The 72,089-nt window shown below is 46.3% G+C and overlaps 3 long non-coding RNA genes across 3 annotated transcripts in view; 2 read left to right on the top strand and 1 right to left on the bottom strand.

The window, feature by feature from the left end:
* The first annotated feature begins 20,319 nt into the window (after positions 1–20,319).
* LOC123653081 lies at positions 20,320–44,797 on the top strand. The gene is made up of 3 exons (XR_006742712.1): positions 20,320–20,330; positions 21,184–21,196; positions 44,653–44,797. It is a non-coding gene; the product is annotated as an uncharacterized LOC123653081 (long non-coding RNA).
* Positions 44,798–51,912: 7,115 nt separating this feature from the next.
* Positions 51,913–65,759, bottom strand: LOC118729902. The gene is made up of 3 exons (XR_004991305.2): positions 65,572–65,759; positions 52,822–52,824; positions 51,913–51,962 (listed from the first exon to the last, which is right to left on the bottom strand). It is a non-coding gene; the product is annotated as an uncharacterized LOC118729902 (long non-coding RNA).
* Positions 65,760–67,833: 2,074 nt separating this feature from the next.
* LOC123653080 overlaps positions 67,834–72,089 on the top strand; it is a 9,318-nt gene continuing 5,062 nt past the window's right edge. The window contains exons 1-2 of the long non-coding RNA XR_006742711.1: positions 67,834–67,924; positions 68,017–68,019. This is a non-coding gene — a long non-coding RNA (uncharacterized LOC123653080). The remainder of the gene's footprint in view (positions 67,925–68,016; positions 68,020–72,089) is intronic.

Genomic DNA, 72,089 nt, shown 5'->3' with positions numbered 1-72,089 from the left:
ACATTCCAGAAGAAACATAGTGACATGAAAACGAAAGCCGCCTGTCAGCCACCCTCCGGAGAGAACCCTGTGCACGTGTGCCGTCTGTTCTCATCTCCTCCCAGTGCACACTGCTGTGTGTGACAGGCGTGAACAGCCAGAGAAAAATGGCGTTGCAGGCAGTTCGGAAAGGCAATTTAAACTGCCATGGCTCACAAACTTTAGTGCTCGCAAGAGTCATCTGGGGAGCTTGTGAAACAAGCTTCCCAGCCCGGGGCCCAGGAACCCTGCATTGCCCGGTGCTGGGAGAGCGGCCTCCAGAGGCACAGGCCTTCCCCAGAGCAGGGCCTTGGCCTCCTGCTGGGGCCATGACCCGAGAAGACCTCCTGCTGGGCCTTCAGGGAGGAGGAGGGAGAGGTGCTGAGGTCACTGCAGAGGCAGAGCCAGGGGAGGAGGAGGGTGTGGGTCTTACACTGCCTCTTCCGGCCCTGTGACCTTGGGCCAGTCCCTTCCTGGAGCCTGGCTCCTCCCTGTGACGTGGGGATGGTCGCTGCACCTTCCCCACGGGGTGGTGGCTGAGTATGGAGAGAGTGTGTCACTGATCAGCGGTCCAGGCTCGGCCACAGGGAGCCCGTAGGGAGTGACTGGGAAGTCGGAGGCTCAGCCCACAGTGGCACCTCGTGTGGGCTTGTCTCTTCCTTATGAGGGCCCCTTCGGCACACTGTGGAATGGTGGGTGCCTGCCTTGGGGGTCCGAGGTGCTAATTACATGAAATAAGGCACTTGCCACAAAATAATGCTAAGTCATGTGTCCAACAAACATGAATCATTGTTCTAACTGTTTAATAGCTTTGTGTTGTGCTCCATGATCCTGGAGATACCAAATAGTCCTTTTATTTTAAAACTAGAGCCCTGATCCAAAATGTTCGTGCACTGGGAGGCTGGGGGAGGGAGGGCTCAGCCTGGCCTGTACCCTTTCATGGCTGCCTTGGAGGTGAGAGAGGCTCCCGCCACCATCACTGTGCTCGCCAGCCATGAGCCCAGATTATGGCTGAGCGGTGCTCCCCCTGAGGGAGCACACTGACCACCAGGGGGCAGCTCCTGCCTTAAGCATCTGCCCCCTGGTGGTTAGTGTGTGTCATAGCGATCAGTTGTTCCACAGTTCATGCTATTTGAATATTAGGGTTTTATTATATAGGATTTTGTTACAAAACTCAAGCATGCACAAATATAGAGAAAAGCCTAAGGAACCTCCTTATACCTATCACCCAGATTCAATCATTAGCAAGGGTTTGCCTCCCACCCATCTCTTCCTGGACAAAGGTTTGGTCTGGGGGTACAGAAACAGGGGCAGAGGTGTGAGCCTCTGGGGTGGGGGTGGATTAGTTCCTGGGACAGCTTGGGGGTGGGGTGTAAAAATTAGGAGACAGCAGGAAGTGAGGACAGTGTGAGCCACCTGAATTCAAAACCCAGAAATGTGCTTCGACAACCATCAATGGTGGCAATGATCTCACACCGCTTGGTGCTGCCGTTTCTAAGTTTTCCTTATCAATGTCTGTGCTGGCTCTTACCAACAGATGGTCCTCAGTCCTCCTCCTCCCCTCCCTGCCCCTGCGGGCTCAGCAGGTAGTCGCCAGGCAGAGGGTGGGCGATTCCCATCTCCAAGTACAGGGTCCCTGCAAGATAAGTGCACCAGCTGCTGGCCTCTCCCACTTTTCTGGGGACAGGATGCGACGATGCCCGTTCTTGGCACAAGTGACTACAAGGTGTTCCAGCGAAGGAAATGCTGTCAGACCTCTGGGACTGGAGGGGAGTGGGAGCCCAGAGGGCTTAGGCTGATTTATCAAGACCAAAAAGGGGGAGAGGCGGAGGGGCAGCAGGGGCAGTGGGAGCCCTGAGCCCACGTTTTGGGGTCTCAGCCAGGTCCTCACCGTGTGATTGCGGGAAAATTCAGGACAGAACCCTCCTGCCCGGCTGGGGAGATGAGCGGGATCCACACTTTGTCAAAGGAACAGAGGAGCAGAGCCTGCCGTTGTGTCCCCGCCCCTCCCACCCCACCAGCACAAGGGAAATTTCGAGGCAACCAATGAACGTTTACACTTCTTCCTGAGTGTGTTGTGCCAAGACACTTAGTGAAAATGAACCGAACACTCAATAGCTTTTAGGACTTTGTGGAAGATAGGAGGAAAACATATTATTACCCTAAACACGCTTCCTTAGAGAAGAGAGTGCTGGCGAGTGTGGCGGTGGCGGCTCCCTACCGGGATGCAGCAGGACTGGTGTCCGCGCGGCCTGCCCTCCGGGCCTCCTGCCGAAGGATGAGTTTGTTTTCTGTGCTCCGTACCACACAGTGTGAGTCGCTCACTGCCCCCTCACGCCTCTGGCAGGAAGAAGAGCTTAGGAAATATCCCAAGACTAACTTAAGTGCCATCTGTTACTTCCCATGTCTTAGGGCTTTCTGTGAACGGGTTTAATCCTCAGGGCAGCCCTCTGACATAGCAGTTACTGTTCCCGTTTCACAGATGAGGGAGCTGAGGCCCCGGAGGCTCCTGGACAGCCTGGGCTCACTCAGCTGGTGGTGGTCAGTCCGTGTCTTCTTCCTGCTCCCCTCCTGGGCTGCTGCCGTGGGTTCTGCGGGCCTGGGGACTATTGTAACATTTCTCATTCTCTCTGTGATGGCGTGATTCCAGTGAATGAGCCAGCCCCGTCCTTTCTGTCCACCTAGGCCAGTGTTCGGCAAGCTCATTAGTCAACAGAGCCAAATATCAACAGTACAACGATTGAAATTTCTTTTGAGGCCAGAAAACCAACTTCTGAGCATGGGCCACGAAGTTTCAATCGCACTGTATGTGCGCGCCCGCACGTGGTATTTTGCGGAAGAGCCACACTCAAGGGGTCTAAGAGCTGCATGTGGCTCGCCAGCCGCAGTTTGCCGACCACTGGCCTAGGCGTTCTGCATCCTGGTCCCGGTCTGCATACCTGAGACCTGCCTGGCAACAGGCTCTGGAGGCCTCCAGGAGGAAGTGTGTGCCACATCCACACACACACACACACACACACACACACACACACCGCCACCCAGGAGGGCCCGGAGGCCAAGGCTCGCAAAAACCCAGGGAGTGGGAATCTGGGATGGCAAACACCGAGAGGGGAGCCTTGCCATTTGAACTTCAGAGGGATTTCTTGAGGGACGATGAGCCAGGGGCGGGGGAGGGGGGGAGTGAGGAGGAACTGGGTATCGGAAGGGGTGGGACCAGGAAAGGTTTGAACAGCTGGCAGCCCCAAGAGCAAACAGCGTCCCGATTACCCAGGCGACAACTGTCCTCACAGGTCTGACACTGGGAAGTCTCTCTGGAGGTCTTTTTAAAATATATATATATTTTATTGATATTTTACAGAGCGGAAGAAAGAGGGATAGTTAGAAACATCAATGAGAGAGAATCATTGATCAGCTGCCTCTTGCCCACTCCCTACTGGGGATATGCCCACAACCAAGGTACATGCCCTTGACCGGAATCGAACCTGAGACCTTTCAGTCTTCAAGCCAATGCTCTATCCACTGAGCCAAACAGGTTTTGGCATCTCTCTGGAGATCTTGACAGGTTTGGCTCTGGGAACACGTGGTTGAAGGCTACGCCCACGTGTAGAGGCGGACGCCGAGCACAGCCCTTGTGCAGTGGAGCTGGGAAAGGCAGGCTTGTGTGTGGGCTGGGAGCGAGAGGGTCCCCATCATTCTGGTATTAATATTCGTGTCCCAGGGGCTTAGAGCCTGTGGCCCTTACAACCAAGCGAGGCCAGTCTCTGAAGTGGATAGGTGTGATGGTTTTTAAGGCTGACACACTTAGCAAACATTTATGGAGCATCCACTGGTGCAAAGCACAGCGCTGGGCTGTGAGGGGGGAGGCGGCCCTGTCCTCCAGGAACTGCTGCGAGGAGGAGGCTGGGTGGAAGGTGGGATTGGGAAGGCCTGCGGGTGCTGGACTTTGACAGCCACTGTGGTGGTGGTTGGGGAGTGGGGGAGCAGGGGGCTCAGCTGGCTGCCATCCTGGGCCGTGGGCTGTGGCCATGGGATCGTTCAGGGCTGCCTTCCATCTCTGCCGCCTCTGTTCCACCTCTGGCTCCTTGGCACCTCCGTGTCCCCGGTTCTCACTGCTGGGGAGCCCTGCGAGTGGCATAGAGGCTCCAGGAGAGCTGGGCAGGGACCCTGGGGGGTGCTGGCACTCGCCTCTCCCCAGCGACCTCTCCTCACACATTGCACGGCCCCAGCAGGGCCACGGGCGCATCACGCCTTTGTGGAGAAGGACGAGGCATTTGCCTGTCCCTGCTCCTGAGAATCTTCAGGTCTTACCTCAGGCACCCTACCTGCTATTTGGAAAATGTAAATATGCAGGGGCGGGAAAATCTGAACCTCGGGCGATATGAGGCCTGAGAAATCAGTTGGTTCGGCTCTGCCAAGGCATTAGGGGTGAGTTAATGAAATGTTTGCCCAAATATAGAAGGCTAATTTTTAAGTTGACAATTTTGTTTCGCTCTCGAATGATGTTATCAATACCTAAATGGCCCTTGGCAGGAGAAAGTTTCCTCACCGCTGGTAAGAAAGAGAATCTTGGTTTTTTTTGTGTGTGTTTTTTTTTAGAAATAGGAAGACCATCTTTGCTAACAAATCTGGGGTTTGGTAAGCTGGTGATGATCGCTGAACAAGCACTGGTGTGAAAAAGAGACCCCCCACAATAGATACACCTTCACAGTAGACACCCCCATAGTAGATTCATCCAACAGAGACTCCCACAATAGACACTCCCCCACAATAGACACCCTCATAATACACACAAAGCACAGTGACACCCCCCATAATACACACACCATAGTAGATTCAGAGTGTGATGGGCCAGTCCAGGGAGATGAGGTGCAAGAGGAGTGAGGTGGACATTTTGGTTTATTCTACAGATTTTCATCCTCACTCGCTTTCATTATAATGGGTGAGGGAGAGATGTCTTATTGAATCTTGTTTCGAATTTGTGTATGTGTGTATGCAAAATATATGCAGATATTTAACTCTTTATTATAAAAATTTTACATTCACAGAAGCAAAGCAAATTATACAACCCCCTCCTGCCATGTTTCCCTCACCCACCCTCACCGTCCCTCTGCCAGGTACCGGCTATGACAGGGATCAACTGATGTAAACAGTTTCCCACATTCTGGATTCTGCTAATTGCACCCCTGGAACCATGAAAGATCCAGAATAGCCACAGCAATCTTGGGGGGGGGGGAACTACATTGGAGGGATCACAAGACCAGATATCAAGTTATACTAATCAAAACAGCCTGGAACTGGCACAAGAACAAACATATAGATCAATGGAACAGAACAGAGAACCCAGAGATCAACCCAAGCCATTGTGCACAATTAATATTTGACAAAGGAAGCAAGAATATACAATGGAGTAAAGACAGTCTCTTCAATAAATGGTGTTGGGAACATTAGACAGGTATATGCAAAAGGAAATAAAAAGAAACTAGACCACCAACTTATACCATTAATAAGAATAAATTCAAAATGGATAAAAGACTTAAATGTAAGTTGGGAAACCATAAAAAGCTTAGAAGAAACCATAGACAGCAAATCTCAGACATTTCACATAGCAGATTTGTTGCCAATACATCTCCTAGGACAAAGGAAACTAAGGAGAAAATAAACAAATGCAACTACATCAAAATAAAAAGCTTCTGCACAGCAAAAAATAACCATCAATAAAATGAAAAGAGAACCCACTACATGGGAGAACATATTTGTCAATGATATATCCAATAAGGGATTATCCAAAATATATAAGGAATGCATACAACTGAACAAAAGGAAGACAAACAATCCTGTTTAAAAATGGGCAAAAGACCTAATAGACACTTCTCCAAAGTGGACATACAGAAGGCCAAGAGACATATGAAAAAATGCTCAAAGTCATTAATCACCAGAGAAATGCAAGTTAAAATGGCAATGAGGTATCACCTCACACCTATCAGAATGGCTATATCTACAAATCAACAAAGAAATACTGGCAAGGCTGTGGAGAAAAGGGAACTCTCTTACACTGCTGGTGGGAATGCAGACTGGTGCAACCACTGTGGAAAACAGTAAGGGGTTTCTTCAAAAAATTAAAAGTGGAACTCCCATTTGACCCAGTGATCCCAATTTTAAGAATATATCCTAAGAAATCAGATACACAATCATAAAGAATATATGCACACCTATGCTTATAGCAGTGCAATTAACAATAGTTAAGATTTGGAAACAGCCCAAGTGCGCATCAGCAGATGAGTGGATAAAAAAAATCTGTGGTACAATTACTCAATGGAATACTATGCAGCTATAAAAAGAAAGAACTCAGCATTTGCAGCAGCATGGATGGACTTGGGAGAATATTATGCTAAGCAAGATAGGACAGTCAGAGAAATATAAGTATCACATGATCTCACTTAATGTGGATTCTAATGAACAAAATAAACTGATGAACAAAATAGGACACACACACACACAAAACTAAGACACAAAAAGCATGGAACAGACTGTTAAACCTCAGAGGGAAGGCAGGAGAGGGTGGGTGGGAGCGAGGGAAGAGATCAATCAAAAGACTTGCATGCATGTATGCATAACCCATGAGCACAGACAATAGACTTGTGAAGGCTTGGGGCAGGGGGCGGGGGCTACTAGGAGAGGTCAACAGGGGGAAAAAGTGGAATATGTTAACCTTTCCACAAGAAAGATTTTTTTAAAAGTAGATCCGGTTTATCATGCACATGTGAAAAATGTAAAAACTGACTTATGTTTCTAGATACTGAGTGGAAATGGAATGTTTTACTCTGGGTGGTGTCGTAATAGAAGTTTCTTGATGGATTAGATAACAAATAAAAGAATACAGGATGGTTGCTCAGTGATTGCCTTCCTGAAGTAGGAAGATTCCAGAACTGAGTACTTGTCTTCCTTCAGCATGGCTACCTGCTCACCCAGGACAGGATGTCAATATTTGTTGCCAGGACAGCCCTGTGTGACATGGCGTGGGGCGTCTCCGTAGGAATCAGTACCAGTTTTTTTTTCAAGGAACCAACATGGCTCCTTTTCTGGAGAAAGAACTGTAGCAGTGTAGGAAGAGCCTCCTGCTTCAGTGTTAGGCAGAAATGATGCTTCTAGCTACCACCTTGCTTTTGCAGAGAGTGGTGCAGTTGAAGATAAAGGAGCAGCAGTGTGAGTGTGTCTTTGAGTTGAGACCCTGTTGGTGGTGGGTTCACCACTAAGGTGTGTAGCTCAGTAGAAGGTCCAAGAGCCAGGGTTGGGTTAGCAGTGAATGGCACCATCTTCATTGCTGACAACCTCATGCCCTCGAGTGAGCTGCTTCTTTGTGCCTTCACTTCTCTCTGCAAATTGAAAGACACTATTGGTCCCCAACTGACAGAGATTTCCTAGAACACAGAGGGGATTCACTGACCCTTCTTTATCGTATATTCCCTTTATTTCCTTTTCTCGGTGTTAGCCTGCTTTCCCAATGAGAATTCTCTGGAGTTCTGTGCTGAGCCCACCTGGACCCAGCAGGGGCTCGGCAGTCTCATTGGAATGGAGGCATGAGTTTTGCATCTGAAATTGTCTAGAAATTTCAGAAGAAAATTATTGAAGAATTCCACTGCAAAATTCAAAAGTACTAAAAAACCCAGAGATTAGAAAGTCCCATTGAAAATCCGTTTCCACTTTCAGTCAACAGAGAGGGCCCCAGTGCCTTAGGATGTGCCACGCAGTAAAGATAAGCACTAACCTTCCATTTCCTGGGAAGGGCATATCGGTCACATGTCTGGGGGAAAGCTGCCTCCTGGGAAGACGCCCCTATCAGTGTCCTCACCGTGCACTTTACCAGGGCCCTCGCCCCTGGGGTTGTGATGTCAGTTCCCCTGTTCCCAAAGGGAGGTTCAGTGTTTGGTCCTTGAAGCGAGCACACCCAGGGGGGTAGGAATCATTTGCCCAGGATCAGGCCCCAGCCAGGGCCCCTCCCAGGCCCTCTGCACTTGAGATAGCTCAGGGAAACTTTCTCACTATCACTGTGACCTCCAGGGCCCCCGAGTTGCCAGTTAATCATTACCCGGGCAAGGCTGTATTCCTCTGGCTTTCTGGCCTGTTTTTGCAGCTGGCTGGGTTTATTAGTGGCCAAGAGCCTTGGCTGGTGTTTGGATTGCATACTGATAGGCGGCCAATTGGCCCCGGGCTCAGTCCTCACTGCAGGCACCCTCTTCCCCAAGTTGCTGAGAGGCCCAGGCTCTGAGCACCCACATTTCCTTCTGGAGAAATTCCTCAGATAAAGTTGGGATCCAGGAAGCCCAGAGCCAGAGCAGGACACCTGGGAGTGGGAGGTAAAGAGGCAAGGATGAGTCACGGTCCTGCTCCTCCGGACTCTGCTCAGGGTCTAAACAGCGGGGCCTGATCATGCATCCTGTTCGGAGATCCACTCTTCCTCCTCATGTCCCCTCCATTCTCCCCTGGTAGTCCTGAGTGCTGAGACAAGCCAGAGCTGTTGGACGTGTGTATTGCATAAGCAAGCTGACTTTCTCCAGAAGCATCTCCTAGCTTTTTCAATAACCATCAGAAAATTCTTAGTAATTAAATAAAGTTGGGGAGGGTTCCAGGGGCACCTGTGAGCTAATCGGTTTCACAGAAGAGCCACTGTGTGCCACAGGGTGACTGCTCATCTCGGTCCCAGGTGTGTGCTTTCTCCTCTCCTCTCCTGGCTGGCCACTTCCTGGCCCCTGCCCTTCTGGCCAGTCTCCTTATCTAGGCTGTCCTTATTCTAGCCCTAAAACATTCTTCTCCTCTTCAGAGCTCTGTTGAAGTGGTGTCTGTCCTTGCCTGCCCTCAGCATGCACCCCGTGCTCAGAGCGGGGTGCACACTGCACGTCTGCATCATCTTTGATCGGAGTTGTTTCTGCGTTGTCTCTGAAGTTAGTTCCCCTGGGCTGAGGCTGGGCTCCCCTTTCCTGGAGGCAGCTCAGGGCTTTTTCAAATATGGAGCTAAGGGTCCCTCTGTGCCACATCTGGGTCGCTGGGAAGTCAGGTTATGATTGGGGTCAGTAATTGGCAGCACAGACAGACAAATGTGTCTCAAAAGCTGTTTCCTCCCCCGCCTGTGTGTGCTTCCCGGGCCACTCCCACCACATGCAGTGACAGGACATGGAGGCATCGACCCGCCCTGCAGCCTCACGGCTTTCAGTGCAAATCCTTGGGCAAAACCTCAGCTCGTGTGCTCCCTGTAGGGCGGGTCTGGGTCAGGCATGAGCTTCCTCCTCTTCCCTCCTCTCATCCCACCCCTTCTCAGAGCCCACGGTGCGGACCTGATGGGGAAAGGGGTGGAAGGAGCCCTTAGGAGGCCCTGAGGGAGAACCTGCCCAGGAAGCTTCAGGAAGTCCTAGGGGACAGGGCAGGGTGCTGGGGCATTGCTTCCCAGGAGGCTTTGCAGACCTGGGTGCAGTGGGCACCTGCTGGCTTCTGGGAGGGGCCAGGAGGAAGGCTGGGGCGTCAAGTGCAGAGGAGCAGCTGTGGCACTCCCAGGGTCTGGGCCGGGGCCACTGCAGACGGCATGGAGGGTGGGAAGAGTGGTGGAAGCACCTTCCTCGGCGGCTTACTAGAAGACACAGATGGGACCAGAGACCTGTCCCCTCTGCCCGCCAGCGCATGGGAGGGGGCTCTGCAGTCGATGCCATGGGGAGAGGTGGCTACCTGGAACCAGGGGCAGCCTGTCCTTCCAAATGTGCCTCACAGCCCCTTCCTCCCGGCCTGCCTCCGAGCCCTGTGAGACTCGGAGAGTTTGTCATTACAAACAAAGCTTGCTTCCTCTCTTTTATGACACAGTTGACAGCATTAGTTTCCTCTGTGATTTCTTTTATTACCCTCAATTTTTATTAATCCCGTGGCTGCCAGGGATAACAGTCTCATAAAATAATAACTGAGTGAGCTATTGCCAGGAGGCCCATGCCGATGAGTTAGAGAACATCTCTTCGCTCCTGGGCACACGCGCGGGGTCTCACCAAGGTGTCAGCACGGCCTCGGAGATTTGGGATGACGGTCCGTGTCCTGCAGCAGGCAGGCCCTGCGCTTAGCAGCAGCCCGAGCTCAGAGCAGGCCCCTCTGTGACCCACAAACCCCCAGGCGCAGAGCTGCCATGCACACCCGGCTGAGGGGAGGATGCGGCCCCGGAGATGGCACAATCCCCCGCCCAGAGGAGCTGGACACCTCCAATGAGAAGAGAGGGTAGTGCCTCCCTGTGAGGTTAGATGTTCTACCCGGGGGGGCCCAGTCTTCCTCAGAACCCACCGCACCTGTCACTTCCCTTGCCGGGGTACAGAATAGTCTTTTCTTTAGCATCCTGCCTCCCCCCACTGGCCTCCCTGCCACCTGCCCCACAGCCATCCTGGGAGGCCTTAGCACAGACAGTTCCTCCCGCAGCCAGAGCCAGAGAGGAGTCTTTCTTGGTCTGGCGGTAGGTGCTGGGAGAGAGAGCCCCTGGCCCCTGGCTGTGGTCCCCAAAGTGGCTCTAGATTTCTCTGTTTTTGTCCACTGCCTGCTTAGCTGATGAGTTTGAATTGGGTGAGGGACTCATGCATCAGAAACATATTACAGTGGCCTTAACTGTCCTGACTTTGCCAGTGGGCACTGCACTGGCCATCGGAAGGAAACCCCATGCCATGCCCTACTCCCTGGGTGCTTTTCAGAGTGCTGAGTCTTAACTGGGCCAGCAGGGTTCCATCTGTGCGGCGCTGTCTGTGCTTCCTGTTTCTTTCTTGCACCGCTCCCTTCCTCCAACCCTCAGCTCGCTCCAGATATCCAGTAGACGTTTGTTAAAAGGAGTCACCTTTCCTACTGGGGACTTGCTCCTTTGTCAGTATGAGGTGTGAGCAGGTCCTCTGAGCAACTTTGTATAGGCTGATTTCACACTCATGGGGTGCTCAGAGCTTGTACCAGACAGCTGGATGGACACAGAGTGATGGAAATTGCTCTGCTTGTGGCCAGGGAGGGTGAGGTGAGTGAGGTCACACACAGAGAGGCAGAGGATCAGAGGAATGCCCTCAGCCTCCAATACCCAGGAGAGCCCAGCCCCCTAACACCAAGGCCTCCATCCTTCTCTAGGCCATCCTGCCAGGCCGGAAGCCCTCCCATAGCACTGCGTCCCAGGTGCCGCCTCACACTGCTGCTGCCAGCCAGCCACGCTGATGGCCTACTTGGCTGGGTGATGAGAGGTATAAGAGCCACTGGCCCGCATTTCGGTAGCAGGCCATGCACTAGCTTTCATACTCAGCTTCATTAAAAGTCAATACTACACAAACATTGCCTTTTCATACCGCTGCTTGCCTAATTCAGAGAGGAAAAGAGCTTTACAGATCCCTGGCCCCGCCCCTGAGCCGAGACCATTCCCCATCCCCGTGAATACCCAACAGAGATAAAGACAAATGTCCGCGAAGAGCACATGACATGGTCCTAGCCGGCATGCTCAGTGGTAAGAGCATCATTCTGTGCACTGAAGGGGTGCAGATGGGAGGCAACCAGTCGACGTGTCTCTCACATCGATGTTTCTATCTCCCCCCTCTCCTTCTCTCTAGAAACCAATGGAAAAAATATCCCCGGGTGAGGATTAACAACACAAAAAGTATACATGCACATGCATTGTATTCATAATGGCTTCAACCATAAACAGCCTTCCTGTCCCTTCACAGGGGAATGGGTAAGTAAATGGTGGTTCCATCACGCACTGACATACAACTCAGCAATGAGAATGAGTGGACAACGCTATGCCACCAGTGGGCGAGATGCACATGCATCACGTTGAACCAGAGAAGGAGGACACAAACAGGAGTTCACGGTACCTAAGGTTCAAAAACAGGCCAGACTCCTCCCCAGCACTGGGAGTCTGGACGGCGGTTACCTGGGCCCAGGAGAGGCTGGTCTGCTGTTAATCTGAGTGCAGGCTACCTGAGCGGCTTCGCCTGGTGGGCTTAACTAGCTATACACTTAACTAGCTGTACACTCGTGGAATTAATATTTTAAGAAGGGTTTTCTGGAAAACACCAAGTGCACTCTGGATTTAGTTCCATTTCAACCAGACCGGTCATCCAAATGCCCCTTTTCTTCAGCTCTTCCCAAGGACTCCTCTGACGGCGCACAGCTGCTGCTGGCCTCCATCTGTGCCGTTATTTTAAGTAGCTTTTGGATCTGATTCTGCTCCAAAGCTCTTGGCAGCAACATTGGTATCCTCAGCAGGGAGGGCATTGCTTTTCTCTCCTTCCTTTATTGTTTGGAGCCGAGGGGCAGGCAGCAGACAAGAGGCTCATCCTAATAATAGGGCCAGGAGTGCCTCCAGACCCCAGCCTCCAGCCTGACTGCTGTTCTGAGGTGAACGAGCTGAGGCCTGGGAGGGTCAAGCCCTCGCCAAAGGCACTCAGGAAGGCTCCCGGGGCCCGGGGACCCACGTCACTGCCTGTCACACCACATTTGCAAGGTGGGGCTTGTCCAGGGAGACAGGAGTTTTCCAAGATGTTATGACTGACCCCTTGGTTTTTGGGGGCTGGCTTTGGCAGCACAGTCTCAAAGGAAGACCAGAGATAAAGGAACGAGAGAGAGGAGGAAAGAGATGGGGAAAGTGGGCATCTATAGGAGGAAGTCCATGAAGAAAGGCAGACAGGTGCCATCCAAGGAAGTCTAGAGCAGTGTTTTTCAACCTTTTTTGGGTAAAGGCACACTTGTTTCATGAAAAAAATCACGAGGCACACCACCATTAGAAAATGTTAAAAAATTTAACTCGGTGCCTATATTGACTATATATAAAGTAATTCTCTTGAATAGGAATCAAATGAACACAAAGAAAGTATTTTATAATTACTTTATTATGAAATATTAAGTAAACAAAATAGTGCAAAATTATAAAATTCTTGTCTTGTCTGCACCTACGGCACACCAGGCAACATCTGTGCCGCGGAACAGCGGTTGAAAAACGCTGGTCTAGAGCACCCCCTCCCCTAGCCTTCCACCGGCCTGGGCTCTCTGCTGCCCCCTGCTGGTATCACTCTCCACGCAGGGGAGGGTGCTCCAGGAGGAGCCTTCGCACCTGGCCGCCCTGCCCTGGCTGGGTCCAAGAGCCCCCTCCCCTTTCCTGAGGCTCGCACTGCCCCACCCCATCCAGGGCATGCCGGGCATGGCTTCAAGACGTCTGCGTGGCTTTCCTTTCTTTGGCTCCTCACTCTTCGCGTATTTCTTCTGAAAAAAATTAGACTCTAAATTTAGACTAAAATTAGACTCTAAATGTCCAGTTTGCTCTGGCTTTTCCTCTTTCCCTGGGGAGGTGTGTTTGGGGTTGTATGCGTGGTGCTGACAAGTTGACAAAGCTCACCGCTCTCAGCCATTGCCCCCTGCACTTCGAGCTGCAACAGGAGCCACCACACCTGACCCTGATGCCCTGCCCTCCAGGGTCAGAGGTCATGCGTTGAGCCACACCACGTGTTCGGTGATCACTCCTGCCTATGGTTGGAGAGCGAGGCTGGGGGAAGCAGACCCTTTTAGGGTCAGGTGGGGACTACAGTGGCTGAGCTGAGAGCCAGGCTCCTGGGCATCCCTCTTCAGCGGGTTTGTGTCCCGGCAGAGAAAGGCAGCCACAAGGAAGGAGTGGGAAGGAGAGACCCAGGTGGAGGCACTCTCCGCATCTGCCTCATGAGGGGCTCACTGGTTGGTTACCCATTAACAGGGACCGGGCTCGTGGTGGCCTCGGTTGCAATCGAAAACCGAAAGGGCATGTTTATAGCCGGTGGCCTCCCAATAAATTACCTTTCCTGACAAATATGCGCCCCTTCCCCCTGTTCTTGTCAGCCTTGTCACCAAGCTGAAATGACAGGTGAGCAAACAGCAGGCGAAGAGCTAGGAAAAGCCCACAGCTCTGCAAGAGCACAAAGCTCCCCTCCGTCTGACCTGGGCCATTATCTCCTGGGAACAGTCTCTGCAGATATGGAAGCGCAGGATGGGGTGTGTGTGGAGGGGGGGGGGGGGAAGAGAGGTTAGGGAGCCGATTTGGGCGGGAGCTGTGAGCCCCAGGCCCAGGATGGGAGAGAGAGAGAGAGAGGGACACTGGGCTGGGGGCAGAGGGAAGGAGAAATACACTTTACCTCCACAGGATGGGGCTTTTGAGTTTATTGCTCTGGGTGTTGCATCTCTAAGGGCCCAGCAGGAGTGAGGTTGACAGGGAGGGTTGGAAGTCTGACCCACTGCAGCCATTTAGCATTTGCCAAGAACACTGACCACAGGGGGCAGCTGAGCCCCAGGCTGCTCACAGCAGAGAATAGCGAGGATCAGAAATGCCCAGGGCAGGGGAAGACCTGGAGTACCTCCTAGCCCACTGCAACTTTCAGAATTCTGGGAAGGACACAGTAAGGCCTAAGATGAAACCCCAGGAATCCATGGAAAATCCAGAGACCGCAGAAGAATTCCTCTGGTTCTCAGGCCACATATATGTGCACAAACCACATATTGAGACATGTATTTGTCTCCAGAAAAATCTTTGCTATCCACTCTGCCCGTCCCTCCATTCCTCTCTCTCTCTGCTTCCTGCCTGTCTCCTCCCTACAAATCTTTATTAAGCACTAACTGTGTGCAAGGTGCTGCATGACCACTTGAAAATACGGAGAAAACAAGTATGCTCCCTGCTCCGGGCAGCTCCCAGCCCAGCTGGGAAGGACACAGACGTGCAGGGCACAGGGGCTTTGGGGCAGATACAGCCTCTGGGCAGACACAGCCCATAGGCACAGGCTGGGGGTCCAATGGCACCTTTGTACACACCAGGAAAGACACCCCCCTTCGGGCAGAAGCAGCCCTGACCAGGACACGGGTTGGCGAGCCGGCTGCACATGGTGGCTGTGGGGGAGGCCAGGGCGTCCCCTCTGCAGTGGAGAGAGCACCCTGAGCTGCCTCCGGATGCTGGACCTGGCAGCCTGTGCGTCTGAAGGTGTGAGGACCCAGCATCCAAACATTTTTCTAAATTGTGACAAAATACACATAATGTAAAAGTTACCATCTTAACCATTCTTAAGTGCACAGTTGAGTAGCATTTACATTATTGTGCAACCAGTCTCAGAGCTTCTTTCATCTTTCAAAACTGAAAGGCTATCCACATTAACCAATAACTCCAATTATCTGCAATCGCTAGTCTGCTTTCCGTCTCAGTGAATTCGACTCCTCGAGGGACTTCACATAGATGGAATAATACAGGGTTTGTCTCTCTGTGACTGGCTTATTTCACTTAGCACAGTGTCTTCAAGGTTCACCCACACTGTGGCACATGTCAGAATTTCCTTCCTTTGTAAGGCTGAATAATATTCGATTGTCTGTATGTGCCACATTTGTGTATCCACTTATATCCATCAGGGAACATTTGGGTTGCTGCTACCTTTTAGCTATTGTGAATAATGCTACCATAAACATGGATATACAGATACCCAACCTCCAAACTCTTAAACCATTTGGAAGTCCACAACGTCTGCTGGAGCGGTGGACACCCACATGACATGGAAGGTATGGAAGGTGTGTGTGTGTGTGTGTGTGTGTAAAGATCCTTTGGTGCCACACGGGGGCTGGAGGATGGGTCCCAGACAGGAATGTCTGCTGGAACATGGGAGACAACACAGAGGCAAATGATGGCCAGCCCTAGCCTCTCCCCAGCCCATGCCGTAACCAGTTTTGCTTGCTTTGGCCTTCACCTGGATCTGAGGCTGGAGTCTTTCTTGCCTTTAACTAGGGTGCCCTTATGTTCCAGAAATGCCAACCTTCAACACAGAAACTAGACTTAACATGAATATTTTGTAGACATGAAAATTACAAGCTATTTATTCTGAGCACTAAGAAGCAAAATGCTGGCTATGTCTCAAAATAATACAGATAACTGCTAACACGTGTTGAGTGTTTCCAAATGCTGCGCCTGCATCCTCTCATCTACTCACAGCAACCCAGTGAGAACCTTAGCTTTATCATCTTAATTTTATAGTTGAGAAAGAGGCGGCACAGTGTTCTGCTTAATTCACATGAGTAGTAAGTGTAAGAACTGGGCATGGGACCTGGGCCATTAACAGAGAGCTTGTGCTCTAGATCACTGTACTTCCCTGCCTCTTGACTAGCAGAAAATTATGGGGCAGCCTCCTGTCCAGGGGAACTGTGCACCTGTCCTGCAGGATGGTCACTGTCCCCTGCACGGTCCCCCCAGAGAGGCTAGTGTCCTCCTCCCCACAGGCTGCGGCTGATGGCACTGGAGAGAGCAGCGGGTGGGAATAAGGCGTCTGATGGAGTTTCCCGGAAGAGCACTGTGGCTGACTTCCCCATGAAGACCCCGCCCCAGTCCCTCGGCCTAGAAACGTTTAGAGATACTCCACAAATGAACTGAGATAACATGGCCTATTCATTATGTCTTAGAGGATGATCAGCTCAATGCTGCCTATCTTACAGGTTTTGGCCAAACACTATTGACCACTGTGGATGACTTTGGGGCATCTTAGATGCTGCCAGCTGCACAGGCTTGGCATCAGTTACAGCCTAGCCCCATCTCATCTAGGCATCCTCATCTCCAGTGACTGGAACACTGATGCCCACCAGAGCCCAAATGCCCATGGAGCCCACCTGCTGGGTGTTGCTCCGGGCAACATTAAACAGACACCACAGACATGCAGAAGCTGAGCACAGGGGTGAGAGGGACTCCAGCTGACCACCCTTGGGCACTAGTCCCTGGACCACCATGATTATGAGCTCCAGGTGCCCAGCACTGGGGCAGGCGCTTGCAAGGTTAGTCAAGGTGGTCCCCGCCCTCCTGAACACAGAAACATGGAGTGGAAAGCACACAGGAGCACGCTGAGCAACCCCTCAGCCCATGGCCCGGGTAAGAATGTGTGAAGATTTACCGTCTGTTAAGCAATGAGATAAGTGTGGAAACTGAAGAGAGATGAGCTGAGCTTACCAGCAGTTGCACCCTCCCTCCTGCCGCCCCCATACAAGGAAAAATCTCTCCCAGCTTGGGAATTTGGAGAGAGAAACTTCTGGGCAGGGGAGTTGCCAGCCAGGGGTGTGTTGGTCAGCAGGCCCTCCTGAGGGTCCTCCTCCTCTTTAACTGGTCTCTTTAAATTGGGGCAGAAGAGATGAAAGACCTGGACATTTCCCCCCAATTAATTAAATTATCCTTTGGCTTAGCTGCCTTTTATCACCTTGAATGAGAGGCATTAGGTAGACTTCCCTGTGATATGTAATTTGCTCCTGTCTCTCTCCCTCAGCTCCAGGGTGCTGTTTATCTTTCCTCCAAGGCCTGTTTCATCCTAACTCTTCCTTTCATTCACCTATTCACCACCCACCACGTCTTCCTCTGGAGTAGGTGCCCTGAGGTGTATTAGTACTCCCCGAAGACTCACTGGAGGCGGGCTTTATTTTTGGATTCTTTGGAGATCTCCGGTTTAAGTATCTAGACTCCTCTGACACTTGCTCAAGAAAGTCAACTAAGGAAATTCCTAGAGAGCAGGGTGATGGTTAGGACTCTGTCTACTACTGCTAAACTCAGAGGGTTCCATCAATTTCCCCAGAAAATTAAACAGAAGTTAAAATAAACATTTCCAAAGTTATAGTTTATGATGTGCTACTAAATTGCTACCCCTTCTCCTTTCTCAACTTAATTAAGAGTATTAGTTTACTTTGTGGCATCAAATGACTCTTATTTCTCCTGGACCGGATTTTTATTGTCGCTCTGGTCCTTGCCCTTTGTCTTGCTGCCCCCCCTATGCCCATATCTGTGAAGAATTTCAGGAAGGGAGCAGGGGAGGTGGTTTCTGAATGTGGGCAACACTCCAAACAAGTTCTGCTAATCTCAGGGTTAGTGAAACTCTTTGCTCAGAAACTTTATGGCCAGGGGAATGGGTGCTTCGTGTTTGCTCTTCAAATAAAGGAACCTTGGAGGCAGAGAAGGGCATTTTCTGTGGAGCTGCTGACTTTTGAAATCGTGAGCCTTCTTCCTTATCAGGCCGGTTTATTGCCGGTTTCATCGACGTTTTATGAGGGAATGGAGGCCCTGCTGACGAGGGTGGTGGCAGCTGTCTCCAACCTTCCACATTGTTGACAAGATCAAAGGACAGATTTACCACCTGATAAGATTGGGTGGATAAGATTGGGCGGAATCTCTCTGACTTCTTGCCTCCACACACAGGGGCAAACAACAGGCTGGATCTTGTGCCTTTTCTCTCTGGCTTGGCCTCTTGTTTCTTGTATATTTGTGGAACCAGCTGGACCTCCCAGGCAATTCCTGCCCCTCAAAATTAATTACTATTATTCCTCACAATTTTAGAATTTAAAAAGTGTACATTTTAATGATTTAAATTATCTGAGCTCTTCAATACCCACTGTTCATACAAATGACACTCCTTGTAAAATTTGTACAATAGAAAATAGGAAAAAATGTGTGTATGAAAATAATTTATAGTTAAGTAATCGTCTCTAAAACACTGGTATTTTCAGGAAGAGAGATTCTATGGACTGTATTCTCAGCTACTGTTGACATTTTACTACAGTTGCCTCGACAATCTTTGAGACTTTTTAAAATTTGTCTCATTATTATTGAGAATTGGAAACTTTCTTCTATCACTAGAAAACTTCTCTTCCTCCTGCCCTCCCTCTTTCCCTTCCTTCCTTCCTTCCTTCCTTCCTTCCTTCCTTCCTTCCTTCCTTCCTTCCTTCCTTCCTTCCTTCCTGTGTCAAAAGAAACTGCTCTGATTTTCCAGAAATATCCTTGCTTCTCACCTTCTCTGTAACTCACCTGGCTTTCTGATCTGGCTGCTCTGTTGATGTAGTCCTTTCTCTGCTGTGGTTCTGAGGAGAGGAGAGCAGGCATGTTCTGGCAGCAGCAAGCACATATCCAGGTAACTCGCTACAGCTGGAGTCTTTCCTCAGCAGATGTTAAGGGGCTACTTTATAATCTATGTTGTTCTAGAAGGGTTGTAGAGCACATCCTGAGAAATTTTGTGATGACAGCTCTGCTTACTTTGATTTTGTGTTTCCACTACTCTTAACTCCCTTCTCCCCATCCTGAGCTTTACCCTGAGCTCCCTGATTCTTCTCTGCTCTAGGCCCTTCCTCCCCCTGCCTTCTGGAGCCGGGCAGGCTCATGTCTTCTGTATTTCTCTTTCAAATGCACCTGCTGAGTGTCCTGAGGCCTCTTGGAGAGCAAGTTGGTGAATAAACCCCCATTAAGGTGGAATGCCAGAAAGCTCTCACTTACTATATCTACTCCCCTCCCTCAAATCTGTACATTTTCAGAGCATTGCATGGCAGTGGTGGTATTTTCATCATTAGTTGGGGATCACTCTGTCTTTTCCATTTCTCCATTTAAAATTAATGCCCCAAATATGGAGCCCAGCCTTGCTGTCCCCAGTCCATGTAGCAGAGATAGGCCTCCTAGGACAGGGTTGGGTGCACCTAATCTCTTTGGAAACAAGGGAGTGGGGCAGCATGTCAAAGTCCTACCTATCTGTTTAAAACACAAACCACCCTTGGGGGGGGGGGGGCTGTTTGCAGCAAGCTAAGGTGAACTGTATTCTACATCTGAGCACAGTCCCCAGATGCTTCTGATGCAGGATACGTGTGCATGCACCCTGCAAAGGCTGATCAGATGCAATGAACAAACCGGGGGGAGCCATCTTCTAGTTTCCCACCCACCTCTCATCTGCAATGTGACCTTGGACAAGTCACCTGGCCTTGATGGGTTATAAGATCCTCAACTCCCCACAGCCTCACACCCCAACACCAGTTTCAAAATTCAGGGAGTCTGGGTCACTATCTACTTACTGGCTCGGTTCATATCTGGGGACCTCCAAGCTCTGAAAAGTAGTGAATCTTTCTACTTTGTTTGGGAAGGCCATGCTGGCCAAGGCATGGCTAACTGTCCCCAGTGGCTTCATATGCCAGCTTGATCCTGGGTTCCTGCAGCCCACAGGCCTTGGGCAGTATACTTATAGGAATTAATATACACTTAGTGTATATCCAATATAATAAAGGCTAATATGCAAATTGTCCTCTCAACCAGGAGTTCTACCAGCAGGCAGGCCAACCAACTGCCCATGTCCACTCCCCCTGGCCAGGCTGGCCAGACCCCACCCATGCATGAATTCATGCACGGGGCCTCTTAACACACACACACACACACACACACACACACACACACACACTCATACACTGAGTGACCAGATTATTACGCATTCAGAGATCATAATAATCTGGCACCTCAGTGTATATGAAATGTTTAGCTCAATGCCTGGCACACAGTGAGTAATTGTTAGGTGTACTGATAATTATTGTCATTGTTATGGAACTTTACAGTTTCAAAGAGTTTCATATAGATATATTATATGTTCATATGATTTTCATAAAGACTCTTGGAGGGGGCAAGTAATTCCATTGTGCAAATCAAAATATTGTGACTCAGAGAAGTAGTGAGAGTCACAGTGCTGATTTCTTTGGGCTCCAACCCCAGGCTGTCTCTGATTCATAAGATAACATCTTAGTTGTGTTGGTAGAGTCTCCTGTTTTGCAAGGTTAGGTTTACGGTTGTAAAAGTGTTTTGCACCCACAGCAGCTATTGGGAGCATCTGTAGGACAGTGGGTGTGTGCCAGGGGCACCAGTGTCCTCGGAGGCTGGCTGGTGAGATTGCTGTGTGCTGTGAGGGGAGGAAGTGTGGGGACATCACCTTCTCCCCTTTCACTCTGGCCCTATGTCCTAGCCCAGTGGTTGGCAAACTCATTAGTCAACAGAGCCAAATATCAATAGTACAACAATTGAAATTTCTTTCGAGAGCCGAAAACCAACTTCTGTGCATAGGCCATGAAGTTTCAATTGCATTGTATGTGGGTGCTCGCACATGGTATTTTGTGGAAGAGCCACACTCAAGGGGCCAAAGAGCCACATGTGGCTCATGAGCCGCATTTGCCGACCACTGTCCTAGGCCACCTTTCCCTATTGGGATCATGATGTTGGCAGAAAAGCAGAACCAGGAAGCAAGGGGCCAGGGAAAGTGGGGGGTCTGGAATACAAACTCCAAACTAGACATTCTACACTGAGAACTCAATGTCTGGAGTCTGGATCCAGCACTTCCTTCACTGGGCTGAGCTCCAGCCCAGGTAGGTGATCAAAGTGTGCATGGGGTACTGGGCCAAAGTTGCCTAAAGACGTGGCTTCTTTTAAAGAGACAGCAATGTTTGAGGCAGCGCAAGCCTCTGAGTGACGTGGGGACCTGGGGAGTCCTAGGGGCTGAGGGGTGAGCACAAGCCATCTCCCCTTTCCACCCAAGGGAGTCAGGTCCATGGAGGAGGCTGGGCTTGGGGGTGCAGCTGGGGTCGGGGGGGGGGGGGGAGGGGAGCTGAAGAAGGTGAAGAGACAAATTTAATCATCTGTGATATTATTTTCAAAACATTATCAACTATATTATTGGCCATAAATTTTCACCTGAAATTTAGAGAGTAAATAGGCTTTTATAGTGCAGTAAAAAGCATATTAGCTGGTTCTGGGGTTGTCTTGCCTGCCATTTACTCCACTGTTTTATCAATATTGCCATAATTTGACACTTGTGAATAGAGGAAGATTGTAAAGTGTTCACAGATCCTGTAAACTATACTAAATAGAGATTAGTATTACTACTAAGTTTAAACCCCAGTAAAAGATAATTACACTGATGGACATGGCTGTAAATCTCCCTTTTATCAAGTGCTCACTCTCGTGCGGGCGGTCTCACCTTATTATTTTACAGCATCATTAATGCTCTGGCAGGATTGGACTTGGTGGATGCTGCTGCCAGCTGAGTGAGGAGACAGTGAGATATGTAAGATATGTAAGATATGTAAGATATGTAAGATATGCAGAAACCCCATGTGGGCTCTCCCAGTTCCCTTCTCCGTCACAGCGTCCAGCTATGACTTGAGTCTGCACACCAAGACTGCCTCCAAGGAAACCAGGGGCTCTGCCCTTCCTGGCCCCAGCTCTGCAGCGGCAGGTCCTGGTCTGTAAAGAATGCCGTTCCTACCGAAACCGGTTTGGCTCAGTGGATAGAGCATCGGTCTGCGGACTGAAAGGTCCCAGGTTCGATTCCTGTCAAGGGCATGCACATGGGCTGCGGGCACATCCTCAGTAGGGGGTGTGCAAGAGGCAGCTGGTTAATGTTTCTCTCTCATCCCTCTCCCTCCCTCTGTCAAAAATCAATAAAATATTAAAAAAGAAAAAAAAAAAAGAAAAAAAAAAGAATGCCGTTCCTGGTGCTCTTGAAAGCAGCGCTTTTATGGAAGCTCCTTGGGGCCTCTGCTTCCTGTCGAGACAGGGTCACCTTCGGCTGAATAATGCCCCTTCTGGGAAAGTAAAACTCTTTACTCTAGGTGGGGGGCAGCTGAAACACAAACATCCTTTTATCGGCACCACACTAGTCGGGGAGACCCCTGGATGGAGCCTGTATCGAAGTGGCTCAGTCCTAGCAAGGAGGTTCCCTTCACTGCTTTTGACTGTGTGTGTGTGTGTGTGTGTGTGTGTGTGTGTGTGTGTGTGTGTATGGGGGGGGTGCGAGGGGGCGGGTGGGAGGCACAAGGGCAGAGCAGAGTAGTTATTATGGGACAGTGGAGCACAAAGGCCACCATCTCTAAGGATGCGCCTCTGGAGCTGCCATGCTAAGGAATAAATCGTGGGGAGCCCTCATTCCCACCTCTCCCTTCCCACTCATCCACCAGCTGATCTGAGCCTTTGCCAACAGCAAAACCAAAGCACCGAGGCCTGGCTCAAGCTTGTGGGCCTGGGGTCCTCTCTGGTCAGGGGCGCAGCTCCCCAACACCAAGTGTGAGTGCCTGCCAAAAGCTGCTTCATCCACCATCTGGTCTCTGCTCTCCAGGGCCGCTGGGACGAAGTGACATCTGCTACCTGCCACCAATCCATTTCCCTCTGTGGCTGTGCTGCCAGCCGGAAGCAGGGGCCATTGTCAGCTGGAGTAGGCAGCAATAGGTCTGGGCTTGTGTCTGGCCTTTCGCTGGCCTGAGTCAGGTCTGGCTGCCACCTTGGGCCTCCAGAGTGTTAGTCTTCCTGGACCCCCCAGAGGCCGCATCTGGCCTAAACAAGGAACTTACTTAGATGTTTTCAATGCCCTTGATCGGCACCCCATTATTTATGAAACAGAGAGCCTGAGGCCAATGTCCTTCTCATTACCTGCTCCTGACCTTGGCAGTGAACCTAAAATCACTGCTTGTGGGTAACTGGGATCAAGGCCTTTTGACTGGCCTGTTTGACAAGTCCAAGTTCTCAAGCCACCGGGTGAGCCTTGCTCTTTGGCTGGCCTTGACTGTCGAAACTGGAACCTGGAGAACAAGGAAACAGTCCCACCGAAGAGTCATCTGGGAGAGACTGGATTTGGCCACATCAGATAAACACATTTCCCCCCTCTTTTTATTGCCTACGGCTAAGTGATATGGACCCTGGTTGGAATTAGCCGGCTGAAAGTCCAAGAGATAAGCAACTTCTCCTAGAATGAGAGATCAGCAGACCCAGCCGCGGGCTTGGTCAGGAGGCCTCTTCACCTTTTGAACTTGGGGCCTGACTCCCTTTGCTGTTTCAGTCCCCAGCAGCAGAGGGCCTGGGCAGAGGGAGCGGAGACTGGGCCTGGGCTGAGAGAAGACCCGTCACCTAAGCTCTACCTCCACTTGCGCTCGCTGGTGCCGTGTGTGATTGCTCTTCCTGATTCCAAGATGGACTGGGGCCCTCGAGAGGATGGCAGCAAGATTTAAGGCCCTGTAGTGTGCCAGACCTCAAGGCTCCTGAGCTGGCCGAGGGCCCAAGGTCTGCTCAGAGGGAGCTCAGACCCAATGGAGCTCACGGCAAACTCACCCCTCCTGCCTCTGTTTGGTGCTGCCAGAGGAAAGTGGCCTCCGTCAGAACAAAGTCATTTTCATAGTTAGTGCTCTTGTTAGAAATGCTGCTTCCCGGGGCCCCTGCCTGGGGCTCCGTGCAGGGATGTTTATACACTCAAGTTCTAGGTCTTGATACCCAACCTCGCAGTGTGAAGATTTCACCTTGTCCTGGCGGTGAAAAATCACACTTATCATTATTTGCTGAAAGGCCGATGAAGGCAAAAGAGCTTTTTTCCCGTAATCATGCAAGTGATTGTAGTTCCAAGGGTATGGTCAGGGTCTAACGAGTAAACTACCGCTGTTCTGCTTTGGACATTTGAGCGTTGGCTCTGAAGTAAGCACGCCGCAATGAAGACAGTCATGTAGAAGCAGACACACAAGTGTGAGTGCGTGCTTCACAGAGGTCCTCGATGAGGGAGATGAGCTGGGATCCTGAGGTGGGCCCCCCGCTCAGGCCCAAAGGTGAAAGAATCAGGTGCCATTATCCCGAAAAGTCTGCTCCCAAAACGTTATAATAAAAATTATTTCTCCAGTTCTGAGTCTATTTATTTACCATTTCCTTCCATAAGCGCTTATTAAATGCCTCTGAGGCCAGCACTCTCCTAAGCTCCTGGGGTGTATCAACCCAGTAGTTGGCCTCCCGGAGCTCCAGGACAATGGAGGAGGCAGTCAGGAGGACACGGCGTGCTAAATGTGGTGACACAGCACAGGGCCCACTCCTGCTGTGGGGTGTACTTCCATGTGTATGATTGTGTGTGTGTGTGTGTGTGTGTGTGTGTGTGTGTGTTTGTGTGTGTTTGTGTGTGTGTGCACGCATGAACAGCATGGACACACAGACTTACTTTCCAACCTGGTCAAGCTTCTCAACTCCCAGCCTCCTAACCTGAAAGTTCTCACTTAGGGAAATTATGATCTTTAAGAATTTACATCTGACAAACTTTTTTTCTCTTGCAGGATATTTTTCAGTTAAATGAATATATGCTACATTTGAGATTGTTGTTCCTTAAAAGACTCACCTTAGATCCAAGAGGAGGAGGAAGACAGAAAAGAACAAAGAAAAAAACCCTGACAATAACAAATGAAACCTCAGGCCCTGTAACCCAGGTAAACCTCCAAGAAGATGCTGGCTGGGGCTGGCTGGTGCTTAAGCTAATAAACCCGATTATCTTGAAGAGTAAACACCGTGTTGTTTTGCCAACTATTAGATTTTTACTACTCTCCAATAAAGCAAGTGAGCTCTTCATTTTGAATAATATTCCATTCACTGTTTCCTAAAGATTAGCAATTGAAAGAGATGTCAACAATTTTCACTCTTCAAATTAAGTATAATAGGCTTTTATAGCACAGTATAAAGATATGGAAGGCAAGGGCTGCCATCACCACAGCTCCGTTTCTTTATCTATCAGCACAGCCCCAATCTGACACTTGTCAGCTCGTAAAGAGCCGTAAAGAGCCGCAGACCCCATAAAGCCGGCAGCTTGCATGTTGTGCAGCTCACTCCAGGCACAGGGAGGTGATAATTTAATTAATGAATGTGCTGTGAGCATAAAGGGTTATCTCGTGAGTCCTCTTCTCCTTTGCCTGCTGGTGACCTCAGAGCTGAGTGTTTGCATGTTAGCAGCAGCCTGGGCCTGGGCTCGGTATTTGTGGAAATGTGACATCACTGCTGTTCCCAGGGAAAATGCCAACCATTTATCATAGCTGGTTTCCGAATAGCTTCAGAGGCTATGCCCAATTTCTCCTCAGGTGTTTTATATATGCTTATGTATGTACCTGTGAGTGCGTGTATGCGTGTGTGTTGACTTCTAACTGCAGATCAGCTTCACCTCTGATGTAGCTCATATGGCAAAAGACAGGCGAGGGGCAGGGGCAGAGACCATGGGGGTGGAGGGATGGGTTGGGGCCCCTCTCCCAGCTCTTAGGATGGTGCTTTCATTACCCCCCCCCCCCTCCACACACACACACCTTTGAATTATTGACATTTCTTTGGTCCCGTCCACTCATTTCATAGTCCTGCAGGCTGCACCTGCTGTTCCGAGGCCAAACCCCTCCTATCAGAGGGAAAGCACAGGGAAGGGGACAGACTCCTCGCTCAGCTCAGCATTCCTCGGGCCTTGCTTTGGGGTAACTGAAATCACAGATAAGCACATAGAAGTGTTACCTTAACCCTAAGGCCAACCTCCCTCCTTCAGGGCCCAGGAGGCCACTGAGCCTGCAGGGCCCAGCTCTGGTTCCAGGCTGTAGAGACCACTGGAGGGGGCCACTGTGAGGGCCTCCTGTTCCCCTGCCACACGGCCAGCTCACCGTCTGCTGGAAGGAGCAGGCTCTAGGGCACATGCATGCCCTCTAGCCGAGAGTCACTCCTTGGGAGACAACTGCGGGGAAGATATGGGCCCAACGAATGGCTCATTTCCAGACTCCAGCCCCAGGAGCTTTCCACAACCTTTTGGTCCAAAGCCACTGTCTGTTTTGGAGACCTCAGCACTCACTCAGCAGCTCTGGGCCTCCTGAATACACCTCCCTCTCCTCTCTGTGTTTATGAATTTGACTTCTCTAGGGGCCTTATAGAAGTGAAATCAAACAATTGTCCTTCAGTGTATGGCTAGGACTTCACATAGCATGATATCTTCAAGGTTCATCCATGTTGTGCATATGTCGGAATTTCCTTCCCTTTTAAGGCTGAGTAATATTCCACTTCAAATTAAGTGTAATAGACTTTTATAGCTCAGTATAGATATATACCACATTTGTTTACATAGATATGTATGTAAGTATAATAGGCTTTTATGAATATGTATTACATTTGCTTACTTATCTGTCTAGAGACATTTAAGTTGTTTCCGCTTTTCAGTTATTGTGAATGATGCTGCTATGAAGGTGGGTGTGTAAATATCTGAGTTCCTGCTTTTGATTCTTGTGTGTATCTATCTAAGAAGTGGAATTGCTGGATCATATGGTAATTCTGTTTGAATTGCCATAATATTTTTCATAATCATTGTACCATTTTACATTTCCACCAGAAATATAAGGATTCAAATTTTTCCATATTTAATTTTGTTTGTTTGATAGTAACTGTCCTAATGGGTGTGAGGCCTTTATTTACATTGGGAGTGAGATTTTTATTTACATTGGGGATGGATAATTTAAAAGATTGCTCAGAAGGTGCCAGTGAACACCAAAGTTGAAAACCTATCATTTATTGAGCATGAATTATTCCCCAGGGAGTCCTAAGTACTCATTTACCCCACCCCCCACCCCCCAAATAGCTCAGTGAGGGAGAAATCATTCTGGTTCCTACAGGAGAGAAAACTGAGCTCATGGAAGTGAAGACCACACAGCTAGTAGATGGTGGGGCCAGGATTCAAGTCCAGAACCCTGGGCACTTTGCAGTTTAGCCCTTGAATGAATGTGCCCTTTTAGGGATCCTTCCACTGCAGGAGGAGAAAGTATGAAGGGTTAATACAATATCAAAATTAAGTTGTTAGTTTCATTCTTGAAATATATTTTTTACACCACATTTTTAGTAAGGAGATTTAATAAAGAAGAGCTGTTTAATTCTAAATAATCATGATTCTGTCTTTTAAAAGAATAGTTTAATAGTTACTTTATACTCATTAATTCAAATAAAACTTGAGCCTATGTGTTTTGAAAGAGGCAGAAAACTAGAATGCATTTCATTTACACCTGTACCTACTGAGTGCCTCTAACAGGGCCATGTTTTAGAATGTGAGTATGACAATACTGCCATCTTGTGGGGAATTAAAGCATGGCCATTTATTTATCCATCCATTAGTTGAGAGCCATTTGGGGTTTTTCCTTCACTTTTGGCTATTTTGAATAATGCTGCTATGAACACTGGTATAAAAGTTTTTGTGTGAAGATATGTTTTTGTTTCTTTCACCTAGGAGTGAAATCATTGGGTCAAATAGTAATTCTGTTTATCATTTTGAAGAGCTGTCAGACTATTTTTCAAATGAGCTGCATCATTTTGCCTTCCCACCAACAGTATAAGAGGGTTCAATTTTTCTACACATCACAAACATTTGTTAGTGTGTTTTATAATAATAAATAGAGGCCAGGTGCATGAAATTCATGTATGGGGAGGGGGGTCCCTCAGCTCAGCCCACAGCCTCTCCAATCAGGGACATCCCTTTTACAATCTGGGACTGCTGGCTCCTAACTGCTCACCTGCCTGCCTGCCTGATCACCCCTAACAACCTCTGCTTGTCTGCCTGATCACCCCTAATTTCTCCCTTGCCAGCCTAATTGCCCCTAACTGCTCTCCCCTGTCTGACTGATCTCCCCTAACTACCCTTCCCTGCAGGCCTGGTCGCCCCAAACTGCCCTCCCCTGCTGGCTTGATTGCCCCTAACTGCCTCTGCCTTGGCCCCCACCACCATCCCCATCATGGCTTTGTCCAGCAGGAAGTCAGATGTCCAGAAGATGAATGGTCAACCTGTTTTATTGTAATTAACATAGTACCCTTTTATTAGTATAGATAGATTACATAGGATAGGATTGCTTAAATGGGTTGAGGGGGAAGCCTTTTTCAGCAGGAGGAGATGCTCTTTGCAGACAAAAACACATAATTCCTATATTTGGACTGCTAGCCAGCCATATGCACTATACTGCCAAACTAGTTATTAAAAAATTGAATCACTTTCTTACACCTTACACCAAACAGCTGTTGCCCTTAAAACCCCTCCTCAGCCCCACCTTAGGTTCTGCCTTCAAAGTTCACCCAGATTAGGTTCTGATTGGTCAGTTTTATACCAGTTAGTGTCAAAAGCTCCACCTCCTAGGCAGCCATTGGCTCCTTGCAGCTCACCCAGATTTGGTTCTGATTGGTTGGTTTCTATGCCAGTCAGTGTCAAAAGCTCTACCTCCTAGGCAGCCATTGGCTCTTCTGGCAAATTCAGAATGGCTCCTCTGAGAGCTGCTTTTTTCTCTAGGCCTATCTCCGGGCCTCATCTGCAGCCTCCACAGCAGCTGCTGATCAGGCCCTACCTCTGTCTCTCTCCAGGCCTCACCAGCAGCCGCAGAGGATGCGGGTCAGGCCCTGCCTTTCTCTCTGGGCCTCTCTCTAGGCCTGATCCACCTTGCTGTGATAGGAGCCTGTGGGCCACCAGGGAGGAACTGAGAAGTGCTCCATGTACTTCCTGGGGACCAATCGTCTGTCTGGTTGTTTAGGTCATGACAGCCCTAGGCTATTATTAGTATAGATAATCATTATTATTAGTTTAGCCATCCCAGTTAGGTATGAAATGGTATCTCATTGTATTTTTTAAAATTTGTAAATTCTTTATTTTCTTTATTTATATTTTATTTAATATTTTAATTGTTGGCACTAATGCAGATGTCCTTCACGATGGTGTTGATCTCCATCTCCTTAATGGCTGAGGGTGTTGAGCATCTTTTCATGTGCTTACTGGACATTTGTGTATCTTTTGGAGAAATGTAAAGTTATTTGCCCATTTTAAAATTATGTTATGCATGTACATTGGCTGCAGGTGTGTCCCTGGTGGGGAGTGGGCAGGGGGCAGTTGGTCGATGATTCTCTCTCATCGATGTTTCTAGCTATCTATCCCTCTCCCTTCCTCTCTGTGAAAAATCAATAAAATATATTTTTTAAAAATTGTGTTATGTATTTGTCTTCTTATTATTGAATTGTAAGAATTTCAGAAATATGATTTGCAAACTTTTACCCCCATTCAGTGAGCTGTCACTTCACTTTCTTGATTGTGTCCTTTGAAGTGCAAAAGTGTCTAATTTGATGAAGTTTTTTTGTTTGTTTGTTTTTGTACTTTAGGTCTCACGTCTAATAAAACTTTGCCAAATCCAAAGTATAGAATTTACTCCTATATTTTTCTGAGTTTACAGCTTTATCTTTTTTCTTAAAAAAATGATGTAGGGAATGTCCGATCCAAGGGCTGTGTAAGGCCAGAGAAATCATTTGGTCTGGCCCTACAAAAATATTAGGGGCGAGTTAATTAAAATTTGACCAAATACAGCAGGCTAATTTTTAAATTGTCAATTTTATATGGCCCAAGAATAAATATCAAAATGAACCTTGGCAGAAAAAATGTTCTCCACCCTGATTATTCTAACACCTCCATCATATCAGATAATTATCTTTATTTTTGGGTGATAAGTATATTTAAAATCTAGTCTCTTAGCAACTTTGAAATACATAACATGGTATTATTGACTGTAGTCACAATGCTATGCATTAGATCTCCAGAATTTACTCATCTTCCTTCTGCAAGTAGGTATCCTTTGACCAACATTATCCCAATTCCTTCACCTCAGCCCCTGGTAATGACCATTTTACACTGGTTCTATGAGTACAACTTTTTTAGATCGCACATATAAGTAATATTATACAACATTTGTCTTTTTCTCAGACTTATCTCACTTAGCTTAATACCCTCAAGGTTCAACAATGGCAGAATTTTCTTCTTTTTTATGGATGAATAATATTTAATTACTAGAGGCCTGGTGCAGGAAATTTGTGCACAAGGGGTGTCTGTCCCTCAGCCCAGCCTGCACCCTCTCCAATTTGGGACCCCTCGAGTCATGTCCAACTGCCTCTGACAATCCAGGACTGCTGGCTCCCAACAGCTCACCTGCCTGCCTGCACTATTGACCCTAACTGCCCTCCCTTGCCAGCCTGGTCAACTCTAACTCCCCCTCCCCTGTCGGCCTCGTCACAACTCTAACTCCTCCTCCCCTACCAGCCTGGTCACCCCCAGCTGCCCTCCCCTGTAGGCCTGGTCCCCCCCAACTACCCTCCCCTGTAGGCCTTTTTGCCCCCAACTGCCCTCCCCTGCTTGTCCAGTCACCTCTTACTGCTCTTCCCTGAAGGCCCTCCCTTGCAGGCCTGGTTACTCCCAACTGCCCTCCCCTGCTGGGCAGATCACCCCCCAACCACCCTTCCCTGCCGGCCTAGGTCCCCCCACAATTGTCCTCTTCTGCAGATTTGGTCGCTCCCAACTACCCTCCTCTGCCAGCCTTGTCACCACTAACTGCCCTCCCCTGCAGGCCTGATCACCCCCAACTTCCATCCTTTGCAGGCCTGTCCCTCCCAGCTGCCCTCCCCTGCCTGCCATATTGTGGCAGCCATCTTGTGTCCACATGGGGGCAGCTATCTTTGAACATATGGGGGCAGCCATCTTGTGTGTTGGAGTGATGGTCAATTTGCATATTACTCTTTTATTAGATAGGACATATATTTTTTTATCCATTCATCTGTTGTTGTAGACTAGGATTGTTTCCATATCTTGGCTATCTATTCTAAAAATAGCCTATGTGGTCATCATGCCTTCACGCATCATGCCCTAACGTAGTCACAAGATGGCCACCACAAGATGGCTGTCACAAGATGGCCTCACAAGATGTGTTATAAGATGGTCACACACACAGCAGAGGTGGGCCTGGTAGAGGAGGCGCATTGTGGCAGTGGAGGGCAGTTGGGGGCCATCAGGCTGTCAGGGGAGCAGTTAGGTGTCAGTCAAGCCATCAGGGGAGCAGTTAGGGGGTGATCAGGGTGGCAGGCAAAAGCAATTAGGGGTAATCAGGCAGGCAGGCAGGCTAGCATTTAGGAGCCAGTGATTCTGGATTGTGAGAGTGATGTCTGACTGCCTGTTTGCAGTTTTACTGAATTTGTAAACTGAGGATTTACAAATTTACAAAACCAGATTGGAGAGGGTGCAGGCTGAGCTCTCTAATTGTGAATAATGCTACAGTATCTCTTCAGATCCTGTTTTTGCTTCCTTCGAATATATACTCAGAAGTAGAATTGTTGAATCATTATTTTTTTGTGAGTAGTATAAAATAGGGGTTCAATATCATTTTTCTAGCAGCATTTAATGAAGTGACTACCTTTTTCCCATTGAGTATGCTTGGCTCCATTGTCAAATATTATTTGACCATATATGTGGGGGTTTATTTCTGGGTTCTCTATTTTGTTCCATTGATCTATGTGTCTATTTTTATGTCAGTACCATACTGTTTTGATTACTATAGTTTTCTTGTATAGTTTAAAATCAGGAATTTTGATGCTTCCATCTTTGTTCTTCTTTCTCAAATTTGCTTTGGCTAGTTAAGGTCTTTTGTGTTTCCATACAAATTTTAGAATTGTTTTTATCTATTTTTTATATAAATGCCATTAACACTTTGACTCTATAGATAGTTTTAGTTAATATGGGCATTTGCTAAAATATATGACATATATAACATTAAATATTAATTCTGCCAATCCATGAAAGCAGGATATTTCCTCATTTGTTTGTGTTTTCTTCAATTTCTTTAAGGTCTTAAAGTTTTTATTATACGTATCTATCACTTCCTGATTATAAATTTATTCCTAAGCATTTCATTGTTTTTGATGCTACTGTGAATGCCATTTGTTTTCTTTATTTATTTTTCAGATATTTTATTGTTAGTATATAGAAATGTAACTGATTTCTTTATGCTGATTTTATATTTTGCAGCTTTACTGAATTTTTAAAAATATATATTTTATTGACTTTTTACAGAGAGGAAGAGAGAGGGATAGAGAGTTAGAAACATCAATGAGAGAGAATCATCGATTAGCTGCCTCTTGCACATCCCCTACTGGGGATGTGCCCACAACCAAGGTACATGCCCTTGACCGGCATTGAACCTGGGACCTTTCAGTCCGCAGTCCGACGCTCTATCCACTGAGCCAAACTGGTTTCGGTTGAATTTGTTTATTAGTTCCAACAGTTTTTTGGTTTATTCTTTAGAATTTTCTATGTATAAGATCATTTATGGGCAAATAAAGACAATTTACTTCATCCTTTCCATTTTAGATATCTTTTATTTCATTATCTTGCCTGATTTCTTCAGCTAGGACTTTCCGTACGTATTGAATAAGAAAGGTCAGAGTGGGCATTCTTGTCTTGTTCCTGATCTTAGAGAAAAAACTTTTAAGTTTTCACTACTGAATACAATGCCAACTGCGAGTTTGTCATATATGACTTTCATTATGTTGAGGTACTATCCTTCAATATCCAATTTGTTGAGGGTTTTTATCATGAAAGAATGTTCGCCTTTTTTTTTATATCTATTGAGATGATCATATGATTTTTATCCTCCATTTTTGTTATGATGTACCACATTTATTAATTTGTGGATGCCGCACGGCACCAATCTTGCATCCCAAAGATCAATCCGACTTGTTTCTGGTCTATGATGCTTTTATTTATTTATTTATTTATTTATTTATTTATTTATTTATTTATTTATTTTTACAGAGAGAAAGAGAGAGGGATAGAGAGTTAGAAACATTGATGAGAGAGGATCATCGATCAGCTGCCTTTTGCACACCCCAACTGGGGTTGTGCCTGCAATCAAGGTACATGCCCTTGACTGAATCGAAACTGGGACCCTTCAGTCCGCAGGCTGAGGCTCTATCCACTGAGCCAAACTGGTTTAGGCTATGATGCTTTTAATGTATTGCTGAGTTCCATTTGTTAATATTTTTGCATCTATATTTATCAGGGATATTGGTCTATAATTTTCCTTTCCTATAATGTCCTTTTCTGGCTTTGGTATCAGAATAATGCTGGCTTTGTAAAATGAGTTTGAGAGTATTTCCTTCACTTTCATTTCTTGGGGGAAGAGTTTGAGAAGACTTGACATTAATTCTCCTTTAAATGTTTGGTAGAATTCCCCAGTGAAAAACATCCAGTGCTGAGCTTTCCTATGCTGGAAATTTGATTAATGATTCAATCTCCTTACTCATGATTGGTTTGTTCAGATTTTTTATTTCTTCATGATTCAGTATTGGTAGGTTGTATGTTTCTAGGAATTTATCTATTCTTCTAGGCTATCCAATTGGTTGACATATAATTGTTAATATTGTGTATTTCTGTGGTTTCAGTAAAAATGTCTCCTTTTACATTTATGTATTATTTATTTTCTTCATTTTTTTCTTATTTAGTCCAGTTAAATATATGTCAATTTTGTTTATCTTTTTAAAAAAATCAAATATTAGTTTTTAGTTCTGTTGATCTTTTCTATTATTTCTCTTGTCTCTATTTTATTTATTTCCACTCTGATCTTTATTCCCTTTATTATGCTAACTTTGGGCTCTGTTTGTTTTTCTTTTTCTAGGTGTAAAGTGGAGTTGTTTATTTGAGATCTTTCTTTTTTATAGTGTGAGGTAGAGGCCCGTTTTCTTAATATATGCATTCGTTGTTATATACTTTCCTATAAGAACTGCTTTTGCAGAATCTCATAGGTGTGTTGTGTTCCATTTTTATTTGTTTTGAGACAATTTTTATTTCCCTTTTTCTTTTTTCTTTTCTTCTTCTTCTTCTTCTTCTTCTTCTTCTTCTTCTTCTTCTTCAGAATACTGTTTAGTTTCCACATGTTAATAAATTTTCCAACTTTGCTTTTGTTGTTGACTTCTGGAGGATATGCTGTTGTTCTTGAGAAGAATATGTACTCTGCAGCTTTTGAATGGAGTGGTGTACATATGTCTGTGAGGTTCATTTGATCTGAAATATGGGTTCAAGTCCAATGTTTTCTTATTGATTTTCTATCTTGCTGATCTATCCACTGCTCAAAGTGGGGTCTTAAAGTCCTCTACTGTTATTGTATTACTGTCTATTCCTCTCTTCAGATCTGTTATTATCTGTTTAATATATTTATGTAATCCAATTCTGGGTGCATATGTTATTTACAATTTTTATATCTTCTGATGACTTGACACTTTATCATTATCTAGTGACCATTTTTGTGTCTGGTTACTGTTTTTGGCTTAAAGTCTATTTTGTCTGATATAAGTATAGCTACCCCCACTTTTTTTGGTTTCCACTGGCGTGGAATATTTTTTTTATCTCTTCCTTAACTTTGAACATGTGTTGTGCCTTTAAAGCTAAAGTGAATCTGTTAAAGGCAGAATATTGAATATATATATATATATATATATATATATATATATATATATATATATATATTCATCTTGCCATTCTGTGCCTTTTGATTTAATTTAATATATTTATATTTATAGTAATTGTTGATAGGTAAGGACTTGCTAATGCCATCTTATTAACTGCTTTCTGCCTGTTTTGCAGCTCTATTGTTCATTCCTCCCCTCCATCCTCCCTTCTGCCTACCTTCACAAACTGGTGATTTTCCCTGGTGATAAACTCTGACTTCCTTCTCTTTATTTTTTGTTAATCTTCTATATATTTTTGCTTTGTAATTGCTAAAAGGTTTACATAAAGATCTCATAGATATAACAGTTTACTTTATGCTGATAGTAACTAAACTTTGATCACATACAAAAACTTTACCTTTTTTCTTTCTTTTATATTTTGATGTCACCATTTACTTCTTTTTATATTGTGCATTTGTTAACAAATTATAGTAGCTACAGTTATTTTTCAATAAATTATAGTAGCTAATTTTTCATATACCTTTCCTTTAAACTTTATGCTGAAGTGGTTAGCATACCATAATAAAACAGAATTAGAGTTTTGTAAATCTGACTGTATATTTACTTTTACCAGTGCGTTGTATATCTTCATGTTACTAATTTGAATCTTTTCTTCACTTTAACTTGAAGAACTCTTTTCAACATTTCTTGCAAGGCAGGTCTAGTGATATGGAATGCCCTCAGCTGTTGTTTGTCTGGGAAAGTCTTTATTTCCTTTTCATTTATGAAAAACATAAAACTTTGCCAGATACAAAGACTCTCCCACTTTGAACATATAATTCCACTCTCTTTTGGCTTATCCTAGTAATTTCCCATTAATCTCTGCCTCTTTCCTAGTCTGGGAAGCTGAGCTGAACAACTAGAGGTAATATCTTTTGTCTTGCTTTTGGGTCCCATTGCCCTGGACCCCCTCTGGCCCTTTTCAGATTCCTACACACCTTCCAAGCAGATGACACCCCAAAATTAAAAGATACAGAGAAAATGCGAGGAAGGATTGGGCAGTGAGCACAAAATCCTTCAACAACCAAATGTCCTAAACCTAGTCTACCTCTCCACCCAGTCATCTTGGCCAAGACATCCTTCTTTGTTTCACTATTACTCCACATTATTATCTTTTATTATTAAAGGTCTCACCTGGAATGGTGACATCTAGGGACCTGGGGATAGGGTTTTCTCTGGCGCCATCTAAAGTGGTGACAGGAAGTGCGTGCTCAGAGGAATGAGAGAGGTAGGAGGAGACCCAAGAGTGTGGTGTCAAAAAGGAAGAGCTTAAGGGTGTAGGAAGAGTCTACAGCACCAATTCAGAGAGGAGTCAAGAAAAATAAGGACTGAAAGGTGGGAATTTGGGAATGTAAGGCCTTTGTTTATGAACATAGCTCTAATTCTCACAGAGCTGGGAGTGGCATAAAGATAGCAGTAGGTTAAGGAGTGAATGGGAATTGAGGAAAAGGAGAAGCGCTCTTATATTCAATAAAGTAGTGAAGTGCAAGGCCATTTGATGATAATGGAATGTGGAACTCCGAAGATCAATCCTTGAACATGCCTTAAACAGATTCATTTTCACTTAAGGCTCAGCAGCTGAATAGAAAACAGTTACCACATGTCACCACTAGAGGCTATCCCAAAGCTACTTATTCTATTTTATTTTTGTTAATTCTCACCAGAGGATATTTTTCCCATTGATTTTAGAGAGTGGGAAAGACAGAGGGGTAAGAAAGGAGGGGAGCAGAAAGAGAAAAACATTGATTTGAGAGAGACGCATCAATTGGTTGCCTCCTGCATATGCCCCGATGAGGACCAGGGCCAGGGATCAAACCTGCAGCCCAGGTAGGTGCCCTTGACTGGGAAATTGAGCCTGAAATCCTTCAGGGAAAGGGCCCAAGCTCTAACCACTTCACCACACTGGCTAGGGAAGTGACTTAATGTGGCCCGTACCCTGTTGGGAGTAGGGAACAGAGGTTTTGAGGTCTTTGTCTAGAAAAGTAAATATATAACAAAATATAACTTACCATTCTAATCCAGTTAATGCACATTCCAAAAGTTTATAACTCTGTGGTTTAATTTGAATTCCTTAACTGCTAATATTCTTGCCATCCTCTGCCCTTCAGTTAAAAGATTGGGAAATGGATTGACATATAATTATTAATGACCAATAATTAATGATCACATGCTAGGTACTGGGATAAGGATTTTTTATTCATTACCTTTAATTCTCACAACAACACTGTAAGGGGAATCTGTTATGTTCTTTATGCTTTGTTATTCCTAGACATAATTTTTTAATGAAAAATTGTAAATAAACAGAAAGTGAGGTGGAGAATCTAATGAACACCCTCAGGAGCATCACCTAGATTCAAGAGTTGTTAATATTTTGCCATATTTGCTTTATCTACTTGTTCTTGGCTGAAGTATTTTAAAGTATGGTCATTACTCACCCCTAAATACTTCAGTAGGTATCTCTAAAAATTAAGAAAATTTTCCATGTGATCACACCATTATTATAACAAACAAAATGAACTATAATTCACTAATATCATCCAATTCATATTCATATTTTGTAGTTGCTTTTTATGCTTGGTTTGTTCTGACCAGGATGCAAAAAGACCACTCTTTGCTATATCTCTGAGGTCTCTTCTAAGAGCAATTCTCACACTTCTCCTCCTTCCACCTTTTAAAAATGACATTAACATTTCAAAGAAACTGCCAGCCCCACCCTATGTGTGAATTTGGCTGTCTGTCCTTGTAGCCACCTGGCCCCCTTGGTTCTGGCCTCTCTCTGAGACTTACCTTCAATTCTGAGAATTCTCTGATACCTTTCAATGCATTTCTAGCCAGAGTGGATTTTGTTGTTTGCAACCATAAACTACCCTGTTTCCCCGAAAATAAGACAGTGTCTTATATTAATTATTGCTCCCAAAGATGTGCTAGGTCTTATTTTCAGGGGATGTCTTATTTTTCCATGAAGAAGAATACGGTACACATTTATTGTTAAATGAAAATAAAGGAAATTTATTACCTGTATACGGTACGGTAGTACAGTAGTTGTCAACACAAACCAGACAAACTGAATCCTATAGTATCAAGAATTTACTCATTTATTCAGTGACAATCATGTCATCATCTTCTGGAACATCATCATAACAATCCAATTCCTGAATTTCCTGGTGAATTTCTTGTGACTCCATTTCTTTCAGAATCAGTGGACCAAATCTCTCATGTTTAGCCTGGGGGGGTGGGGAGGGGGCTTCTTTTCGGGGGAATGCCTTATATTTCACTCAGAAGGAAACCTATAAGTAGGTCTTATTTTCGGAGGATATCTTATTTTCAGGGAAACACGGTATGACTGATACAGAGGCCACGCCCTTGAGGACTGAAGGAGGCCAGGTGGCTGCCTCGTTTCTTGCGGAGACTCAACTGAGAAATGTGTTTTGGTCACAAACCCAGAGTGATTCAGATTTCTGCCTGGGGAATGTTATAAGAAGGGAATGCTGAACATGGCCCAGGATACTCAATTGTGTGCCATTTTTCTGGAAAAGTAAAATAATAATTTAGGTCCTTTGAAAGGTTTGTAAGGACTCATTAAGAAGAGAACAACGAGAAACAAATTAGGGCGAGCACAATGCACGGGATGTGGTGGAACAAGGTGGAGGCTGTGCCTGCACCTGGGCCCACGTCACTGGCCCGGGGGCTGGGGCTGTGGGCCTGGGCCGTGGCCTCAGCAGCCGTGGAGGAGGGGCGGAGACTCTCCTTGTCAGGGCCTCCCCTCTCTGGGGCCTTCTCTCATGTCTTTGTGGAGATCAGTGTTCAGGGGCAGCCAGGTTCAGAAAGGTCCTCCAGTTAGGACCCTGGATTGGCTCCTGACCCTGCCATGACTCTCAGCTGCACTGCACAGGCCTAGTGACCCCGTACAGAGTGCTACACTCAGTCCCTTTCCTGGAGGACCAAGGATAGTAGGAGTCTGTGCTGTTCCTCTCAAGCCTTTATCCTGCCTTTCCACCCTGGCTGGGGTTCTAGGAGGCAGGACCAAGTCCTTCACTTCTTTGTACGCGTGCGCAAAGGAGAATTCAATAATGTTCTTAGCATTGGTGGACTTGGCTGGTCTCCTCTTTGCTAGAGCTCTTACTCCCCCATCGCCATGTTGCTGGGCAGGTGGATTTAGGTGGAAAAGTACACGTGAAGTCAGCATGTTGCTTTCAGCCTGAAGCTCTGTGGTTGGGATGAGAGGGAGAGGAGGACTTTGCAGGTAGGTGGGCAAGTCTCATCTTTTTCCTTTTAGAGAGCCAGTTCCTGGATTTTGCCCTGACATACATATCAGCTGCTGTCCACTTGATGGTCTGTTGATGATGGACTTGGAGGATTCTGGTGCAAATTTTCAACTGTGTCTAGAATCTCTTTGCCCCATGCACTTCAGGTTGCTATTTGAAGCAGGATGTATGGCCACAACCACAAGTGCTGGCAAAGACGCAGACAAACGGGGCCACTCATGCATTACGATGGCACAGTCCCCCTGGGAAACAGCTTGGCAGTTTGTCTTAAGACTTAAAAGGGACTCGGAGAATATACAACCTGGGTGAATCTCAAGGGAATTATTCTCAGTGAAAATGATGAATCGTGTATTATTCATCTTTGTGGTGATGTGATGAGAACGCCACTGTTTCTCACCCCCACTCCACTCTAACCCCAGCCTAATCATGAGAAAAACCAGACAAGTTCCAACAGAGGAACACCTTACAAAATATTGACTGATACTCCAAAACTCCAAAGGAAACAAGAAAATGTCTGAGAGGAGATTAAGGAGACCTGACAACTAAATATGATGTGGGATCCTGGAACAGAAAAAAGACATTGGGGGAAAACTAGGAAATCTGAGTGAATAATGAACTTTAGTTAATAACAATGTACCAATATTGGTTCATCAGTTATGACAGAGGTACCACACCAATGTAAGAGGTTAATAGGGAAAACTGGGGATATGGGAATTCTCTGTACTATGTCCTCAATTTTTTTTTTTTTTTTTTGTAAATCTAAAGCTGTTCTCAAAAAAGTAAAGTCTGTTAGCAAATAAAAGAAATGAGAGATTTGATATACAGCATTTTGAGCCATTACTGGGAAGCAAATATTATTGGCCCACACTGTCAATGCCTTATGACTTTCATAAGGGTTTCATGGTCAAAGCCCTCCTGACGGGGCTACGTTGTTATTAGTTGCTTTTCACTGACTGAGGCCCTGAAACTCAGCGAGGTCCATTCCCTAGGGCCCCACCAAGAAGCGCTGAACGGGGATGTGTTTTCAGGCCTTCTGACCCTGATCCTGTGACGCCACCCGAGGACCTTTGAGAAGATGGTGGTGCGACCAGTTAACCGGATGCTCCGTTAACCAGAGCTCCCCTTCCTCACCCATCACAACTCTGTTCTCCCCATAGGGCTCACATCGTTCCCTGAACCTTACCTAGGAGGTTCTATTTTCCACAGCCACCCAGGAACGGCAGGGATTTTTGTTTGCTCCCTGTGAGGGATGGAGAGACTGAGACTCGGAGAGGTGACGGAACCTGTTCAAGGTCACGCAGCTAGTGGTGGGGTCAGGATTCAAGTGCAAAGCTTGCCCTCCTCCCACTGCATCATGCTTCTCCTTGAGTGACCAGCATGGCCACACTGAGGAATCTCACACAGTCACAGATACAGCCATGATGCTTTGGTCTTTTTCCGACTGTTCTTTGCTTGTGGGAGCAAGTGGTGAGGAAGAAGGCAGTTTCATCTAGTGAGGACGTTCTTTGGCTAATTTCCATACAGGGGATGAATCATGGGGATTGGTCTCTGCATTCACAGGACAGACACATGGTAGAATCCGCCCTACACACCAAGCTGGCAAAACATTGCGTATCAATCCCACCATGCCCGTGCCTGCTCCCACGGCAGCCATGATGAATCAGACCCGCTGGGCTCCGGCAGCCACCGCTGAGCCTGGGGCTGACCTGAGGCGAAAGCACTCTACCCTCCGGCGCCGGGCACGGCCACAGCTGCGGGATTTGGAAAGCAGAGATGCGCACAGGCTGGTTACTGCGGGCAGCGAATGCTGCAGCCACAGCACAGTGCCCTCTGCAGTCTTCCGGGAGGATATGTGGCCACACCACATTGCTCTGGGGCAGGACGAACAGTGCGGAGCTGCTGAGTGCCGGAGTGGCAGTGTCATGCTGTCCCTGTGACAGGAATGAAAAGGTGAAGCCACAGGACAGGATGCCAGGGGCTCTGTAGGCAGGCCACCCATGGGGAACGACTCGGGTTGATCCTCGGGAGGATCCCGGCAGTCGCAAGAAGTGACAGCGGCAAGATGAGACTTTGCATTCTGTTCCAGATTGTGATCCAATACTTGTGACAGCGATGGCAACAAGAACAAGAGAAAGCAATGGCCATGGGCTTAGCAACAAGGGGAAACTTACCTTGTGATCCTGGGCGCCTGATGACTGTATCAGGCCCTGGATCAATAACAAAGAGTTAATCACAGCTGATCCTATCCTTCTGAAATAGGAAGCCAAATTGCCCGAGACTAGTATTTACGGGAATTTTCCAACTTTGATGAAAACTTAAAAAGTCACTACATCAAAATACTTTTACGTAGCTCACAATCTGTGCATTAGCTTAACTTACATTTAGTAACATTTTGGTTTTCCTTTATTGCCATGTTTCCCTTCGACAGTGAGAAAGCCTTGGCCGGAATCCCAGCCCCGCTTCCTGTCAGCGTGCCCTGGGACAAGTCCCCTGGCCTCTCCCAGCGTGTTTCCTTGTCTGAAAAACAGGGGCGAAACTATAGCAGCCTCATTAGTGAATTAATAAAAGCACTTTAGTAGCTTTATAAATACTAGCGATTACTCCTACAGTCAATGGGCAAATGCACAGCCCTCCCCATTCCTAGGTGTGAGCTGTGGAAACGGCACAGGCCTTCGCCACGGAGCCAGGCGGGAGACCATGCGCGGGAGGCGCGGGAGCCGCTCTCCTCCGGAGGCAGCGGAGGGCTCGGCTTGGCCTGTGCTCCCTTCTTATCGGCTCTGAATGCTCCGAGGAGACCAGCAGCCCAGGGCCTTTCACTGTAACGTGGTAGAGAAAGCAGTGTCCAGACCACCGGGGGAAAATGCAGGCGCCCGCCTCGCTGCCCCCGACAACTAACTGCCAGGAGCCAGTGCTTGCAGGGAAATGAACAGTGAGGAGCCATCAAGACCTTGGGCAGTTATGCTTTTAGAAGTGAATTTTGATTTAATGAGCAGATATGCGTTAATATTTGGATTTTATTTCTGGATACAGAATTGAACATAGAGTAGTATTTGATAGCATGGGCGCTAATAACTCATTTTTACCTATGGAAACACACAAACACACACACACACACACACACCACGTGCATAATTAAGACAATTTCCAAATCATTTTGCTGCCTCTGTTTGTGAGAGACCTCTTCCTGGGCACCGCCCGGCAGTCACGGATCCCACTTTCACGCTGTGACAGGATCACCCAAACCTACAGGCCACCGGAAGCCGGAGGGACGGCTGCGTGCGTTTTGCTGCGCAGGCTGCAGGCCGAGCCAGGGTCTGGCGCATTTAGCTGTTGCCTACCATCGCCACCTGCTGGTCAGCTCTGTGTGGGGCCCAGGCCCTAGAGCGCCCCAAGGAAATCACAGGGGCAGCCAGCACCTCTCTCTCCTCCTCACTGTTCTGGTCCAAGCCGGCAGAGCCACATCTCCTGACAGGGAGTCTCTGTCCGCAGCCCTCACCGTGGCCCAGCGCACGGGAGACCGTAATAGCTACGTCCACGCCAGGGACCTCGGCAGAGAAGGGAAAGGCCAGGAGGGGAGCTGAGAGCAAACGCAGATTCCAGAAGAATCAGTCTCTTTCTGCAGTGCTTCCCCTCCCGCACTGTTGCTGCAGCCGGCAAGCTCAGAAGCAGTGTGGAGTTCAACCTGTTTCTGCGCCGCCGCATCCAGCCTGGGGAGCAGCAGAGGAAATCCAGGCCCAGCGGGGGCGCTGAGGCAGCTCACAGCATCGTCAGGCCCGGGGGGCCCTCTCCCTGCGGCGCCCACTGTGCCCTGCCGGGAGCACACTCTGAAACGCAGTCCGCTCTACAAAGCACCAGGCTGGTGCCCTGGGCTCCGGGTAGACAGAAAATGATGCCAGCCATTCCTTCGTGTGGCATAGAGCCCAAGGCAGGAGGGACAGCTGGGCTCTAAGAAGAACTGGCCAAAGACCTGCCCTTCGAACGTGGGCCCAGGGCTCCCTCTGTGCCCCTGGTGACTGCAGCGAGGCCCAGGCTGGCCACAGAGCACCGGCAGGCCCTGGGCATCGTCCTCCCACCTGGCAGGCGGTCCCAGCTCGCTACAGATGCTCACTGGACAGCGCGGGGTTTGTGCCACTTGAGCGGTAACATGGAAATTGCTTGAATGCGTGCCATTAAGTATGTGCACGCTCCAGTCCTCTTGGAGATGTAATTTTCTCCTGTATAAGCCAGCAAATGAACTTGGCACACTAAATGAAAAACTCTTATTATCCTGTGAGGTCACGCCCTGAATTTGGGAGGACAATTCCCAGCTGCTGATGTGACAACCTCAGATTTTTTTTTTTCTTTTTGCCTCAGACATTTTTGAAAACTTTCTTTCTTGGGGCACTGACTCAGGGCCCCAAACTGAGTAAAAGCATCTCCAGCTGAGCCCTTTCCCTCCCCCAAGCGTGGAGGCCCGACCTCCATTTACTGTCACGTGTGTGTCCTTAGGGATAAGACAGGACTGATTCCCTCTCAGCATCAAACAGGTCGCCTGGACGTGGCTTAGGAGGAGAAAGCATCCAGGTAGCAAACCTGGTCTTTCATTACAGATAATGAATAATGAGTGTTATTCAGAGTGAAAATGACTGCAATTCTTCACCTGTCAGATGAAAAGGGCACAGGAAAGAGGGGTTTAAAAATAGCGCCTGCACTCAGTGTGTGGTGGGCACAGCTGGCAGCCTGAGAGCATTGTCTGCCGGGAGGGTGGTGAGCCAGCCAGCCTCAGACGTTCAGACGTTGGGAGTGTCCTGGGTTAGGATTGAAGGAGGAGGCGGGGTTTCTCCTGTGACCATGACCTTGGGACAAGGTCTTGCTGCCTGACTTCTCTTTGGAACCTCAGCTTGCAGCCCGTCTTCATTCCCTCATGCGCTGAAGAAAGACACAGAGAGGACTTCCCCACACAGAACCGTGGGAGTCTCTGGATTTCAGCTTCTCAGAGCTCCTTTGGAGACCATTTGTGATGTGAAGGGGCTGGAGGAAGCGGATGGAGGCAGCCTCATGGAAGAGCACAGGGGTCAGATGACCAGAACTGACCATTGTACCGATTACTCCCTGCACTGCCCTGGTGGGACCCTGGCTCCGGAGTCTCCTCTCTCTGTGTCTTCTGCTTCCCTACAGGGCTTAAATGACACAGTGTACACACGCCACCTGTGTGGGGAGCTTGCTGAGTACTTCTTCCCCTTCTATTTCGCCTCTGGCTGCAGCCATCCACCTCAGCCAATGTCCTTCCAGCCCATCTCTCTGCATGTGGGCTCCGTGTTTGCTTCCATCCTCATGTCTCTCTGCCTTAGACAAAGCCAGCGCACGAGGACAGTGACTATTTCTCTTATTCGCCACCGTTAGTCAATGACCGGAATGGTACCCAGGGCCTAGTAATTGCTCACTATTTATTGAGTGATCTGATCTTTCCTAATAATTATTGGTTTTGTGAAAACAAAGATACTAATTAAAACAATGCAAAGTGGCCGAAACTGGTTTGGCTCAGTGGTAGAGCGTCCATCTGCGGACTGAAAGGTCCCAGGTTCGATTCTGGTCAGGGCATGTTCGTTGGTTGCGGACACATCCCCAGTAGGGGGTGTGCAAGAGGCAGCTGGTCGATGTTTCTCTCTCATCGACGTTTCTAGCTCTCTATCTCTCTCCCTTCCTCTCTGTAAAAAATCATTAAAATATTTTTAAAACACACACACACACACACACACACACACAAACAAACAAAACAAAAACAACCCAATGCAAAGTGGATTCAAATCAATGCTTAGGTTACTGGTTGGCAGCTATAATAAAATTATATAATAAAAATTTCTACATTAGCCCTTTCACTAAGCATCCTGCTCTCTACCCTGATTGACATCTGTCCACCCAACCAATGCCAACTTTAGGGGGACTCACCTTTCTCACGAGGGGCCTCACCTTTCTCACGAGGGGCCTCGCCTTTGAAACTGACCTTGAGCTGCACAGGGAGAATTGAGGCGGTCCAGAGAAAACCAGACCCCGAACTGCTGACCCTGAGACCTTCTGAGAGGTCTTCCCTTCCTTCCCAGATTCTGCTTTCACAGAGGAAAAGACTAATCATCCTGAGTCGCACAAATCACTCTATGGACAACATACTTGCTTATTGTGATAGATTAGAACTTTTAACAATTCTGGAGAGGGTGTTCATGGCTAGATCCCAAATGCTCAGCTCAGAGTGAGACCCTGAGCAGAACCAAGAATGTTTTTCAAAGAGACCCCGACCCTGGTTCCTGAGAGCCTCTGCTTCTTTCTACCTAGAGGCTGTGCACCTGGACCACCAGTGCTTCATGAATTGTTCACCTCAGAGCCGCCTTGCCAGCCATCTGAGGGACAGGTAGGTCATAGGTGGGGCTACTCTCCAGTAGGAAGATCACCACCAGGGCTATCTGGCTGAGGGATGGATGGACCAAAGCCCAAGTTCCCAGTCTAAGAAGTGCAAGATGGTTTGCTTCATGGAGGGAAGAGTGAGGGGAGCAAAGGTCTGTGACGGTGAGCTGGCATCGGCAAGTCCAACACAAAAATCAGCACCTCCCGATGGGGTGAGTAACTGTGCCTTCTGCAAATTAAACTGCATTTGCACCTCCTGTGTCTCAGTCTTGATATATTAGGGTTCAGGGAAGAACAGCTGATCTCTCCCTCTGCTGTGTGCTAGCCACCACCCCCCAACCCGGGGCTCTCCCAAGTGCAGTTATGAAATGGACACTGGCTCTCACCTGCACTGAGGCTCCCACCTCACTCAGCAGCCTGCCCATTTGGGTTCAGGGCCAGTGAGTTTTCAGAGAAAGCAAGTTCCTCCTGGGAGCCACAAACATTGCCCTGTAACAGACTGTGTCTGAAGAAAGACACAGAGACAGCAACATTTCCATCTTCAATATTGTCCCACCTTGGTGCCAACAGTTCTCTCTTGTCAACCATTGAGGAGAGCCAGAGCATGTCCATTATAAACTGGCACTCCACAGTAACCAGCACCATGCAGGCACAGATGGAAACTAAACAAAAAACAAACAAACAAAAAAACCCACAAAAAACAAAATCAGCCAAACTGATGGAGATGATTAAAAGGTTTTCAAATAGTCTTTCTAAATTTCTTTTAAAAATCAAAGCACAATTCACTTGCTTCCTCCAGTGAAGCCTTTATTGTTTTCTCAACCTGCAACTTGAATTCAGATGAAAGAGACATTGGCGATTGGTGCTCCGTCCTTCCTTAAGGAAACTGATGAAGGAAGGTAATAAATAGATGTATTAAACAAATCTATCAGAGCAGGCATGCTGAGACAAAATGTTAAAATGGCAATAGTCTCCGAAATGAGCTACAGATTCAAAGTCCCAGCTGGATTTTCTTGTAGAAATTGATGAACTGATCCTAAAATTTATATGGGACCATGAACAGCTGAAACAATTAAGAAAGAATTTGGAGGACTTTTATAGCCTGATTTCAAAACTTACTATAAAGCTGTAGTCATCAATATAGCGTTGTACTGGCATAAAAATAGACATATTAATGGAGTAGAGTTAAGAGTCCAGAAATAAGCTCTTACATTTATGGCCCATTTATTTTCAACAAAGCTGTCAGGACAATTTATTGGGAGAATAAATAGTCTTTTCCACAAATAATGCTGAAAAAAATGGATATGCTCATGAAGTTGGACCCTTATTTCACACCGTACATAAAAAACATCTCAGATGATAGACTTAAATGTAAGAGCTAAAATTATAAAGCATTTAGAAGATAGCACAAGACTAAGTCTTAATGAACCTGAGCAAGACAATGGTTTCTTAAATATAACACCAAAAGTACAAGCAATATGAAAAGAGGTAGATAAATTGGAATTAATCAAAATTAAAAACATTTACATCATAAAGTAAGACTGGGAGAAAATATTTGCAAGTCACCTATCTACTAAGGGACTTATATATAGAATATGTAATAAGATTAATTTGTGTCTTTAAATCATATGCCACTTTAAAAAGGCAGAGGATACACAAATGATTTTCAGGGCCTGGTGGGAGAGGGGAGGGAATTGGAGTGACAGCTTAGTGGGTATGAGCCTTCATTTGGGGAGTTATATTAGTGCAAATATACTTAATGCCACCGACTCATAAATTTAAAATGGTGTAGTTATGGAATGTGAATTATATAGCAATAGAAAAGAAAGAAAATAAATTATGTAAGAACTGAAAATATAAAAGCTTCTCTACCTCTTTCCTCTCTCACATCATTAGACTTCTTACCTCATTTCTGATACTTCCCTGATCCTTACTCTTATCAGATTTCAGATCTCTCCAAGAAAGCATGCCTGACTTGAACTGTATTCCCAGAACTGAAATAGCAATCAGATCCCAAACCCATTGATGTGGGATAAGTATATTTTGAGTAGATAAAAAAGCCCTGGTATGTTAATGCAATAGAATATGACTCAACCGTAAAAAAGAAGTAAATCTTACCTTTTGGGAAAGCATGGATAGACCTGGAGTGTATTATATGAAGTGAAATAAGCCAGCCAGAGAAAGACAAATACCATATAAATTCACTTATATGTGGAATCTGATGAACAAAGTAAACTAACAAAGTGGAGAGAACAGACTGACAGTTGTCAGAAGGGAGAGGGGTGGGGTATGAGTGAGAAGGGAGAGGGATTAAACAAAGGTAAAAAGAAAGACTCATGGACACAGAGAACAGCATGGTGCTCACCAAAGGGAGGGTATGGTGGCAGGGGGAGGGAGGAATAAGAGGGTAAAGTAGAGGTAATAGGGATGGAAGGAGACTTGACTTGGGTAGTGAACACACAGTACAATATACAGATGACATATTGTAGAATTGTATACCTGAAACCTATATGTTTTATTAACCAATGTCACCCCAATAAATTCAATGTACAAAAATGATCAACTTCTGAATTACAGTATTTTCTGTGTATTCTAAGATTTAGCAAATAAATAAGTAAACTGAAAAAGAAAAAAAGGGAACATCTTCAAAGACGTATTTTGAAGGATATCTTTATTGAAAAAAAATAATTATACCAGCAGAGTCTCTAATGACAATCTTTAACAATCTTAGCTATTTGGAGCATATAGCAGAGAGGTTATGAGTTGCTGAAAGAAAGGATAATTAAGCGTCTATATGACATTAAAGTATGGGTGAGTTCCAATTTAAAAATACCAAAAGTCCATGACCTGGTCAGTAACTCAGTTGTTTAAAGCATTGTCCCAATACTCCAAGGTTGCAGGTTCGATACCTGGTCAGGGCACATACAAGAATCCACCAATGAATGCATAAGTAAATGTAACAAAAACAACAACAAGAACAACAAAAATAGGCAGAGGATGTAAACAGATATTTCTCCAAAAACTGTATGTGAAGAAGGCTAATACACACATGAAAAGATAAATAACATTATTAATTATTAGGGAAACTAATCAAAACCATAGTTAGATAGCACTTCACACCCATTAGGATGACTAAAATAAAAAAGAGACAATAACAAGGATGTGAAGAGATTGGAATTATCTTTCTTTGTAGTGTCTTTATCTGCTTTTGGGATTAGAATAATGCTGGCCACGTAAAATGAGCTTGAGCGTCTTCCCTCCTCTTGAATATTTTTAAAAAGTTTGAGAAGAACAGGTGTTAGTTCTTTTTTGAATGTTTGGTATAATTTCACCTGTGAAGCCATCTGGTCCAGGATTTTTGTTTGTTGAGAGTTGTTTATTTAATTACTGCTTCAATTTTACTAGTTATAATCTGTCTATCCAGATTCTCTGATTGTTCCTGATTTAATTTTGGAAGATTGTATGTTTCTAGGAATTTATTCACTTCTTCCAGGTTGCCCTTTTTTATTGGCATACAGTTGTTTATAATATTTTCTTACAATTTTTTGTATTTCTTTGGTGTCAGTTGTTACTTCTCCACTTTCATTTCTGGTTTTATTTACTTGAGTCCTCTCTCCTTTTTTTCTTAATAAGTCTGGTTAAAGGTTTGTCAATCTTGCTTATCTTTTCAAAGAACCTGCTCTTAATACTCCTGATGAACATAGAAGCTAAAATTCTCAACAAAATATTAGCAAATCACATCCAGCAATGCATTAAAAAGATCATACATAGCTGAAACCAGTTTGGCTCAAAGGATAGAGCTTCAGCCTATAGACGGAAGGGTCCCAAGTTCGATTCCTGTCAAGGGCATGCACCTTGGTTGCGGGCACATCCCCAGTGGGAGGTGTACAGGAGGCAGATGATTGATGTTTCTCTCTCATCGATGTTTCTGACTCTGTATCCCTCTCTCTTTCTCTCTGTGAAAAATCAATAAAATATATTAAAAAATCATAAAAAATACATTAAAAAGATCATACATAATGACAAAATCTTCAAATGAATAAATGTGATACACCACATAAACAAAATGAAGGACAAAAATCCACATGTTCAAAATAGATACAGAAAAAGCATTTGATAAAACCAATTTATGATAAAAACTCAGCAAAGTGGGAACAGAGGAATCATAACTCAACATAACAAAGGGCAAATATGGCAAACCAATAGCCAACATCATATTCAATGGGATAAAAACTACAAGCATTTCTCTTAAGATCAGAAACAAGACAGAGATGTCCACTTTCCCCACTCTTACTCAGCATAATTCTGGAAGTTCTAGTCACAGAAATCAGACAAGAAGAAGAAATAAAAGGCATCCAAAGTGGTAAGAAAGACTAAAACAGTCATTATTTGCAGATGATATGATACTTTACATAGAGAACCCTAAAGCTTCTATAAAGAACTACTAGAACTGATAAGTGAATTCAGTAAAGTAGCAGAATACAAAATAAATATCCTGAAATTGGTTGCATTTCCAAATACCAATAATGAACTATTGTTTTCTTTAATTTCCCCAGAAAGGGAAATTAAAGAAAACAATCCCATTCACAGTTATTTTAAATATAATAAAACTAGAAGCCTGTTGCACAAAGATTCGTGCAATAGGCCTTCCTTCCCCTGGCTGTGGGCACCAGTTTTCCTCTGGCACCCAGGACCCAGGTCTTTGCTCTGGCCACTGCCTTCTGTCTTCACTCTGGCCAGGGCCTTCAGTCTTCTCCACTCTGACCAAAGAGCCACTCCTGTAGCTCCTTCTACCCCTGCCCTCCCTTCCCATAGCAGGTGTCCCACCTCCCCCCACCCCAGCTGCTCCGCTCTGTGCCTGCACATGCAAATTAATCCACCAAGTTTGTTGGGTTAATTTGCATACTCACTCCTGATTGGCTAGTGGGCACCGTGGGGGGGTATGGTCATTTTGCATATTTCTCTTTAATTAGTGTAGATATTTAGGAATAAATTTAACCCAGGATGAAAAGACCTATACTTGAAAAAATTATAAGAAACTGAATAAAGAAATTGAGGAAGAAACAAAGAAGTGGAAGCATATACTGTGTTCATGGGTAGGAAGAATTAACATAATTGAAAATTCCATATTACCCAAAGCAACACAATTTCTATCAAGATACCAATGGTATAGAACATATATTCCAAAGTTTTATATGGAAGTGTAATTGACCCCAAATAGCCTCAGCAATCTTGAGAAAGAAGAACAAAGCTAGAGGAATCAGGCTATCTGATATCATACTATACTACAAGGCCATAGTAATTAAAACAACATAAAAACAAAAATGAACCTATACCTTTATAGTAAATTAATATTTGACAAAGGAGGCAAAAACATTTAATGGGGTAAAGATAATCTACTCAGTATATGGTGTTGAGAAAATTGAACAAAAATAAGTGAAGAAAAAAAAAGAAAAAGAAACTAGATTACCTTCTTACACTATGCATAAGAATAAACTCAAAATGGATTAAAGACTTAAATGTTAGACTCAAAACCATAAAAATCCTAGAAGAAAACTTAGACAGTGAAATCTTGGACATTTCTTGTAGCAATATTTTTTCTGACATATCTTCTGAGGCAAGGGAAACAAAAGGTAAAATAAGCAAATGGAATTACATTAAAGAGTTTTTGTACAGCAAAAGAAACCATCAACAAAATGAAAATAAAACCTACTAAATGTGAGAACATATTTGCTGATATACATTTGATAATAGGTTAATATCCAAAATTTATAAAGAACTTACAAACTCAAAACCAAAATAACAAATAATTCAATTTTATAAATGGGCAAAGGATCTGAATAGACACTTCTCTAATGAGCACATACAGATGGTCAATAGACATATGAAAAGATGTTCAATGTCACTAATTATCAGAGAAATGAAAATTAAAACCATAATGAGATATCACCTCGCACCTGTCAGAGTGGCTATCATCAATAAATCAATAAATAACAAGTTTTGGCAAAGATGTAGAGAAAAGGGAATGCTCGCTGAAACCGGTTTGGCTCAGTGGATAGAGCGTCGGTCTGCAGACTGAAAGGTCCCAGGTTCGATTCCGGTCAGGGGCATGTACCTTGGTTGCGGGCACATCTCCGGCAGGGGGTGTGCAGGAGGCAGCTGGTTGATGTTTCTCTCTCATCGATGTTTCAAGTTCTCTATCCCTCTTCCTTCCTCTCTGTGAGAAATCAATAATATATATATATATATATATATATATATATATATATATATATATATATATATTTTTTTTTTTTTTTAAGAAAGAAAATAAAAGGGAACGCTCATGCACTGCTGGTGGGAATGCAGACTGGTGCAGCCATTGTGAAAAACAGTATGGAGTTATCTCAATAAATTAAAAATGGAACTGCCTTATGACCCAGTGATCCCACTTCTGGGAATTTATTGGAAAAAACCTGAAAAACTAATTTGAAAGAATATATGCATCCCTATGTTCATTGCAGTGTTATTTATAATAGCCAATATTTGGAAGCAACCCAAGTACCCATTAGTAGATGAGTGGATAAAAAAGCTGTGATGTATTTACACAATGAAATACTACTTGGCCCTAAAAAAAAAAAAAAAAAGGAAATCTTACCTTCGTGACAACACGGATGCACCTGGAGAGCATTATGCCAAATGAAATAAGTCAGTCAGAAAAAGACAAGTACCATATAATTTCACTCATATGTGGAATGTGATGAACAAAATGAACTAAAAAGCAAAATAGAGACAGACTCATAGTAGGCTGACAACTATTGAGGGACAGGGCTTGGGAGGCTGGGTGGGAGGGTGGACAGACTGAAAAAAAAGGAAAAGAAAAAAAGAGAGAAAACTCATGGACACGAACAATAGTGTGGTGATTGTGGTGGGTCAGGGATGAGGGGAAATGGAGGAGGGTATACAGGGGATAAATGGTGATAGACTTGACTTGGGGTGGTGAACAAACAATACATTGTATAGATGATATATGTATTATGCACCTAAATCCTATATAATTTTAATTTTGTTTATCATTGTCTCCTCAATAAATTCAATAAAAAGGAAAAAAATAAAAAATGGAGATTGAAATTATCTTAAGTTGCTGGTAGATAATTTGGAAAACAGCAGCTCCTCAAAAAGGTAAATATACTTACCCTGTGATGTCATTATGAGTTTCTCATCTGTTCATCTATTGAATTATTGTTAAATTGTACTGTAAGAATAAAGCCTACATCCATTTTTAAAAACCATCTTTTAAAGATGTCATTTCAGTGTAGTATTCATAATCTAAAAGTAATCAATGGTGAACCGATTGAAAAAGTGATTTTCTGGCATTCCATTAATTAATTTAGTAGACTCAAATCACGTGACAAAAATTGACAGAGATTGACTCTTAATAAAGTTTGAACTTTCTTATGCATCATCTTTCAAGAGGCTAAAATATGCATCTCGAGTCTTAAATATTTATATTAAATACCTGATTTCCTATTTAAGTTGAAAATTGTTTCTTATTTTACCCAACATGGAGGTTCTTTCTCAGTGGCTTTCCTCAATGTTGCTGCCATTTCAGTTATCTGGTCAACATGTGCTTGTGATGCCTTGGAATGCTGCATATTAAACTTCTCTGTTATACCCAGGTCACAGGTTAGCCATTAGCAATCTGCAATGTGCTCTCAGTACTTGCTCATGATAAGCCTCAGAGCTAGTGATGACTCCCCAGATGTGTGAAGTGTTCCCTGCTCTGGCTGTGCACTGGCCAATATCTTGGGTATTCATTTGATTCTTTCATTTCTTCCTCATTCTGCTTCATTTCTTCCATTTCTTTTGGGAGCTATGGTTTGAGTATAAAGATACTAGAAGCCTGGTGCACAGATTTGTGCACATTAAAAGGAAATTAATTAGAAGAAATATTTTAGAGGCCAGGGAGGGCCTGAGGGAGGGCTCCAGGGCATGTCCAACCTGTCTTACCCAGTCCCGATAGGCTGGACCCCAGCAGCAAGCTAACCTACCGGTTGGAGTGTATGCCCCCTGGTGGTCAGTGTGCATCATAGCGACTGGTTGAACAGATGAATGAATGGTCAGACACTTAGCATATTCGGCTTTTATTATATAGAAGTTTGCTGCTTTGTCATGGTCCTTTGATTTTTTAACAAGATTCTTCTACAACACACTTTCTAGTCTCTATTCTTTACAGATGAAATGGTTTGTTGGAGGCGAGCATTATCTCCTTAACCCCTGATGGGTCAGGGACAGGAAGCATGAATTCTTTTTGTGAAGGAAAAGGAAAGTGCCATTTTCTAGGCTTTCACTGGGGCTGGCTACCCAGCCTCCTCACCTGAATCCCATCACCGTGTTTTCTTTCCTCTCCCTTTAGCTCAGCATACCTGTGCTCAGGACCAGGCCTGATATGTGCTCTCTCTCAATAGGGTTAAATGGCTAAGTAAACAACAAGGAAATAAAATGTTAATCTCTACTATAAATAGCACATTGGGAGTATGACCCTTCCCTGAAGTAGATCTGTCATTGCTTTTACTCTGGCATAGACCTGCTTTTCTATTGCACAGGGCACAACGTAGACACATGCACACCATTCTAGTCAGCTGGAGTACCTTGTTTGTGATGAGGGAGTAATACAAAGGACCCCAAATTATGCAATGTCCCTTAGGCAGAACTTTCTCTGAGCAGCCTTCCATCTTTGGGGCTTCCCTCTCAGGCAATGAGGGCCCAGGTAAAGATGAGCCCAGATGCTGACTGCCTCATGCTCCCCAATCTCAGATGGAAGACTCTGGAAGGCTTTCGGCATTTCTGACAGCGCTTCAGATATGGGCCTGCCTTGAGCTGTGGAGTATAAAACACTTCTTGACAGGCTTAAGCTTTGCATCCGTCAGTTCTGTAATGTGTGAGGACAAACCTAATGGGATATGCTCTGTGCTCGCTCTAGACACTTGCACTACAGTGCTGGGAGTTTTTCCTCACTCCGGCTTCTATTGCCTTGGAAATATTGTCACACTAGAGGCTGATAGGGTAGATTAGAGGTAAACCAAATACATTATTCCAACTCTTTCACTCAGCATGTCTCAAAGTGGGGTGACAGATTATTTTTGCCTTTACATGGGCAGTTTGTTAGTGTTAGACACCCCTTCTCTGGGCCCCAACCCAGTCTTATTGCCTTCAAATCTTTAGGCCCAGAGATGGGGTGTGTGCATTACAAACACACTTATTTTGCACAACATTGAAGACCAGTCATAAGTGCTGTGTCGAAGTCTGATTCCACAATTCTAACCCCTGGGGAATTAGTTCAACTGTTCCCTGGTTTCGAAGGGTATGAGACAATGAAAGAATGACTGATGAATGCAATCTCTTCATACTAAGTAAGTAATTTAGGTGATTGTTCAATTTTTCCACCACAGGGCTACTTTACGCTATCTGTGGGCCATGTTAATGAGATTCAGTTTATAAAATCTGATTCATGTTTGAAGAATTTACAGATGGCATCATTCAAGGGTTCCCTTCCTCACACAGTCACCATCCGCTTTCTCTTCCTTCCTCATCCTGGCCACAGCCTGTGACCTCTGCAATGACCTTTCCCCTCTGAGCCAGCAGTTCTCAACTTTGGCTACCTATCAGCACTGCCAGGGAGCTTTTATTGTAAAATCCCAACATCCAGGTCACAATCCAGACAATTGTATCTGAATTTCGGCAGGGGGGGGAGGGGAGGGCAAGACCCAAGAACCAGTATTTTTAAAGCTGCTCAGGCAATTCCAATGTGCAACCAAAGTTGAAGCCACTGTTCTGAGGAAAGACCTCATTTCTAAGAGCTCAAGCCTCTTCCAATTTGGAGCAGTGGTTCTGCCACCATGTCCTTCCCCGCCTTTTGGAACACACTGTCCCAGCACTCCATCTATCCCCAGGTTCCATCACCCTGAGGAAACAGACCCTCCCCCGCCACACCCCATCAGTAAAGTTGTACCATTTGGCTCTTGGCTGGATCAGCCTGTTCTGTTCCCCTGCCCCCAGAGAGTCAAGCTGCTGGTTGCTGCCTGGGCTGCTTTCCCTCCATCACTCAGCCCTAAGTTGATCAGACACAACCAAACCACCCAGCTCACCCCCTGAGCGTTACACTTTGAAGTCCGTTACACTTTGAAGTCCATCACACTAGAAACAAGTCCTCGTGTTCATTAACCACTCCAGTTAGTTAACTGATGGGAAAGAGTTAGATGAGTTGGTGACTAATTAAGAAGCCTGTATGGCTGAAACCAATTTGGCTCAGTGGATAGAGTGTCGGTCTGCAGACTGAAAAGTCCCAGGTTCGATTCCAGTCAAGTGCATGTACTTTGGTTGCGGGCACATCCCTAGTAGGGGGTGTGCAGGAGGCAGCTGATCGATGTCTTTCTCTCATCGATGTTTCTAACTCTCTATCCCTCTCTCTTTCTCTCTGTAAAAAAAAAATCAATAAAATATATATATAAAAAAAGAAAGCCTGTATGCATTCCACCTATATCCTCTGAAATATGATCATTCTCAGGGGCCCAGAGATACAAGGGGATCGTTTTAGCTTCCTGGGGAGATGAAGCTGGCAAGAGCCCAACTGAATGAAAATCAGAGACTATTTCTTGGGAAAGAAACAGTGCCAAGCAAATTCACTCATTTAGGAAACATTTATACTGAGCACCTACTGCAGAAAGCCCAGAGGACTAAAAACAGATGAAACGTCAGTGCTTGGAGCTTCCCTTTGGGTAAGGGAGGCAGTCAGTGAGGCAGGCAGATGCAAATGGGATGTGCTGGTGGAAGAACTTAGTGGGATTTGATAGAGAGTCTGGGGAAGGGTGAAAGATAAATACAGCTAACTAGGTGGAGGGCTGGAGCACAGGAGGGCTAGAGCATTCCAGGCAGAGGGGACGCTGTGCAAAGACTGTCCGGGCTGAGGTCTAGGACTGGAAGGCAGCCAGCATCTCTGAGGGAACATTTCAGGAGGAAGCATCTCTGAAGGGAGGACAGGACTCCACACAAATTATACCAATAAGGAGAAGGACCTGCCAGTTCCCATGCCTTCCAGAAAGGGCAGAGAGAAGAAGGTGTCTGAAGTAGAGGCTTGGAGTTGTGCAAATGAGGCTGTGGGTGTTGATCCTCAGGCTGGACTGAAGCTCTGAACACCAGCCCCTCCCCTCAAAGAGTAAGTGGGCCAAGCATCTCCTCAGCAGGCCAGAGGTCAGTCAGGACTCAGAGCTGGGACTGATTGGCTGTTGAAATGGAAGAGATGGTTCTGAACCAGAAAAGACAAAGAGTGTTCCACGGCAAGTTGAATGTCTCTCACTCCTGCCCCACTCTCCATAGAAATGTGGGTCCTGAGCAAGATGAGCCCAGTGTCCATCCTGATCATGCTAACGACAAAAGCTTACAGTCTCTGCACGCGGGCCACTGACCTCCCCCCCCCTCCCCCGGAGGCCAGCCTCCAAAGCAGCTCTGCTTCACCACATGCCTTCCCTTCCTCCACTTGGGAGCCCCACTTGGACCTCAGTCACCTTCCCAGGCTGGAAGGGGCAGGGGGCCACGGCCTGGAAACATGACCAGGGTTTGAAAAGGACCAGCCTTGAGGAGCACATGGGTGGGGAATAGAGGGAGGCTTAGGGGCCCCCGGTACCCCTTTACAGCTTTGGTTGTAAAGTGGGGAACTTTCTGGCTTCAGCTGCCTTAACTAAAAGCAAGGGTGGGTGGCTCCAAGCCCATGGTGAGCCTTTCAGACCTAACTTGCCCCAAAACTGCTCCTCCTGGGTCCCTGAGGCCTAGGCTAGATCTTGTACAATTACAAGAGTTGTACAGTACATTTTAACTCTGAGCTTCCAAAAAGTCAAATCAATAAGATAAATACATGATCAGTTGTAATTCTCTAATTAAAAAAAAATATTTATGCAGTATCTCCTCTATATATTAATAGTACTAGGCACTATCTATTAATAGTACTAGGCACTATTAATACAAGGGAGCAAAAACAGACAGCTCTAGTATAAGACCAAGTTCCCACAGAGTGGGAATAGAACTGGAGTTGTAGTTCAGTGCTCAATTATGTCCACTGATAGTATTCATTGCTGTTGCAGATGTGAAGCAGTGCTTACACACACAACTTCACCATTTCATAGCCTCCAAACAAACCTTAAAACTCCAATTTGGCCAAAACCGGTTTGGCTCAGTGGATAGAGCGTTGGCCTCCAGACTGAAAGGTCCCAGGTTCGATTCTGGTCAAGGGCATGTACGTTGGTTGTGGGCACATCTCCAGTAGGAGGTGTGCAGGAGGCAGCTGACGGATGTTTCTCTCTTATCGGTGTTTCTGACTCTCTATCTCTCTCCCTTCCTCTCTGTAAAAATTCAATAAAATATATTTAAAAAAACCAAAACTCCAATTTGGGGATTAAGTAATTCATGATAGTTAGAATAAAGACTAAAAGGGACAGTAGCTTAAAAGGCACTTTGTGCCCTTCAATTGGTAGTATGGGTTGCTCTTTCATGCCATCTCTACTGTGTTAGAGACTCAGAGAATTTCCCTTCTGTTGCTATTCCATCCTTAAAATACTGCCCTCATCCACAGAGCAAAAGGCAGTTCACAACCACATCTACACTCAGCCCTGGAGAGGGGAAAAGAGAAATAGGGAGAATTTACAGTTAGGTCTTAATACCTTTACATTCCACTTTTTATCATGCCCTAAGGTCACCATTGCCACAAAAAATAGCATGTCTTTGAATAAATCTAATTAAAAAGGTAAAAGATGTTTACTCAGAAAACTATAGCACATTGAAAAAAGAATTAGAGGAAGATACAAACAAATGGATGAATATACGCTGAACATGGATTGGGAGAATTAATATCATTACAATCTCCATACTGCCCAAAGTAATCTACAGATTCCAGTATTTCTTATCTTGATAAATGACACCAATGGTTTAAGCATCAGTTTGTAACACCAGTGTATCCAATCTTTTACCAATTGCTGCTAATTCCATCATCTAAATATATCTTTACTCTCCAATCCTATATATAAAAAAGGCTAATATGCAAATAGACCTAAAGGTGGAACAACTGAAAAACTGAACTGGTCACAGTGACATACAATGACCACCAGGGGCGTGTGTGGAAAATGGAGGGCGCTGGCCACAGCAGGCTGGTGGAGCAGGTGAGTAGGGGCACCAGACCGAGGTGGGGCGCCAGTAGCTGTCATTGGGCTGAGTCTCTGGTGGTCACTGAAAATTCTTTGCTTCCAGGTGCTGCAGTCCTGCCCCACACTCACACCTGTTGGCAGTGTGGGCCTTGCTCACTCTCACAAGTTGGCGCTGGAGCAGGCCCTTGCTCTTGGCTACAGGCCCTGATCACCCCTGAGGGCTTCTCCACCTCCCCCTGCTTCTGAGGGGCGATTGGGGCGGTAGCCACCGTTCACACCCGCTGCTGGTGCCGGCCCCAATCACTCTGCTCTGCACTGCCAGCGGGTGTGTGAGCAGGGCTGGGCCGGCACTATCAGCACGTGGGAGGAGCAGCATCAGGAGGGGGCTGCTGGTAGGAGGGGGGCTCCTGGCAGGAGGGGGGCCGCTGGCAGGAGGGGGGCTGCTGGCAGGAGGGGGCTGCTGACAGGAGGGGGCCGCTGGCAGGAGGGGGGCCGCTGGCAGGAGGGGGGCCGCTGGCAGGAGGGGGGCTGCTGGCAGGAGGGGACTGCTGGCAGGAGGGGGGCCGCTGGCAGGAGGGGGGCTGCTGGCAGGAGGGGGGCCGCTGGCAGGAGGGGGGCCACTGGCAGGAGGGGGGCCGCTGGCAGGAGGGGGGCCGCTGGCAGGAGGGGGGCCGCTGGCAGGAGGGGGGCTGCTGGCAGGAGGGGGGCTCCTGGCAGGAGGGGGGCTGCCACAGAAAGGGGACCAGGGGCTGTGGCGGGAGGGGTCGGGCTGGGGTGCGGAGGATGGACTGAGACCCACTCCTGTACCTACTGCAGCCTCGTGGCCCACAGTTCCTTCCAAGGTGCACAAATTTGTGCTCTGGGCCCCTAGTAGGTATTATATTTATGAATGCTTTGAAATATAATAGATGTAGTTATAGAAGATTGAATGTTAAGGGAAGAGGAGGAATATAATTATCTAGGTCAACATTTTAAAACTCTGATTATGCATTAAAATCAGCAAAGTAGTTTTAAAAAAATATATTTTATTGATTTTTTACAGAGAGGAAGAGAGGGGGATAGTTTGAAACATAGATGAGAGAGAAACAGCGACCAGCTGCCTCTTGCACACTGCCTACTGGGGATGTGCCCGCAACCAAGGTACATGCCCTTGACCGAAATCGAACCTGGGACCTTTCAGTCCACAGGCCGACATTATATCCACTGAGCCAAACCGGTTTCAGCACAGCAAAGTAGTTTTTAAAAATACCTATACTTGGTCCCTGGCTGATGTGATTCAGTTGGTTGAGCTTCGTCCTGTGAGCCAACCAGTTCAATTACCAGTCGGAGCGTGTGGGAAGCAGCTGGTTGATGTCTTTCTCTCTCTCCCTTCATCTCTTCCTAAAATCAATAAAAACTTATTAAAATATATATTTTTAAAAATACCAATGCTTGGACCACCCTACATAAGGATTTTGTTGCCCTTGACCTGAGTTGGACCAGAGGGGTCAGGATTTTCCTTTTCAGAGATCTTAGGGGATTCAGTATACCCAGGGTGGACATCAGCTGATATAAGATCAAGGGAGAGGAGGATCCAAGATGGCTGCTCGGGTAGACACCTAACCGCAGCACACAACAATTTCAATGGAATACAACTAAAATGTAGAGTGGACATCGCCCAGAGCTACAGGTAGTCGACTGACTGAAAATTCTACAACAAGAAGGAAAGAGAAAACCAGAAGGAAAATCAGAGGAGCTGAAAAAAAGCCCAAGGTACAGAGACATGCTGCGCGCCCACACGCACGCGCGCGGAGAAGTCGCAGCCAGAGAGGAGGAGAGGGCTGGGTGCTGCCTGGCGTTCCCAAGCAGGAAGGAAATAAAACCCCCAGCCTGGGCTAAACCCCCAAACCGGCAGCACTGACCCACAGTTATGAGCCAGTCCCTGGGGACCCAGGCTCCGGCAGGGGGAGACAGGGCTGTGAGGCGGAATCCCAAGCGAGCAGCGAAAAGCAGGCCCCCCGGAGTCGCGCGCACATTGTGCGCAGAGGACTGAATGTTGACTCTGATGCTGGATTACCCTAACGTGAAGAAACAAAGCCTCCGGTGGCACTGTGCCTCAGTCTGGACTGCTCTGAACCCCAGTCCTGGACCAGACCCTGGGGACCCAGGCTCGGGCAGGGGGAGACGGGGCTGTGAGGCGGAATCCCAGGGGAGTGGCGAAAAGCGGAGCCCCCAGAGTCGCGCACACTGTGCGCAGAGGACAGTCTGTTGACTCTGATCCTAGACTCCCCTAGTGGGAAGGAGGAAAAAAAAAGCTCCAGACTGGAGGAATGCAACAGGGAGCAGGAGCCCCTGCCGGACACCAGCCAGCCAGGCGCCGGCAGGGAGCCGGGCGACAGGGCCCCCAGGGGGCGGGGGGTGCCTCTGAGCCATCGACCTCTGTGCGAGGGCAACAGAGCCAAGGCTGGGGGCTGCTTCCTGGGAGGCGCCGACCCCGGCAACAGGCTGGAGCAGCGCGGGAGCCTGCGGAGAACAAAGGGGTGCCACAGGCCAACCTGCTGAGCTTCCAAGACAGGAGGAAGAAACCAAAGTTCTCAATGTGAAGACATCAAGTGAGAGCAAAAGATAGTAAAATTACTTAAGAAAGAATACAAAGAAGATCTTGAAAATTCAAAGACTAAATCAGAACTCAACTCACCAGCCAACATTGCAACATAAATGCGTTTAAAAAAACACACACAAAAAAAAGGACAGAATGTTGGAACAGCGGGGCCAGGCCTAGAGTGCCCAGGCACAAAGCAATGGCAACCGGGCCCGGAGCAGCAACGGCCAGGCCCCAGAGCAGCAGCAGCCAGAACCAGAGCAACAACAGCCAGCACTGGAGCAGCCAGACCTGGGGCAGTGGCAGCCAGGCCTGAGGCGGAGGCAGCCAAGCCCAGGGTGGCCAGTCCAGGAACACCCAGACCCGGAGTGGCCGGGCCTGAAGAAGCCGGGCCCAGAGCAGCCAGGTTGGGAGCAGCCAGGTCCAGAACAGCAGTAGCCAAGTCCGGAGCATCCAGGCTGGGAGCGGCCAGACTCGGAGCGGCCAGGCCCGGGGCAGCCGGGCCCAGAGCAGCCGGGTCTGGTGCGGCCAGGCCCAGAGCAGCGGCTGCCAGGCTGAGAGTGGCCAGGCCCTGAGCAGCCGGGTCTGGTGCGGCCAGGCCCGGAGCAGCAGCTGCCAGGCTGGGAGCGGCCAGGCCCGGAGCAGCCGGGTCTGATGCAGCCAGGCCCGGAGCAGCGGCTGCCAGGCTGGGAGCGGCCAGGCCCGGAGCAGCCGGGTCGAGTGCGACCAGGCCCGGAGCAGCAGCAGCCAGATCCAGAGCAACTACGTCGGGAGCGGCAGTGACCAGTCCCGGAGCAGCTGGTTGGAGAACAGACCAGAGCAACAGAGGCCAGGCCTGGAACAGCCAGGCCCGGAACAGCTCGCTCTTCGCCTGCCCCTGCCCCACGGCTGCCTCTCAGACATGGCTGGAAACTTTTGTGGGAACTTGAGGGTCTGCTGAATCAAGTGATGAAGGCTTAGATCTGGATGTGTTGAGTTAGTATAGGGCTGGGGTGTTGATCTGTGAGTGCCTTGGGTGGGGCCTGGATGAGGCTGGTTGACCTATTTGGAAATGTCTTTTGTGTGAAATGTATCATTGGGCATGTGGTGGTATTATTGATATGAGAAAATGCTAAGTAACTGATTTACTATCTGAAAAGGGATTTACTATCGGGGAAAGGGAGGGAGGAAGAGACTGAACATAAACTGCACCTATGGATGAAGACAGTGGGGGATGGGGAGGGGGCGGAGGGTGGGGTGGGAACCTGGTGGAGGGGGGAAGAAATGAGAAACCTTTGTAACAATATGAACAATAAAGATTGATTTAAAAAAAAATAAGATCAAGGGAGAAGTTTTTTGTTATATGATCATTGTTCTATTTTGTTTTGTGATGCGAGCATATGCTTATGTAGTGAGAGGAAAACTGTGGTGAAGAGGGAGGTTGAAGATTCTGGGGGAGGGTGGTAATTGATGGAGCAAGTTCCTGCAAGTGGAAGTGTATGATTTTTGGGCACAGCATTTACCTTGGATAGAAAAAGCATCTTTTCTCTGGGGTCTTAGAAAAGGAGGCAAAGAGGAAAGGAGATGGAGATATACAGTTCCTATAATGTTTATAGACATGAGCATCAGGCAGGAAGTAAAGGAAATTCCTTTGTAATGACTCTTTCTCTGCCCCCCTCCCCCCGAGAAATAGAAACAAGTTTATTAGCTGAGAGTGAGGCTAAAAACTCATTACAACAAAATCTTGGCAGTGGGTGAGCACGGACTTGTATGCAAGTCTTCTCTCCCAAATGATTTATCATCTTCTTATTGACAAAGGAACTTTTCATGTATCTCCTTTCGTCAGTCACCTGTTATAGGGAAAAACCACAAGGCAAGCGCTCCAGAAACATCCTGGTGTATCTCAACTCAATTTATTTTCTCTTTTCTTTCCCGCTATTATAATACTCATTCTGGTTCTTATTTTCTTTCTCATTCTGAAAACATTACTTGCCCAGTCCAAGTCATTGATTTTTTTTGAAACTTCATAGTTTCGGTTCAAACTCCTCACTTTCATAAAGTTTTCGTAGATTTTGCTTTTCATAACATCCAAACTGGGACTGTTTCTGGGTAAAGAGGGTGAACACCAGGATACTTTCTGGAAAACAACACAGTGGACATCGGGGATGTTTCTGGAAAAAATGACACAGTGAAGCTTTTCAGGGCTGTGAAAGCACCTCTTAAAACATATCCTATCTTTCAGAGATATTTCAGTATTTGTCAACAGTGTTCTTTTAGATGCAAAATACGTTGAAAACAATTATTTCTTTTACTGCATTGGTTCTGACACAAAAAGTTAAGTTTGGCACAGTTGAGGATTGGCATGAAAGCTAGTGCGGTGAAAGCGTCCTTGGTAAGTGGGGGGATCTATGTTTATTTTAGGAAAATATTTGTCAACATGTCTTATTTCTGTGCTTACTGTATAAAATTTCAAACACTGATAGAAAAATCAATCTTAACATTCCAAGGAGCTCTCAATTACTCAGTAAGCACTCGCTGAGCACCACTGTATACCAGGCTTGGATTGTGGGGGGCACTGCAGGAGATGCAAAGGAAAGGCCGCCTGGAGAGCAAGAAACAGACAGCAGCATGGAACTGCAACAGATCTGAATTACCCGCCCGAGTCTGTACAAGCGAGTAGGCAATGTACAGAGTTTGCAAAACAGACAAACAAGAGAGTTATGCGTTTCTGCCTCAGAGAAATAATTCATGCTGCCAGAAGGAAGACAAGTGGAAAATAATGCCAGAAATGAGGTGAATTTTTTTCAAATTAAAAATAAATAAATAAATAAATAAATAGGAATTTAATGTTCATGAAAAACATTTGTCATTCACTGTGGAAACTGAGCCAATTATTTGTTCATAATTTTGTGTGCCTGGTAGCAGACACGTGGTGGTATGGTGCACAGCAGCAGAGGATAAAGCAAGAGACGCCAGGGTTCTGCCTGCAGTCAGATGGTGAGCTGGGGAGCCTCTTCCCTCAGGTGCGCATGTGTATGAATAGCTCCGCCTCCTTCCTGACACCATCCGAATGAAGGCAGAGGACAGAAGTTAAGTGCCTCCCTCCTCAGATGCCAAGGCAGGATGGCCAATTAGCAGTCTGAAAGGAAGCATTTTAAAATGCTCTTTGGCCTTTGGAAAGCTGCCACCTGGGACAAAGGCATTGGCTTCATTGTGACCACAATTGATCGAAATGGCCTCTCATCTTTTAATTCATTGGTTGATTAGAGCATAATGCCAAAAAAAAATGAAGGGCATGGGGCTTAAGCTTTCTGAAGATCAATTTTGTGGGTGCATGTTGTATCCTTGGGTATAATACCTTTCCCCTAAAGCCCAAGTTTTAAAAAAAATCAAGTAAAAATGTTTTGGGTTCATTTCCCCCCTAATTTTTTCTCCATTTGCCTTTTGTCCTGCAATGCAAAGAACACACACACACACACACACACACACACACACACACATACGGCTTTGTTTTAAAAATAAAGTAACTGGGATGTAGGATTATCCAGAGGTTTAAGACTTTCTGTTAAACTAGAAAGAGAATGAAATAGCAGGGGTGTTGTTGCCATTGCATACATGAAGCTATACCAATGAAAGAAATGGATGGTCAGCTGCTGGAGCACATTCTAAAACTGACCCACAAACAGGGCAAAACACTCAACTCCCTGAAAACCTGGATACTGCTGCTCATACTCTTTCAAGTTATAGTATCCGGCCTCCCTGACCATTGTTTCTCTTAGAAACTAGAGAAAGTGATTAGCAGAAAAACTGTCCTGACCAGCGGCAGCATTATCAGCTCCTTTCCCCGTATCCCCACAGAGCCCTGCTTTTATTTTATGTCAGAATTACTATTTTACACCTCACACTTATTGTACACCCCTCCTAACTCTCTTTGCAACCTTGATGCTTCACCTCCTTCCTTACAGGTCCCCCAGTGGGAGGCAGCAGGGGCAGAGACTGCACTGCCCAGGAGAGAACAGGGCCTGACCCAGCTCTGCGAGGAGGAAGCTGCCTGAGTGGGGGCCAGGTCCTCGCCTGGGAGAGGTGAGACCACACAGAGGTCTCAGAGGCCAGAAGGCAAGGCCGGCAGCCGCGATAGGACAGAGGAGGGCAGGACTAGTCAGAAAGGGGCTGCCCTTGCTGTCTTTTAGGACTTGGTTGTGGTATTCAGTGTTTGGGGCTGTAGTTCAACTGTCTAAGTGGCCAAGTTGGTGAAGAGCTGGGCTTTGTCTGGAGACAAAATCCCACTTGACCCAGTGATCCCACTTCTAAGAATAAATCCTAAGACACCCAAAACACCAATCGGAAACAATATATGAAGCCCTATTTTCAAAGCAGCACAACTTACAATAGCTAAGATCTGGAAACAGTCCAAGTGCCAATCAGCAGATGAGAGGATAAAAAAAACTGTGGTACATTTACACCATAGAATACTATCCTGCTGTAAAAAGAAGGAACTATTACCCTTTGCAACAGCATGGATGGACCTGGAGAATATTACAAGCAAAATAAGCCAGAGGAAGATAAGTATCACATGATTTCACTCATATGTGGAATCCAATGAACAAAATAACATGATAGAACAAAATAGATCCAGAGATGTAGAACCATGAAACAGACTGATGAATTTCACAGGGAAGGCGGGGGTTGGGGTTGGGAGGGGAGAGATTAACTGGAGAACTTAAATGCATAGATGCATAGGCCATGGACACAGACAATGGTGTGGTGAACGCTGAGGAGGGGTGAATGTGGAGAGGAGGGGATCAATGGGAAAAAACACATGCAAACAAAAGAAAGTAAAAAAAGAAAAAAAAAGAAAAAAGAAAAAACATAAAAAAGTTATATGCTCATCTGGGCACAATTAGACACATATAACTGATGTAGCATATTGAAAAAAAGGATTGCCTGTTCCTTTCTCTGCTTTTGAGCTTGACTTTTCCCTTGACAGTTTTACATTAAATGTCTTATCTTTGAGTCTGTATTTACCTTGCTGAAAGAGATTATGCTAAGAAAATATATATTCTATTGGTATTATTTCTTAAGTAACTATTAATACAATTTTTACAAATAGATATAATTAACTCTTACTCTGGCAACTTTCTTTGAAAGTTTCTCTCCTTTCCTTCCTGTGTTTTTTTGTAATCTCTGACTAACTTGTAAACATCTCTTTAGAATAATGAAATGTCCCCCATTTGGGTCCCAATCGGCTCAGCAGCAAAGACTATGATGTTTAGGAGCCAAGTATCACAGCAGTAAGGTAAAAATGAACAAAAAAAAAGTGTTCTAGATGGAAAAGCTCACAAGCCAATCCCTCTAAAGATTCCCTTGACACAAAGCTGAGACTTTGGGAACTATTAAAAGAAAATGATTACTAGAATAACATACATGTGATTAAAACACTCAATGTACTGAAGGTAGGGAATTTTCTTGGATTAGTATGGAATAGAGTATGCCAGAGGCTCCCCCAAAGTGTCCTCAAGCCTGCCTGCTCCCTCTCTGCCTCCATAAAGGGTAGAATTTACCCCAACATATTACCCCACCCTTTGTACCTCTGTAGACATTCTTTCATCCAGAGAAGTCTTTTGTGTCATCTGGAAATGGGTATTCAAAATGTAAACATACCTTGCAGCCTTACTGCAGGTCCAAATTTTTTCGTCCTTAGCAAGAAGTGCCAGTGGAAGGGCCAATAATCTTTAATCTTTACAGCGAGGCTCCTATCAGCTGGCTGTTCCTCAGTCTCACTGAGCAACCACGTAGCTAGAAACGTAGACCTCAGCCCTCCCTGGTCCTACCGTATCTGCCCCAAAAGCTGCGTGAGGACAGGACATGACTGTTTTTTAAAACATTTCATGAATCACTTTGATTAAGTACAACAGTTGGCCATGTTTTGTTACCACAAACTCTCCTGTTAATCCAGTGAACAAACATTTATTAAATACTTATTTTGTTGCCACTCACTGTGCTAGACTCAGGGGACACTATAGTCATGCTCCTTCCTTCCTGGGAAAGACAGACAGTAAACAAAAATCCGCCCCACTGTGGTCGGTGCTATGAAGATGACAAACGTGATGGCCTGAGTGAGGTAGGTAGGAATGGATGGATCAGGGATATCTGAACTGAGAACTAAGCAGGTGATATTTGAACTGAGAACTGGAGCATGAGAATAAGTCAGACTTTTCTTTTTTGCGTGTGTGTGTGTGTATGTGTGTGCATGCATGTGTGCACCTACATAGATTTTTATTTCTAATAAAATAAATATCAAGGTGAGACCGGTTTGGCTCAGTGGATAGAGCGTCGGCTTGGGGACTGAAGGGTCCTGGGTTCGATTCCGGTCAAGGGCATGTACCGTGGTTGCGGGCATATCCCCAGTACGGGGTGTGCAAGAGGCAGCTGATCGATGACTCTCTCTCATCGATGTTTCTAACTATCTCTCTCCCTTCCTCTCTGTACAAAATTAATAAAAATATATTTTAAATAAATAAATAAATATCAACATAATATCCCAAATAAAAGTGTGTGTCTTTTTGTTTTTCACAGAGTTTAAGGGTCATGAGACCAAAAAGTGAGAAAAACCACTGTGGTTCATCCCCAGCCGGGATTGGTCCATTTGTTGCTCTGACCTCATAAAGTGCCAGTGTGATGGAATTGCAAACCACTCCCATACATAAGGCCCTGCCTGGGCTGAGGATTTAGTCCGTGTAGTGCAGGGAGCTCGTCTAGGTGACCTGAGACTAACTAGGACAAATCTGCAGTTTCATTTTTATTTTTAACTCTTTTGCTGTAATCATGCCCCATTGCCCTATCCCGACTACCGTCAAGGGGCAGTGCATAGGAGACTATGTGTTAGGGAAATCTATCGGCAAGGGTGCGTGCTCGAAGGTCCGGCTGGCCAGACACATGCCCACGGACACCAAGGTGGTAGTAAAGAGCATCATCCGGCGCGATGTCGGTGTCTCCAGTTCCTACCGAGAGCTCCGCTGTTTAAGAACCCTACAGCACCGAAATATCTCGCGGTTGCTGGAGGTAGTGGTGGACCCCGAAGAGGTACATCTGGTGATGGAGTACGTGCGCGGCGGGGACCTGAAGGCGCACCTGGAGCGGCGCCGCCGCCTCACCGAGCGCCAGGCCCGCGTGGTGTTCCGCCAGATCGCCGTGGCCCTCCACCTGTGCCACCAGCGCGGCTTCGCGCACCTGGACATCAAGCCGGACAACATCCTCTTAGAAGAAGACCTCACCGCCAAGCTGGCGGACTTCGGCCTCAGCCACGAGGCCACCGAGCTGCTGACCAGCTGTTGGGGAACACTGTACTACATGGCGCCCGAGGTGCTGCGGGGCGAGCCATATGACGGCCGCAAGGCTGACGTCTGGGGGCTGGGCGCCTCCCTCTACAAGGCGGTGACGGGGCGCGTGCCCTTCCCGGGCAATAGCAACGAGAAGATCACGCAGCGCATATTGGATGGGCACTACAAGCCGCCCTACTACATGTCGGAGGCGGGCAGGAGCTTCCTCCAGCGGCTCCTGACGGTCGACCCCGACCAGAGGCCGACCCTGGAGGAGGCCATGCGGATGCCCTGGATGGACCTGGGTCCAGAAGACCTGCCTCCCGACAGCGAGCCGCCCGGGGAGGACCTGGACCCCCAGGTGGTGGAGACCATGCGCGGCATGGGCTTTAGGGAGGAGGACATCAGGGACTCCGTGGCGGGCCAGACATTCGATCGAATAATGGGGACTTACCGCATCCTCCTCATGACCACGGGCAGGATGGCCATGGGGAGGATGCCGGGCCGCACCGTCAAGGTCAGGCCCTACCGGCCCCCTGACACTGGGGCCGCCACCCCTTCCAGCCGCGAGGAGTCCCGGGCATCGGGGGGCTCGTCAGGACCATCAGTGGCGAGCCCCCCCTGCCGGTGGGCAACGAAGACCAGCGCCCCGCCGTCCAGCCTGGAGACCATGGCCTCCTCCCCTCTTCCCCTGGAGCCTGTGCAGGCGCTCCAGCCAGAGGGCTCGCCAACACCATCCAAGGTGAGGCCCCTGTGCCTGGCGGTGAAAAAGACCTATGCCCTGCCCGCGCCTCCGCCCAGCCTGGAGACCATCGCCTCCTCCCCTCTTCCCCTGGAGCCTGTGCAGGCGCTCCAGCCCGGGACCCGCGGCCCAGCCCCGCAGCTCCGCCCGGGGGACGCCCCCACCCCCCGCACCAGCAACCGCTTCCGCAGCAGTGAGAGCAAGGCTGTAAAGGCGGAGAACCAGGAGGGAGCCCCCCCTGACAGCTCCCCCCAAGACGGCAGCCCCCCCCAAGAGGGCAGCCCCCGAGCCTCCCCCGCAGCCAACACCCGGGCCCGGCCGGGCTTGGCGCAAAGGGCCTGGAAGACGTTCCTAAAGGTCTTCTGCTGCGGCGTTGACACAACCAAACCCCGCAGGAAGAGAACCAGCGTCCACCCTGGTAACACTTGAAAGGTGAGGAGCTTGGGTCGATGTTAACATTTAAGTCATTTTGGAAAGTAGTTAACAAAGAACTTTACATTGTTTCTGATCTCTCACAGTCCACGCGGAGCTGCAGAGCTGCAGGAGGCCTGGTGCGCGGAGCAGAGGAACAACCAGAGGCGAGGCCGTTGGCAGGCAATTGTAAAGCAGATGGTGGAGGTCTCTTCGGCTCTGGCTCCCACAGGTAGGGTATCCAGCAGCGCCTTGGAAAGCATCTTTTTTAAAATTTTGTTTTATGTTTTGGTTTTCTGTTAGTTTTAGTTTTTTTTTTTAAATTTAATTAATTAATTAATTAATTAATTATTTTGGCATTAACCATGCCTCATGATTGGGGAAGACTGCGTCGCGCCCCCTGGAGGTCAAGATGAGTGTATGCCCTCGTAATGGGCCCATTTGTTTGGCAAGGTAAGATTTATGAAGGAAAGCAATCTATACATCATCTTCAAGTTAGCTGATTACTGAATTAGCTATTTAAAATTAGTTTTAGAAATTGATTATGAATAGATTATATATATATATATATATATATATATATATATATATATATGGAAACGCCTACTTTCCTAATTATAAATAAAATTAAGCTTAAATTTTTTACATCTGAATTTCAACATCATACGCTAGTCTGGCCATTATAAGTGAAGAGTTTGAATAGTCTATAAATCAGCCACAAAACTAAACTAAAAAAAAAGGGGGGGTGCATTTTAGCATGAACTTTGATAATGAAAATATTAAACTTAATTAGATCTAAAACCAGGAATAGTTTAGTTTTGAAAATCATCTTTTTTGAATGAGGCATTAACATGTTTTTTAATATCAAAACTCTACTGATTTCTCACTTTATGTTATTAATTCTTAAGTTGATGCAATACAAGTTTACTATGGTATTGTTACCAAGCAATAGAGTCTATTTTCTTTCAAAGGCTCAATTAAATGTTTGCTCTTAGCTTACTGTATGTCAGATATCTTTTGCAATTATGCATAGCCACTTCCTCTTGGAATTTAATTCTTTGTTTGCAAACTTAAAAACAATAAAAATTAGAAATACCTGTTACTAACTAAAATTAACTTTCACATTTGTTTTCTATATATTTGTTCCACACAAAAATCTTTGATTAATTTTAAGTAAAAGTTAAATCACATGATTTATACATAAAATTAAAATTTAATATTAAAACAGTGAGAATCACGTCAATATTTTACAGTAAAACAATTAGAAAATAAGTTTCCTAATTTCTCACTCCACTAACTCATTCATTTAGAGGATTTTTTTATAGACAATGAGTGATAATTTACTTTTGTTTGTTTGTTTGTTTTTAAAGAAATTGCTGTGATGGAAGGCAAACAATTTATTGGCTTCCCTTTCAAATTCCGACCCCATAAGTCACTATTCAGGATTAAGTTTTTGTGGAATGAACAAAGGCAATTTAACATTGATTATATGCAAGTAATAAGTATAGGTAGATCAGAAACAATATAAAGTTCTTTGTTAACTACTTTCCAAAATGACTTAAATATTAACATCTACCTAAGTTCCTCATCCAGCTCCTGAGATGCAGCCTTCATGCTAATTGCAGAAGGAAGTAGTTTGTCCTGCTGGAGCACCCGTACAAAACGCGGCCCACCTGCCTGGGGATTGGCTGTTGCCGTGGTTACAGTTTGTTTGGTTTTCTCCAGGCGCTCTCTTCCACTAGATGGAGGGATTTAGCTGCTGGTGGGTTACCCCCTGCTGGGGTCACTCACACCGGGCCCCCCAAAAGGCGACCTCCCCTGCGAGGTCGCCCCCCGCCAAGGCTTGGCCCCCAAGGTGGGGTCGTGGTGGGAAGGAGGCAGCGCCGCGGGAGCGCAGAGGAGCCGGAGCCTCTGGGTCCTGACCGGCTTCAGGGCAAGAGAGGAGGGGCCGCGAGCCGCTGCGCGAGGCTCCAGGCTCCAGGCTCCCCTCACTTTGGGGCATTTTGGTGGCTTAGTCAAACTTGATCTGCTCTGACTAACCTTCCCTCAATGAAGGTGCTCTGCCTTCCGCACTCCCTTCTTCTCTATTCTTTCTCTTAGTCTATTTTTTTCGTACATAAATTTGGTTACTTTTTAAAAGTAGATTTCGCTCCCCTTTTATTATAGTTGAACTATGGTTGAAAGGTAGAGTTACTTAAGATTTACCACGTTTAGCGGCTTTAGCCAATTCTAAGTGATTCAATATAAACTTCAAATGTTTGCTGTCGCCATGTCCATAATCAGTCTAGGGCTGCACTCACCTGCCAGCTAAAGGAAGCGGTTGAGGGTTTGAA

The sequence above is a fragment of the Pipistrellus kuhlii genome, unplaced genomic scaffold, assembly GCF_014108245.1.
Source record: "Pipistrellus kuhlii isolate mPipKuh1 unplaced genomic scaffold, mPipKuh1.p scaffold_m20_p_3, whole genome shotgun sequence".
NCBI classification, from domain to species: domain Eukaryota; kingdom Metazoa; phylum Chordata; class Mammalia; order Chiroptera; family Vespertilionidae; genus Pipistrellus; species Pipistrellus kuhlii.
This window is presented reverse-complemented; position numbering and strand designations above follow the sequence as displayed.